The sequence below is a fragment of the Coregonus lavaretus genome (assembly GCF_964263955.1).
Source record: "Coregonus lavaretus genome assembly, chromosome: 6".
NCBI lineage: Eukaryota > Metazoa > Chordata > Actinopteri > Salmoniformes > Salmonidae > Coregonus > Coregonus lavaretus.
Window position 1 is genome coordinate 13,799,077 of NC_139993.1, and position 72,089 is coordinate 13,871,165.

A 72,089-nucleotide genomic window follows, 5' to 3' on the forward strand; every position below is an offset into this window, starting at 1 on the left:
CTGTACGAGCTATATACCAGCATAAGAGCGAGAGAATTGCCCACCATTCCCGTTACCATCATAGTAATGGGGAAAACAACTGATACGGATCCACAGTTGCCACTTTTGGTGACATTGCTCTCACGCAAGGACTTGTTGGATTCCAACATCTCTCCAGGAGAAGAGTTGCGCCAGGTATCCAAAGATTCGCAGTTGTCGGAAGTCATTCTCTATGTGAGGATACATAAAGTCTAAGTCCACTGTACATGCCCAGCACCCTCCAAGTGTTGTCTGCAAAGCTACTGTGCGTAAAAGCGCGTCAGACCTTTTAAAGCTCGGGAGGCGGGACTACCTGCAAGAGCACACGCACACTTTCAAAATTCGGCAGTACTACCTTTCAACACCAATGGCTCCAGCAGGCTAATTTTGGCAGCTGGACAAGGGCATAATTGGCCATTTCACTGAATTTAAACAAAATATAAAATGCATGTTCACTTTTCTGCTGAAATTAGACTGTAAATGTTTTAGCATAGGCCTATACCTAGTAGGCAGCTATGCCTTACATTGAATATTGGCCTAGGCTATTATTAATGGCTTTGTTGGATTCCAACATCTCTCCAGGAGAAGAGTTGCCTATGATTGAACTTACCTGAACTAGGGGTTCTGATCCATTCTGAGTTCCACTGAAAAGCTTCTTTTTCTAAATCCAGGGACCCCCAGCAAAATGTGTGGTCAATAATTGGTGAAAGAAAAATATGAAATTGCACCATGCCAGTCAGTTCTTCTATAAAATGTGAGACATTTTGGCCTTGCTGCTGTTATATTCAATCTTAGTTTTATCACAGCTTTTTCAGGGATCCCTTGGAAGCTCCCTGAGCCACGTGGTTGGAAATCACTGACCTAGGACACTTCAGAGCCATGGGATAAGCCTAGTTGTTGCGTTTAAGAAAATGTGGGTCTACTAGCCTGATTATCACAAGGCAAGCCTATATCCTTCACATTGTAGTTTACTTTGAATTAAATGCCATTTGCTAGCCTGATGACTCAAACTAAATTATTCTGCTGCTGTGCCATTCGCTACATACTTTAAACTAATTTCCCTTTACATCGAGAGGTATTTCATTACGCTATATGTCATCTTCAAGGAGTCTTGCCCTGCTACTGAACAGAGAAGTGTAGCATCATGTCCACCAGATGCGTCAAACTCTTTGGTTGCTGCGGAAGTCATTTATTATCAATGGAACAGTCCACAATGCTACGTTGGGGGTGCCGCACTAGGCTGCTGTGTGTTCTGTATACCGCATGCGCTCAATATTTTGAACTCGTGCGTTTCTTTACAAACGGAAGTACACACACAGAATCCAACTAGCTAGCTTTTAACTAATTAAAAAGTGAAGCACATGTGCATAAAATACTGAAAATGCAGGCTAGATATGTGGAAAAACAAAACGTATATGCATCTGGTGGACACTGGGCATAACGCAAGATGGAGGAGAGCCACTCTTGTCAGAGATCGCATTTATTTTGGGAGATTGCAAAAGATGACCTTTTCATTCAAGACAGGATAAATATAGTTTTTCAGGTGATAATAAAACATGTTTAGTTACTGTACTTTTTCCTCAACTTGTTTCTCTAACTTTATACCAAGTCAAGCTAGCTTGCACTGCAGAGCAGCTAGCTAGCTAAAAGCTAGGCTAGGTTGAAGATGCTATTGTAATTGGCGATCTCCACCTAATAATTATCATAAAAAACGAACGCCATTACAATCACAAACTTAAACGGGAGGCAACAGTCATAATATAATTGGCTTAGCAGCCAATGTGTATAATTTAACATTGCTATTAAAATAGTATTCACTGGCTAGTTATCCCATAAAGCCATCACTGAAAACAACACATTTTCCATCTTCTGTGTTTTGGTAACTTCCTGTTTTTCGACAGACTGTCTGGACTGAAGAGACTGTAAAGTTAAAAATAATTCTAAGTATGCGCTGTCCATCTTGCAACAGAGCCTTCAACTGCAAGGGGGCGTTAGGTTTCCACTCAGTTGTGGATGTCCCCATTGAAATGCATGACATCTGGTGCAATGTAAAGGAGTGCTTATGGGTAATGTGAACCAGGCTTGTGCCTGGAACACACCTACAGTGTAATTGCGCAAAATGGTAGACAGCATCATCGGGATATGTGTGCAACAAAACTTCAACATTCACCTTCTGCTACCATTTCTGTCAAGCCGTCTATGCATACAATTTGATGAATACTTTAGATTTATCCAATGTATGCACCACACAGAACTCACTGCAACTTCCTCTGCGACGCTGCAAGTCAAACGCAGCGTTCCATTGGAAATGAATGCACTGTACTTCTGGTGTACCAAAACGCAATAACACTGTAAGTGTGATCGAGGCATTAACTTCCGTTGGGCGTGGCATAGCGTTTGGCTGGAGCAAGGAGTGTGGGTAGCCAGGCAAGCCATTTGCTGCACTGAAAATAGTTTTAGAATATTCTCATCACACATTAACCTACCATGAGTGGATAATTCTTCCTCACTATGCACTTGGTTGATAGGCCTATCCCATCATCACGTTTCTACATAGCCTCCTGATGCAGGAGGTTGGTGGCACCTTAATTGGGGAGAACGGGCTCGTGGTAATGACTGGAGCGGAATCATTGGCATGGTATTGAATACATCAAACACATGGTTTCCAGGTGTTTGATGCCATTCCATTTGCTCCGTTCTGGCCATTATTATGTGCCATTATCCCCTCAGCAGACTCCTGAATAGTATTAATCAGTCAGAAAATTAAGTGGGCTAGTTAATTTAGTCTAGTAGTTTTAACTGTAAGTCGCTCTGGATAAGAGCGTCTGCTAAATGACTAAAATGTAAATGCACCAAGTGCCACCTACAGACAAGACTGAGAACAGCAATCACATATGATTAAAACATAACATGATGTGCTTTGATTATAGAAGTGACCTGTATTTAAAGGTCCAATGCAGCCATTTTTTATCTCAATATCAAATAATTTCTGGGTTACAATTAAGTAACTTACGGTGATTGTTTTCAATTAAAATGGTCAAAAACATACCAAAATAGCTTATTAGCAAAGAGCCATTTCTCAAGTAAGAATTTTGCTAGGACTGTCTAGGAGTAGTCTTAGTAGGAAGAGGAAAACTGAAAACTAGCTGTTATTGGCAGAGGTTTGGAACTCTTTCTTATTGGCCTATGAACTAATTTACCGCCTGGTGATGTCACCAGGCAGGCCAGAACTCCATCTCACCAAAACAGTCTGACATTTTAGGCGGTCATTTCACACAGCTTTTACACTTAAAGGGCATTATCATCATCCAACCTGTGTGGAAATATATATAAACCACAGGGAAATCATGTTTTGAATGCACTGGGCCTTTAAAGATAGTCTCATGATCACACCTGAGTTTTGCATGAAAAATACCACAGCAATGAGTTTGACAGGACTTTACTCACATGTTGCTTACATTTCAGTTTATTTTTAGTGATCAAGATAAGACCTCGTCATCACATTCTATTGATTCTGTCATAAAAAAAAGATGTTAACAGTTATCCTTACCGCACAGTAATCCTGAGCTGTTTGAGTATACAACATAGAGCAGAAATTTCATGAGGTAAACTCTTACCAAAGTTGAGTAGAGTGCTTTTATAGGCCCTAAACATGAATTGTGACTGTATGACATACACCGTGTACAAAAGAGTAGGAATACCTGCTCTTTCCATGACAGAGTGACCAGGTGAAAGCTATGATCACTTAGTGATGCCACTTGTTGAATCCACTTCAAATCAGTGTAGATGCATTGCCTTGAGATAATTGAGATATTGATTGCCATTCAGATGGTGAATGGACAAGACAAAATATTTAAGTGCCTTTGAACTGGGTATGGTAGTAGGTGCCAGGCAGACCGGCTTGAGTGAGACAAGAATGGAAACGCTGCTGGGTTTTTCAAGCACAACAGTTTCCCGTGTGTATCAAGAATGGTCCACCACCCAAAGGACATACAGCCAAATTGACAACTGTGGGAAGCATTGGAGTCAACATGGGCCAGCATCCCTGTGGAATGCTTGACACCTTGTAGAGTCCACGCCTCGACAAATTGAGGCTATTCTGAGGGCAAAAGGGGGTGCAACTCAATATTAGGAAGGTGTTCCTAATGTTTTATACACTGTGTATACACTACCTGACTAAAGGTAAAGCACAGAATCGTCTACAATTTCATTGTGTTGCTGTAAGATTTCCCTTCACTGGAACTAAGGGGCCTAGCCCGAACCATGAAAAACAGCCCCAGACCAATATTCCTCCTCCACCAAACTTTACAGTTGGCACTATGCATTCGGGCAGGTAGCATTCTCCTGGCATCCGCCAAACCAAGATTTGTCAGTCGGACTGCCAGATGGTGAAGCGTAATTCATCATTCCAGAGAACGCGTTTCCACTGCTCCATGGTGATCTTAGGCTTGTGTGTGGGTGCTCGTCCATGGAAACCCATTTCATGAAGCTCCCGACGAACAGTTCTTGTGCTGACGTTGCTTCCAGAGGCAGTTTGGAACTAATGAGTGTTGCAACCAAGGACAGATGATTTTTACGCCCTACGCGTGCCAGCACTCGCCGGTCCCGTTCTGTGAGTTTGTGTGGCAAACCACTACACGGCTAAGCCGTTGTTGCTCCTAGACGTTTCCACTTCACAATAACGGCACTTACAGTTGACCGGGGGAGCTCAAGCAGGGCAGAAATTGACTTGCTGGAAAGGTGACATCCTATGACGGTGCCACGTTGAAAGTCCCTGAGCTCTTCAGTAAGGCCATTCTACTGCCAATGTTTGTCTATGGAGATTGCATGGCTGTGAGCTCAATTTTATACACCTGTCAGCAACAGTTGTGGCTGAAATAGCAGAATCCACTAATTTGAGGGGTGTCCACATACTTTTGTATATATAGTGTACTTAGGCCACCAATGAGAGTTAAGGAGGTAAAACGAATGACTAAACTGTCAGCTCCAAATCATATGTTTGTTTCCTAAGCCTAAAATGATACCATCAGAATTCCTTGCACTTATTCAAAACAAGAAATATCAGAAAGTAAAGAAAAATACTTACCTTCACCTCAAAACAGAGAAAGACTTAACAGTAAATCAAATTAGTTTAGCAAGCTTCTTGGTGAATACAATAGACATTTCAAGATGGTTTTACAGACCTGAGTTAGTAATAATTTTTCCCTCACTTAAACAATTTCACACACAAGAATGTTCCTAAATCACTGAAAATCTGGGTTTATAAGACCAACATCTGTAAAAGATCCTTGGTAAAATGGAAGTTCATTCTATGATATTCTCATTTCTCAAAGCCTAATGAGTGGATTTAAAATGTAGCCTGCCATGACATTGTGCAGTTTGGATAAAAAAATTGATGTAGCCTCTTCACAATATTATTCTGTTTCTCTAAAAAGAACCAGACACCATAAGCCTATTGAACACCTAGTTACACACTTAGTTACAGACGGAGATCTTGGTAAGCTTTAAAAAAAAGGCAGCATGAAATGAATTGTAAAGAGAGAACAGACATGTCACCATTTTCTTCTTTTGAGGAAAATATCTGTTGTGTACTGCAACGCTCTGGTAAAATGAACAGCATAATGAACAGATCTGTCTTGTTTTTTGTTTGTTAACACATCCATTAAGATTCCTTTTTTCTGTTTTACGGGCTGCTTTAAACTTATTTCTTTTTTGAACTTGAGCCAGAATGGTAAGATCCAGAGGACTGGCCACGGCACCTGAAACAAGACAAAATACCAGAGAGGTGAGTAAGGTGGAAAGGCACGACCATCTACCTAAGGCATCAATTCAGCACATGCACCTGATATAACAACATTAAGATAAGGTATTGTACTAAGTCACATAATTGAAACAAAATCTTGACACCAGAAGTGAAGACGGTAGTAGGTGGCAAGGCTAATATTCAGTACACCATTTTGCGGTATTCCACAGAAACCCAAACCTTTCGGACAATCGTGATCTAGAGCGCCTTTTTTTCCTCTCTCCAGGTGAGGACCTGGAGCGACTGCGCTTCTTTCCTCTCTCTGGCGAGGAGGGCGAGCAAGACCTCTTCCTGGGAGAAGAGCCCTCTCCAGACCTGGAGCTGGATCTTTTGTAGAGATAAAGCAGTGAAGTCAGTGAGGCAAAAACAATAATGAACCAGGTATATACAGTAAGAGAATCAAAGGGGACATCGTTTTACAATAGATATAAAAAACAAAAACAACAGACATATACTGAACAAAAATATAAACGCAACATGTAAAGTGTTGGTACCATGTTTCATGAGCTGAAATAAAAGATCCCAGAATTTTTACATACACACAAAAAGCTTATTTCTCAAAAATGTTGTACACAAATTTGTTTACATCCCTGTTAGTGAACATTTCTCCTTTGCCAAGATAATGCATCCACCTGACCCACCCAACATGGGTACGTCCAACAGGCCTCACAACTGCAGACCACGTGTAACCACGCCAGCCCAGGACCTCTACATCTGTCTTTTTCACCTGCGGGATCTTCTGAGATCAGCTACCCGGACAGCTGATGAAACCGAGGAGTATTTCTGTCAGTAATAAAGTATTTTGTGTGGAAAAACATTCTGATTGGCTGGGCCTGGCTCCCCAGTGGGTGGGCCTATGCCCTCACAGGCCCACCCATGGCTGCGCCCCTGCCCAGTCATGTGAAATCCATAGATTAGGGCCTAATTTATTTATTTCATTTGACTGATTTCCTTATATGAACTGTAACTCAGTAAAATTGTTAAAATTGTTGCATGTTGCGTTTATATTTTTGTTCAGTATAGAAATAGTTGATTTAACATGACAAATCAATTCAGATACAGGGACAAACTAGTCAGTTGTATTGTGACACTTTCCATATTTAAATTGGGGACATCCAAGGAAGAAACAGTATAAGGATACGTTTTTGGATTTTCAATCGCTTATACACTTCAAATAGGGCAGTATGGTTTCTGGAACATTCTGCCCAGTCACATACTCTCTCCTAAAGGGAGTGCATGTCACCTCATTCACCTGGAGTTGGACCTGCAAGACTGGTCTCGCTCATGGGAACTGGAGCGAGATCTAGATCTGGAACTGGATGAGCTTCTAGATTGGGATCTGAAAAACAGAAAACACATTTCCCCAATATTTTCTATTGTGTGGAAGACAAACATGTTACAGCTATCAAACGTGTAACAGTCCATTAATGGTAAGAGAGATCAATGTTCACCACCTTGATGTACACAAACCAATGGTCACTGACTACTTTGGACCATGTGACAGAAATCCATTCAAACAATTAAACTGACAATACCAGGGATTCAACCTTAAAATAAAGCAATCTGATACAAGCATAAAAAGGTCAATCTCAACAATAAACCAAGTATTAAACTGGTGAGTATAAACCAACTATTCCAAAACATGAATAGAAGATGCACATTGATGTAAATACAGGACCGCCCAGTCATTGCCATTTGATGTCATAAGCCATCTTACAATGTTGTGTCCACTCTTACGTCATTACATTTACATTTTAGTCATTTAGCAGACGCTCTTATCCAGAGCGACTTACAATTAGTGAGTGCATACATTTTTCATACTGGCCCCCCGTGGGGAATCGAACCCACAACCCTGGCGTTGCAAACGCCATGCTCTACCAACTGAGCTACACGGGTCATGGTAGTAATCTTACATTTATTTAATTGTTTTACATTTTAGTCATTTAGCAGACGCTCTTATCCAGAGCAACTTACAGTAGTGAGTACATACATTTTCATACTTTCTTGTACTGGTCCCCTGTGGGAATCGAACCCACAACCCTGGCATTGCAAGCGCCATGCTCTACCAACAGCCACACGGGACCAGTTGACATCAGTTGAATCAAACTCCCCCAAAATAATAAAAAATTTATGCAATAACCCTTTCACATTGCCATTAGGGGGTAAACCCACACACACATTTTAAGTCACTTAAATGACAAAACAGGAGACAAAAAAAGCAAAGAATGACATAATTCATGTGAATCAATAGGTTAGAAGGAAGATTTAACTTTTGATACTGACATTTTGCCTGGAGTTACCCTTGACCTGTGCCCTTTTACCTGGACCTGGACCGAGAGCTGGAGGAGCCAGAGGAAGATTGGGAAGACCCCGGGGGGCTATCCTTCTTCACTGCGACTGGCTTGTCCTTCTCCCCCTCATCACCACTGGCATCCAGATCGTACTTCGACAAGTCAGCATCATCCTCGTCATCATCCTGGCGAACCAGAGGAATTACAGTTTTAAAACATAGCTGGGTTGTGTGTTAACTAGGCACAAAACAGAAAGAAACAGTTGAAGGTTATGAACAATTCAGTGTTCCGACCTCCATCCCTGACGTATCTCTGAGGTCCTATCTGAACGTGTCCAATAAGAAGCATCAATTCAAATTTTCCATTGCACAATATTTTGTTACAATATCTGGCATCACCCAGATAGGTGCTCCACCATTGTGCTACATATTAATAGTGGACATGGTGAGTTACTACTGCCTTACAATGGAAAGCAATGGAAAAGTGCTATACACAGTAACTCACTGTGTTCCAAAACTTGTCCTCCTGCAATAACTGAACAGGTTAGTTAGCATTTTATTTTTACATCTCAGGGATCATGTCCTTACATCTAGTTTGTATTTTGAAAGGTCTCCTTCCTCTTCGTCATCATCATCCTCCTCATCTTCTGCTTTCACTGGATCTGCCTTTTTGTCACTCTCTTTCGAGGAAGACTTGCTCCCAGGTTTCCCGCGGTACTTTTTCTTTTTTCTCCCAAACTGGTAAATATTGAAAGACAAAATAAAATATTAGTGTAACTTGAATGGCAACATACATTGTTGTCTATACCAAATCGTAAACCAGTATTATCTGATAGTTAGAAACCACAGTAAGAGCTTATTCACAAAATACATTCACCTCGTCGTATTCTCCATCAGATTCATCTCGGTCGATGTACTCCACATTCTCCCGCTCATTGAACCCTCCACCATATCCTGATAACACGAAAGGGCAATTGAATTAAGAATAAACAAGGAATATCCAAGGAGGCAATTTACTTTAAAACATGACAAAGAACTTCTAGGGCAGTGTTGTGTAGTGCACCTGTTCTCTCCTCGAGCTTGGCATATTTAGGAGTGTTGCACATGTTGCACTCAGACCTCCTGGCCCAGTTCACATTGCCACAGCTATAAATAAAAAAAGGCAAACTATCATGTGCTTATCACATACAGTCAAAGCATTACCTGTGTTAAGATCCACCATGCACGCGTCTTGAGGGTTTATGAAGAGTTAGTCACTTACGTTTTACACTGCCAATCGTTTGCACTAAAGAGGCCCCGACTCTTCTCAGCCAGGGTCTTGCCAATCTCTGTTCCTCCTGCTTTCATCATCTTTGCCTCTGTTGTCTTTTCTGTTTCGGATAAATAGGGATTCACATTGGTGTGACAATACTTTGACACAAGTCAGTGAAACAATCCTGGACATGTTATTCCTTGATACCTCTTCCTAACGCATGAATTGTCGGATGTGCTCCGACACTCGTCGGCTGTATCAGGGCTTGCAAACTATCACGGATTACAAAGGGAAACCCAGTCGCGAGCTGTCCAGTGCCGCGAGCCTACCAAAACAGCTAAATGCCATCTATGCTCGCTTTGAGGCTAGCAACACTGAACCATGCATGAGAGTACCAGCTGTTCTGGACGACTGTGTGATCACACTCTCCATAGCCGATGTGAGTAAAACCTTTAAACAGGTTAACATTCACAAGGCCGCAGGGCCAGACGGATCCGAGCATGCTCTGACCAGCTGGCAAGTGTTTCCACTGACATTATCAACCTCTTCCTGACCCAGTCTGTAATACAGTACCTATACGTTTCAAGCAGACAACCATAGTCCCTCTGCCCAAGAACGCCAAAGTAGCCTGTCTAAATTATTATCGCCCCGTAGCCATGAAATGCATTGAAAGGCTGGTCATGGCTCACATCATCCCAGACACCTGGGACCCACTCCAATTCGCATACCACACTGCCCTTTCCCATCTGGACAAAAGGAACACCTACAGTTGAAGTCGGAAGTTTACATACACGTTTTTCAACCACTCCACACATTTCATGTTAACAAACTATAGTTTTGGCAAGTCGGTTAGGACATCTACTTTGTGCATGACACAAGCAATTTTTCCAACAATTGTTTACAGACAGATAATTTCACTTATAATTCACTGTATCACAATTCCAATGGGTCAGAAGTTTACATACACTAAGTTGACTGTGCCTTTAAACAGTCAACATTCCAGAAAATGATGTCATGGCGTTAGAAGCTTCTGATAGGCTAATTGACATAAATTGAGTCAATTGGAGGTCTACCTGTGGATGTATTTCAAGGCCTACCTTCAAACTCAGTGCCTCTTTTGTTGACATCATGGGAAAATCAAAAGAAATCAGCCAAGACCTCAGAAAAATAATTGTAGACCTCCACAAGTCTGCTTCATCCTTGGGAGCCATTTCCAAACGCCTGAAGGTACCACGTTCATCTGTACAAACAATAGTACGCAAGTATAAACACCATGGGACCACGCAGCCATCATACCGCTCAGGAAGGAGACAGGTTTTCGCGTACTTTGGTGCGAAAAGTGCAAATCAATCCCAGGACAACAGCAAAGGACCTTGTGAAGATGCTGGAGGAAACAGGTACAAAATTATCTATATCCACAGTAAAACGAGTCCTATATCGACATAACCTGAAAGGCCGCTCAGCAAGGAAGAAGCCACTGCTCCAAAACCGCCATAAAAAAGCCAGACTACGGTTTGCAACTGCACATGGGAACAAAGATCGTACTTTTTGGAGAAATGTCCTCTGGTCTGATGAAATAAAAATAGAACTGTTTTGCCATAATGACCATTGTTATGTTTGGAGGAAAAAGGGGGTTCCTTGCAAGCCGAAGAACACCATTCCAACTGTGAAGCACGGGGGTGGCAGCATCGTGCTGTGGGGGTGCTTTGCTGCAGGAGGGACTGGTGCACTTCACAAAATAGATGGCATCATGAGGAAGCAAAATTATGTGGATATATTGAAGCAACATCTCAGGACATGAGTCAGGAAGTTAAAGCTTGGTCGCAAATGGGTCTTCCAAATGGACAATGACCCCATGCATACTTCCAAAGTTGTGGCAAAATGGCTTAAGGACAACAAAGTGAAGGTATTGGAGTGGCCATCACAAAGCCCTGACCTCAATCCTATAGAAAATGTGTGGGCAGAACTGAAAAAGCGTGTGTGAGCAAGGAGGCCTACAAACCTGACTCAGTTACACCAGCTCTGTCAGGAAGAATGGGCCAACATTCACCCAACTTATTGTGGGAAGCTTGTGGAAGGCTACCCAAAACGTTTGACTCAAGTTAAACAATTTAAAGGCAACGCTACCAAATACTAATTGAGTGTATGTAAACTTCTGACCCACTGGGAATGTGATGAAATAAATAAAAGCTGAAATAAATATATAATACTCTCTACTATTATTCTGACATTTCACATTCTTAAAATAAAGTGGTGATCCTAACTGACCTAAGACAGGGACATTTTACTAGGATAAATGTCAGGAATTGTGAAAACCTGAGTTTAAATGTATTTGGCTAGGGTGTAAACTTCCGACTTTAACTGTACGTGAGAATGCTGTTCATTGACTACAGCTCAGCGTGCAACACCATAGTGCCCTCCAAGCTCATCACTGAGCTAAGGACCGTGGGATTAAACTCCTCCCTTTGCAACTGGATCCTAGACTTCCTGATGGGCCGCCCCCAGGTGGTAAGGGTAGGTAACAACACATCCGCCACGCTGACCCTCAACACAGGGGCCCCTCAGGGGTGCGTGCTTAGTCCCCTTCTGTACTCCCTGTTCACCCACGACTGCGTGGCCGCGCACGACTCCAAGATCATCATTAAGTTTGCAGACGACATGACGGTGGTAGGCCTGATCACCGACGACGATGAGACAGCCTACAGGGAGAAGGTCCGAGACCTGGCAACAACAACCTCTACCTCAACGTCAGCAAGACAAAGGAGCTGATCGTGGACTACAGAAAACAGAGGGCCGAGCACGCCCCCATCTCCATGTTCTGGTCCCCCTTGGTCAGTTCAGAGTAATGATCAGAGACCTCCATGTTGATAAATGTGTCTGTTTTTCTTAATGTTTTGTAATTTTGTATATTGTATGTATGTGTTTTGATGTGTTTATGCAGGGCTAATCTGTAAAAGAGACCCTAGTCTCAGTATGACTTCCCTGTCAAAATAAAGGTTAAATAAAAAATAAATCCACGTCGACAGGGCTGTAGTGGAGCAGGTTGAGAGCTTCAAGTTCCTCAGTGTTTATCATGGTTCACATACACCAACACAGTCGTAACGCAAGCACAACAACACCTCTTCCCCCTCAGGAGGTTGAAAAGATTTGGCAAGGTCCCTCAGATCCTCAAAAGGTTATACAGCTGCACCACTGAGAGCATCTTGACTGGCTGCATCACTGCTTGGTATGGCAACTGCTTGGCATTCGACCGCAAGGCGCTACAGAGGGTAGTGTGTACAGCCCAGTACATCAGTGGGGCCTAGCTCCCTGCCATCCAGGACCTCTATACCAGGCCGTGTCAGAGGAAGGCCCTAAAAATTGTCAAAGACTCCAGCCACCCAAGTCATAGACTGTTCTCTCTGCTACCACATGGCAAGCGGTACCGATGCACCAAGTCTGGAACCTGAACAGCCTCTACCCCCAAGCCATAAGATTGCTAAATAATTAAATAGTTAATCAATAGTGACCTGAAGTATCTGCATTGACCCCTTTTGCACTAACTATTTTGTCTCATCACATACACTGCTGTTACTGTTTATTACCTATCCTGTTGCATAGTCACTTTATCCCTACCTATATGTACATATCTATCTCAATTACCTGGTACCCCGTCTATATAGCCAAGTTATCGCTACTCATTGTGTATTTATTCCTCGTGTTATTATTTTTCAATTTTTCCTCCTTTCTTTTCTTCCTGCATTGTTGGGAAGGGCCTGTAAGCATTTCACGGTTTGTCTACACCTGTTGTTTATGAAGCATGTGATAAATAACATTTAATTTGGTTACTTTTCTGATGGACTTGGATATCTTTACAGGCTGGCAGACATTCAATAGCAAACGCTGGTTCTCTTGAAGTCTCATCACAATAAATCTGTGTTCCTCCTACCAAACGATTGTCAATTGTAAATTTGTCGAGCAATTCATCTGGACATGCAGACCATAAAGAGACATGCCAGGGTAGTAAGTATAGTAATGGGCCCAACAGAGACAAAATAACTTACCCCTGCCACATCTATTACAGCTTGTTCTTCTGGCAAAGTTCACATTTCCACATCTAAAGGGAAAATAACACAACGTGTGAAAATGAGCATTTGCAAAATCCAAAATGGTTTTACTGTACAGAGCTAGCTCACCATTGGGCAGTGAAGCTACAATTTAAATGTTGGCTCTAGCTACTGCAGCATTTTGGAATTGAGATCAGATGAATATTAGTGAACTGTACAGAATGTCAACCACCAACGCCTCGAGGCATGCTTCACCGTCTGCATTGACGCAGGTTGAGACATTATGCAACTTTACCTGGACCTACGCAGTTACATATTCGTTACTAGTCATCTGCTTCTAGCTAACGTTAGCTACAACACAAATGCCTAGGCTATCAATCAACTGGATGTGGCTAGCAACAAACCAGGTTCTCTCTCAATTCAAGACGAATTGGCAAGATGAATTGGCTAGCTAGCGGTAGCTACATTGTACCGCTTGACTTGGTGATAAGAGTGATATTGAAAAGATTATCGTCCAGTGTGGATACTTTGAGATTTTGGCAATGAAGCCATTGATCTACCTCCCCAGAGCCAGATGAACTTGTGGATACCATTTGTATGTCTGTGTGCAGTTTGAAGGAAGTTGCTAACTAGCGTTAGCGCAACTGCTAACTAGCGTAGTTAGCATTGGCTCGCCAAACGACCTCTAACTTCCTTCATATCTGGATGCACAGCCATAAAAATTGTAAAATGGATTTGCGTCACGGCACCAACATTAGCGTTCCAGCAACAACATTAAGACTTTCGGTTTTCTGATTGAAAATAAAAGTCTGCGGTAAAATGTTATGTGTATGATACTAAATTACTAATGTTTGCAGCTTTGTATAGTGCATAATGTTAAACTAATGTTACAAAATGATAACTACATCGGGGGAGAATTACTACTTTACAGTGGGGAAAATAAGTATTTAGTCAGCCACCAATTGTGCAAGTTCTCCCACTTAAAAAGATGAGAGAGGCCTGTCATTTTCATCATATGTACACGTCAACTATGACAGACAAAATGAGAAAAAAAAATCCAGAAAATCACATTGTAGGATTTTTAATGAATTTATTTGCAAATTATGGTGGAAAATAAGTATTTGGTCAATAACAAAAGTTTCTCAATACTTTGTTATATACCCTTTGTTGGCAATGACACAGGTCAAACGTTTTCTGTAAGTCTTCACAAGGTTTTCACACACTGTTGCTGGTATTTTGGCCCATTCCTCCATGCAGATCTCCTCTAGAGCAGTGATGTTTTGGGGCTGTCGCTGGGCAACACGGACTTTCAACTCCCTCCAAAGATTTTCTATGGGGTTGAGATCTGGAGATTGGCTAGGCCACTCCAGGACCTTGAAATGCTTCTTACGAAGCCACTCCTTCGTTGCCCGGGCGGTGTGTTTGGGATCATTGTCATGCTGAAAGACCCAGCCACGTTTCATCTTCAATGCCCTTGCTGATGGAACGAGGTTTTCACTCAAAATCTCACGATACATGGCCCCATTCATTCTTTCCTTTACACGGATCAGTCGTCCTGGTCCCTTTGCAGAAAAACAGCCCCAAAGCATGATGTTTCCACCCCCATGCTTCACAGTAGGTATGGTGTTCTTTGGATGCAACTCAGCATTCTTTGTCCTCCAAACACGACGAGTTGAGTTTTTACCAGAAAGTTCTATTTTGGTTTCATCTGACCATATGACATTCTCCCAATCCTCTTCTGTATCATCCAAATGCACTCTAGCAAACTTCAGACGGGCCTGGACATGTACTGGCTTAAGCAGGGGGACACGTCTGGCACTGCAGGATTTGAGTCTCTGGCGGCGTAGTGTGTTACTGATGGTAGGCTTTGTTACTTTGGTCCCAGCTCTCTGCAGGTCATTCACTAGGTCCCCCCGTGTGGTTCTGGGATTTTTGCTCACCGTTCTTGTGATTTTTTTGACCCCACGGGGTGAGATCTTGCGTGGAGCCCCAGATCGAGGGAGATTATCAGTGGTCTTGTATGTCTTCCATTTCCTAATAATTGCTCCCACAGTTGATTTCTTCAAACCAAGCTGCTTACCTATTGCAGATTCAGTCTTCCCAGCCTGGTGCAGGTCTACAATTTTGTTTCTGGTTTCCTTTGACAGCTCTTTGGTCTTGGCCATAGTGGAGTTTGGAGTGTGACTGTTTGAGGTTGTGGACAGGTGTCTTTTATACTGATAACAAGTTCAAACAGGTGCCATTAATACAGGTAACAAGTGGAGGACAGAGGAGCCTCTTAAAGAAGAAGTTACAGGTCTGTGAGAGCCAGAAATCTTGCTTGTTTGTAGGTGACCAAATACTTATTTTCCACCATAATTTGCAAATAAATTCATTAAAAATCCTACAATGTGATTTTCTGGATTTTTTTCTCTCAATTTGTCCGTCATAGTTTACGTGTACCTATGATGAAAATTACAGGCCTCTCTCATCTTTTTAAGTGGGAGGACTTACACAATTGGTGGCTGACTAAATACTTTTTTTCCCCACTGTACCTCTAATTGCCCTGAATGCCTCTGCTGATCCCACAGCTATTGTATGCAGTAGTCATGCGCCTATGAACCAGAGTGATACTGTTAGCACTGAGGTGGTGTGCCCTAGTAGGAAGTCCACTGTGTTCAGCTCACCCTGCACTAACATAAATAACATGAGCATATCTACCTCTGTTTTATTGCTTTACTGGGAAGCTTACCAATCAAGCATCCCAGAAAAGTGCTAAAAATAGCCCACGTTAACATATGTAGCTTAAGAAACAAGGTTCATGAAATCAATAATTTGCTAGTAACATATGACATACATATTCTGACATTCTCTGAAACTCACTTAGATAATACCTTTAAATGAAACAGTGGTAGCAATACATGGTTATAAGATCTAAAGAAAATACAGAAATGCCAAAAGGTGGAGGTGTGGCCGTTAAATACTGTTGAAGTAATATGGCTACAGGTACATCTGCCTCACCTACAGGCCATTCTGGTGGGAAGATGCTATAGACCACCAAGTGTGAACAGTCAGTATCTGGATAACATGTGTAAAATGCTTGATAATGTATGTTATATCAACAGAGGTATATTTTCTGGGTGATTTAAATATTGACCGGCTTTCATTAGGCTCCCCACTCAAGAGGAAGATTCAAATCGTAACTTGTGCCTGCAACCTGGTTCAGATTATCAGTCAACCTACCAGGGTAGTTACAAACAGCACAGACATGAAATCATCAACATCTCTTGATCACATCTTTACTCATGCTGCAGAAATTTGCTTTAAAGCAGTATCCTAATCCATCGGACGTAGTGATCACAATATAGTAGCCATATCTAGGAAAACCAAAGTTCCAAAAGGCTGGCCCTAAAATAGTGTATAAGAGCTCATACAATAAGTTTTTGTAGTGATTCCTATGTTGTTGATGTAAAGAATATGTGTTGGTCCATGGTGTGTAATGAGGAGCAACCAGACGCTGCACTTGACACATTTATGAAATTGCATATCCCAGTTACTAATAAGCACGCACCCATTAAGAAAATGACTGTACAAACTGTTAAATCCCTGTGGATTGATGAGGAATTGAAAAATGGTATGGTTGAGAGGGAAGAGGCAAAAGGAATGGCATATACAGTGGGGAAAAAAAGTATTTAGTCAGCCACCAATTGTGCAAGTTCTCCCACTTAAAAAGATGAGAGAGGCCTGTAATTTTCATCATAGGTACATGTCAACTATGACAGACAAAATGAGAAAAAAAATCCAGAAAATCACATTGTAGGATTTTTAATGAATTTATTTGCAAATTATGGTGGAAAATAAGTATTTGGTCACCTACAAACAAGCAAGATTTCTGGCTCTCACAGACCTGTAACTTCTTATTTAAGAGGTTCCTCTGTCCTCCACTCGTTACCTGTATTAATGGCACCTGTTTGAACTTGTTATCAGTATAAAAGACACCTGTCCACAACCTCAAACAGTCACACTCCAAACTCCACTATGGCCAAGACCAAAGAGCTGTCAAAGGACACCAGAAACAAAATTGTAGACCTGCACCAGGCTGGGAAGACTGCAATAGGTAAGCAGCTTGGTTTGAAGAAATCAACTGTGGGAGCAATTATTAGGAAATGGAAGACATACAAGACCACTGATAATCTCCCTCGATCTGGGGTTCCACGCAAGATCTCACCCCGTGGGGTCAAAATGATCACAAGAATGGTGAGCAAAAATCCCAGAACCACACGGGGGGACCTAGTAAATGACCTGCAGAGAGCTGGGACCAAAGTAACAAAGCCTACCATCAGTAACACACTACGCCGCCAGGGACTCAAATCCTGCAGTGCCAGACGTGTCCCCCTGCTTAAGCCAGTACATGTCCAGGCCCGTCTGAAGTTTGCTAGAGTGCATTTGGATGATCCAGAAGAGGATTGGGAGAATGTCATATGGTCAGATGAAACCAAAATATAACTTTTTGGTAAAAACTCAACTCGTCGTGTTTGGAGGACAAAGAATGCTGAGTTGCATCCAAAGAACACCATACCTACTGTGAAGCATGGGGGTGGAAACATCATGCTTTGGGGCTGTTTTTCTGCAAAGGGACCAGGACGACTGATCCGTGTAAAGGAAAGAATGAATGGGGCCATGTATCGTGAGATTTTGAGTGAAAACCTCCTTCCATCAGCAAGGGCATTGAAAATGAAACGTGGCTGGGTCTTTCAGCATGACAATGATCCCAAACACACCGCCCGGGCAACGAAGGAGTGGCTTCGTAAGAAGCATTTCAAGGTCCTGGAGTGGCCTAGCCAGTCTCCAGATCTCAACCCCATAGAAAATCTTTGGATGGAGTTGAAAGTCTGTGTTGCCCAGCGACAGCCCCAAAACATCACTGCTCTAGAGGAGATCATCTGCATGGAGGAATGGGCCAAAATACCAGCAACAGTGTGTGAAAGCCTTGTGAAGACTTACAGAAAACGTTTGACCTGTGTCATTGCCAACAAAGGGTATATAACAAAGTATTGAGAAACTTTTGTTATTGACCAAATACTTATTTTCCACCATAATTTGCAAATAAATTCATTAAAAATCCTACAATGTGATGTTCTGGATTTTTCTCATTTTGTCTGTCATAGTTGACGTGTACCTATGATGAAAATTACAGGCCTCTCTCATCTTTTTAAGTGGGAGAACTTGCACAATTGGTGGCTGACTAAATACTTTTTTCCCCCACTGTAAGTCTGGCTGCAAAACAGATTGGCAAACGTACTGCAAATTGAGAAATCATGTGACTAAACTGAATATAAAGAAGAAAATACACTATGAAACAAAGATAAATTACAAAGAATGATAGTAAAAAGCTTTGGAGCACCTTCAATGAAATTCTGGGCAAATAGGCAAACAACGCCAGCATTCATTGAATCAGAAGGCTTATTCGTCACAAATCCCACTGATATTGCCAACTACTTTAATGATTTTTTCATTAGCAATATTAGCAAATTTAGGCATGACATGCCAGCAACAAACGCTGACACTATACATCCAAGTATATCTGACCAAATTATGAAAGACAAGCATTGTCATTTTTTGAATTCCGTAAAGTGAGTGTGGAAGAGGTGAAAACAATGACAAGCCACCGGGGTCTGACAACTTGGATGGAAAATTACTGAGGAGAATAGCAGACGATATTGCCACTCCTATTCGCCATATCTTCAATTTAAGCCTACTAGAAAGTGTGTGCCCTCAATCCTGGAGGGAAGCAAAAGTCATTCCGCTACCTAAGAATAGTAAAGCCCCGTTTACAGGCTCAAATAGACCAACCTTTAGTAAACTTTTGGAAAAAATAGTTTTTTACCAGATACAATGCTATTTAAAGTAAACAAATTAACAACAGACTTTCAGCATGGTTATAGGGAAGGACATTCAACAAGCACAGCACTTACGCAAATGAATGATGATTGGCTGAGAGAAATTGATGATAAAAAGATTGTGGGGGCTGTTTTGTTAGACTTCAGTGCGGCTTTTGACATTATCGATTATAGTCGGTTGCTGGAAAAACATATGTGATTTGGCTTTACACCCCATGTCAAATTGTGGATAAAGAGTTACCTGTCTAACAGAACACATAGGGTGTTCTTTAATGGAAGCCTCTCCAACATAATCCAGGTAGAATCAGGAATTCCCTAGGGCAGCTGTCTAGGCCCCTTCCTTTTTTCAATCTTTACTAACGACATTCCACTTGCTTTGAGTAAAGCCAGTGTGTCTATGTATGCTGACGACTCAACACTATACACGTCAGCTACTACAGCGACTGAAATGACTGCAACACTAAAAGAGCTGCAGTTAGTTTCAGAATGGGTGGCAAGGAATACATTAGTCCTAAATATTTCAAAAACTAAAAGCGTTGTATTTGGGACAAATCATTCACTAAACCCCAACCAAATCTTGTAATGAATAATGTGGAAATTGAGCAAGTTGATGTGACTAAAATGCTTGGAGTAACCTTTGATTGTAAACTCATGGTCAAAAGATATTGATACAACATTAGCTAATATGGGGAGAAGTCTGTCCATAATGAAGTGCTTATTTGCCTTCTTAACAGCACTATCAACAAGGCAGGTCCTACAGGCCCTAGTTTTGTCGCACCTGGACTACTGTTCAGTCGTGTGGTCAGGTGCCACAAAGAGGGACCTAGGAAAATTGCAATTGGCTCAGAACAGGGCAGCACGGCTGGCCCTTGTATGTATGTATGTACACAGATTGATTGTATATGTTATCTTTCTATTCTGAGTTCCAAGATAGCGTAGCAGTGCGGTCGTGTTCTCTTGTGTGTCCATGTAAATAGCCTGTTTTTTTTTTTTTTTTTGTATTTTACGTATATATTTCCCTATCACACTTTTCATCCTTCTACTAAATATACTTTCCTGCAACCCGCCTCACTCAATGCGGAACGGATTCTATTATTTACTCACCTTTATCTGGAATCTCCAGTTGAAACCTGCCAGCCAGCTAACTAGCTACTTGCTATTAGCCGCCGTTAGCGGTTTTCACCCAGAACATTGGATTTTCTGCCGGAATAACGGAATCACTGGACCATAACACCGGATCTAGCTAGCTGCAACCGAATGGATGTCGAATGGATGTTGCTGTAGGCTAATCACCACTGCCCCCGTAGCACCAGTTAGCCTTGAGCCTTGAGCTAGCCCCGGCTATCTACCTCTCTGTCTACTGGACGGGAGTAGCCAGCTAACCAGCCAACTAGCTACTTGCTATTAGCCACTGTTAGCGGCTTTTCTCCATTGTCCGTGGCCTGCACTACCTACCAGCCAGCTCTAGCCTGGACTATTATCAGATTTTCTGCCGGAATCACTGAATCACTGGACCATTAACACTGGATAACCGCAACTAGCTAGCTGCAACCAAATGAACGTTGTTGTTGGCTAATCAGCCTTAAGCTAGCCTTGAGTCAGGCACATCTCCCGGCTATCTACCGCTCTGTCAACCGGACGGGACCTCCTAGAGTCGACACGGAGCACTGCCGATCCATCACGACTGGTCTGCCGACGTAATCGTCTGTGGTTTCAACAAGCTTCCCGTTGCGACGACCACGAAGATCAATCTGCTAGCCCCGGCCTGCTAGCACACGCAAACTACAACCGTGCATCCTGCTCGCTGTGCTGAAGCACCAATTTGAACTGCTCTCGGACTCACATATTGCTGTTCACAGGACCTTATGATCACTCAGCTGCACAGCTGATGCCTGCTGGACTGTTCCTTTACACGGTACCCTGTCCTGTTTATTCTGTTTAGCCTCAGCCCAAACTTTATCGCCATTAGCAGTTGTTGTCTTAGCTCTCTCTAATAACACCTGTGATTGCTTTATGCCTCTCTCCCATGTCAATATGCCTTGCCTATTGCTGTTCCAGTTAGTTCTTATTATACAATTTCACTGTAGAACCCCAAGTCACTCTCAAACTGCCTCAAATAGTTCCTTTGTTCCACCCCCCATACACGCAGAGACCAGCTCAATCGGTGCCTCCAGTGATGCTATCTCTTTCATTGTTACCCAACGCTTAGGTTTACCTCCACTGTACTCATATCCTTCCATATCCTTGTCTGTACATAATGCCCTGAATCTTTTCTACAACACCCGGAAATCTGCCCCCTTTATTCTCTGTACCCAACGCACTAGAAGATCAGTTCTTAAAGCCTTTAGCCGTATCCTTATTCTAGTCCTCCTCTGTTCCTCTGGTGATGTAGAGGCTAACCCAGGCCCTGCAGCCCCCCAGTATCACTCCTACTCCCCAGGAGCTATCATTTGTTGACTTCTGTAACCATAAAAGCCTTGGTTTTCTGCACGTTAATATCAGAAGCCTCCTTCCTAAGTTTGAGTTATTCACTGCGTTAGCACACTCCGCCAACCCTGATGTTCTAGCAGTGTCTGAATCCTGGCTTAGGAAGGCCACCAACAATTCTGAAATGTCCATCCCCAACTACAACATTTTCCGTCTAGATAGAACTGCCAAAGGGGGTGGAGTTGCAATCTACTGTAGAGATAGCCTGCAGAGCTCTATCATACTATCCAGGTCTGTGCCCAAACAGTTTGAGGTTCTACTTCTAGAAATCCACCTTTCCAGAAATAAGTCTCTCACTGTTGCCGCTTGCTACAGACCCCCCTCAGCCCCCAGCTGTGCCCTGGACACCATATGTGAATTGATTGCCCCCCATTTATCCTCAGAGTTCGTACTGCTTGGTGACCTAAATTGGGATATGCTTAACACACCGGCCATCCTACAATCCAAACTAGATGCCCTCAATCTCACACAAATTATCAACAAACCTACCAGGTACAACCCTAAATCCGTAAACATGGGAACCCTCATAGATATCATCCTGACTAACTTACCCTCTAAATACACCTCCACTGTCTTCAACCAGGATCTCAGCGATCACTGCCTTATTGCCTGCGTCCGTAACGGGTCCGCGGTCAAACGACCACCCCTCATCACTGTCAAACGCTCCCTAAAACACTTTAGCGAGCAGGCCTTCCTAATTGACCTGGCCCAGGTATCCTGGATGGAAATAGATCTCATTCCGTCAGTAGAGGATGCCTGGTTGTTCTTTAAAAGTAATTTCCTCTAAATCTTAAATGAACATGCCCCATTCAAAAAATACAGAACTAAGAACAGATATAGCCCCTGGTTCTTCTCAGACTTGACTGCCCTTGACCAGCACAAAAACATCCTGTGGTGTACTACATTAGCATCAAATAGCCCCCGCGATATGCAACTTTTCAGGGAAATTAGGAACCAATATACACGAGCAGTTAGGAAAGCAAAGGCTAACTTTTTCAAACAGAAATGTGCATCCTGTAGCACTAACTCCAAAAAGTTTTGGGACACTGTAAAGCCATGGAGAATAAGAGCACTTCCTCCCAGCTGCCCACTGCACTGAGGCTAGGAAACACTATCACCAACGATAAATCTACAATAATCGAGAATTTCAACAAGCATTTTGCTACGGCTGGCCATGCTTTCCACCTGGCTACCACTACCACACCAGCTCTGCACCCTCCGCTGCAACTTGCCCATGCCCCCCCCCGCTTCTCCCCCCCGCTTCTCCTTCACACAAATTCAGACAGCTGATGTTCTGAAAGAGCTGCAAAATCTGGACCCCTACAAATCATCTGGGCTAGACAATCTGGACCCTTTCTTTCTAAAACTAGCCGCCGAAATTGTCGCAACCCCTATTACTAGCCTGTTCAACCTCTCTTTCGTAACGTCTGAGATCCCCAGAGATTGGAAAGCTGCCGTGGTCATCCCCCTCTTCAAAGGCGGTGACACTCTAGATCCAAACTGTTACCGACCTATATCCATCTTGCCCTGCTTTTCGAAAGTTTTTGAAAGCCAAGTTAACAAACAGTTCAGCAACCATTTCAAATCCCACCGTACCTTCTCCGCTATGCAATCCGGTTTTCGAGCTGGTCATGGGTGCACCTCAGCCACGCTCAAGGTCCTAAACGATATTATAACCGCGATCGATAATAGTACTGTGCAGCCGTCTTCATCGACCTGGCCAAGGCTTTCGACTCTGTCAACCACCGCATTCTTATTTGCAGACTAAATAGCCTTGGTTTCTCAAATGACTGCCTCGCCTGGTTCACCAACTACTTCTCAGATAGAGTTCAATGTCTCAAATCGGAGGGCCTGTTGTTTGGGCCTATGGTAGTCTCTATGGGGGTGCCACAGGGTTCAATTCTTGGGCCGACTCTTTTCTCCGTGTATATCAATGATGTCGCTCTTGCTGCTGGTGACTCTCAGATCCACCTCTACGCAGACGACACCATTTTGTATACATCTGGCCCTTCATTGGACACTGTGTTAACAAACCTCCAAACGAGCTTCAATGCCATACAACACTCCTTCAGTAGCCTCCAACTGCTCTTAAACACTAGTAAAACTAAATGCATGCTCTTCAATCGAAAGCTGCTGGCACCCGCCCACCCGACTAGAATCACTACTCTCGACGGGTCTGACCTAGAGTATGTGGACAACTATAAATACCTAGGTGTCTGGTTAGACTGTAAACTCTCCTTCCAGACTCACATTAAGAATCTCCAATCCAAAGTTAAATCTAGAATCAGCTTCCTATTTCGCAACAAAGCCTCCTTCACTCATGCTGCCAAACATGCCCTCATAAAACTGACTATCCTACCGATCCTTGACTTCGGCGATGTCATTTACAAAATAGCCTCCAACACTCTACTCAGCAAATTGGATGTAGTCTATCACAGTGCCAATCGTTTTTTCACCAAAGCCCCATATACTACCCACCACTGTGACCTGTACGCTCTTGTTGGCTGGTCCTCACTACATATTTGTCGCCAAACCCACTGGCTCCTGGCCATCTATAAATCACTGCTAGGCAAATCCCTGCCTTATCTTAGCTCATTGGTCACCATAGCAACACCCACCCGTAGTATGCGCTCCAGCAGGTATATCTCACTGGTCATCCCCAAAGCCAACACCTCCTTTGGCCGCCATTCCTTCCAGTTCTCTGCTGCCAATGACTGGAACGAATTGCAAAAATCTCTGAAGCTGGAGACTCTTATCTCCCTCACTAACTTTAAGCATCAGTTGTCAGAGCACCTTACCGATCACTGCACCTGTACACAGCCCATCTGAAATTAGCCCACCCAACTACCTCATCCCCATATTGTTATTCATTTTGCTCATTTGCACCCCAGTAACTCTATTTGCACATCATCTCTTGCACATCTATCATTCCAGTGTTAATACTAATTGTAATTATTTTGCACTATAGCCTATTTATTGCCTTACCTCCATAATTTGCTACATTTGCACACACTGTATATATATTTTCTGTTGTATTTTTGACTTTATGTTTTGTTTTACCCCATATGTAACTCTGTGTTGTTGTTTTTATCACACTGCTTTGCTTTATCTTGGCCAGGTCGCAGTTGTAAATGAGAACTTGTTCTCAACTGGCTTACCTGGTTAAATAAAGGTGAAATAAAAAGAAATTTAAAAACACAGAAAGCTAACATTAATAATATGCATGTCAATCTGTCCTGGCTCAAAGTGGAGGAGAGATGGACTTCATCACTACTTGTATTTATGAGAGGTGAATGCACCATGTTGAATGCACAAAGCTGTCTGTTTGAACTACTGGCACACAACTCGGACACCCATGCATACCCCACAAGACATGCCACCAGAGGTCTCTTCACAGTCCCCAAGTCCAGAACAGACCAGGGGAGGCACACAGTACTACATATAGCAATGACTACATGGAACTCTATTCCACATCAAGTAACTCATGCAAGCATGAAAATTAGATTTAAAAAACAGATAAAAATGCACCTTATGGAACAGCGGGGATTGTGAGGCAACACAAACATAGGCACAGACTCATGCATACACAGACATGATAACATATGCACTATACACACACCTACACATGGATTTTTTGTTGTAGTTATGTGGTAGTAGAGTAGGGGCATGAGGGCACACTTATGTGTTGTGAAATCTGTTGTGAATGTATTGTAATTTTTTATAACTGACTTAATTTTGCTGGACCCCAGTAAGAGTGGGTATCCATAATAAATACAAATACTGTATTACCTCAACAACCTCGTACCCTTGCACATTGAGTCGGTACTGGTACTCGTTGTATATAGATAGCCTCATTATTGTTTTTATTGTGATACTTTTTCTTTTTTATTGAGCAAATATGTCTTACTTTTTAACTCTGCACTGTTGGGAATGGGCTGGTAAGTAAGCGTTTCCCCTGTTGTATTCCGCGCATGTGACTAATACAATTGTATTTCGTAAATGTCTGCAATTCCGTGACCCGGAAGTACTTATTTACTGTTGTTGACGAAACGCGATAAAAAATGGTAGCTATACATGAGTTAATCTAGACTCTGGGGAAATCCTAAATATCCCCACCACAAGTGAGTTTACTAACTAGCCACCATCTAAACCCCCAAGTAGTGTATTCTTGACATTGGGACAATAGGTAAACCAAAAATACTTGTTGGTTAAAACAGTTTTGACATAACGTTAGCTCGCAGGTGTTGTTTATCCAGTGTTTGTGCGAGGTTAGTTTACAAACAAGCTGTAGACACAGAATGGGAGTTAGCTAACTAGTTTAACATATTTGGCTGCCCTGCACACACGTAGCTAGCTAGCCAGTGAGCTGTGGTTAACTATACAGTTAGCTACTAGCTAGCCAAGTTAAGCTAGGTATAGCTAACTTAATTGTATCGGTGTATCTAGCTAGCTAGTTGCCTAACTATCACATCAGCTATCTAGCTAGTTGTGGTTAGTTAACTCGTTTTTACCTAGTACCTAGTTATCACGTTTTTATTTTGTTAGTTATCAAGGTAAACGGGCCTCGTCCTTTGTAGCTAACGTTATTTGGCTAACGTTAGCTCACATTGAAAGCTAGACACCGCAAGCCTCGTTTTATTTGAATGATTCTCCAACATGTCTGTTAAAAATGTAGTCCATTATCTTACTTCTTATCAGGGCAAATCCAGTCTCCGTCGCTCACGCGAAAACTCTTTCCCGTTATTGTTGTCTCCATGGCTAGCTGGCCTCAACGCATGAAAGAAAAGTGACAGACGGGGCTGGCTGGCTGCTTATGCTAGTTGGCTCACCGCCTTCTGTTATTCGAGTCCAGATGTGTATACTACGAAGGAAGCTTGCTAGAACTACTCAGGGTTTTCTCAAGCTAGTTAGCTTCACATTCCAGCTCAGGCATCATCCGTACTACGACGGTGGAGATTGCTCGTCCGTCCTGCCGCTAAAGGCGAATAGCTGCGTGCCGCTCCGACCGCCCAGAGTGGCTCGCAGGTGGTTGTGCGTCAAGAATTCAGCATAGCATGTTTGGCTGAAGGTCTGGTTATTAAATGGGTAAATAGTTTAATCCATTCTCCATTTCATGAATGTATTCACAGGTAAATAGTAATATGCTCTAAACCGTTCTGGTGACAAATAAACTTTGTTGCCCTGTTTCCAATCGTCCACATGGCTGGGAGAACCTATTCAAGTAAGTAAATACATTTCGAAAATGTAAATGTTTTATTAGCTAACTAGCTACAATGCAGGCTAACTCAAATGAACTGCTAGCTAGCTATCTAGCCAACTTTACATACTGTATAGCTAGCTAAGTGAATTAAATATCACCAGCTACCTAACATCATATTAGCTAGCTATCTTGATGTATTTATCATTGTAAAAAACAAACAGCTAGCTAACAGCCATTGAGGAGGGTGAAAGGACAGCAGCCCCAACTGTCAAAGTGAGAGAGTAGGCTACTCTGGATAGGGCAGGTACTTTTGTGTAGTTCCAGTCCCTAGAAGTGAGGACAGAGATAATAGTAACATAATATTCAGTGCTGTCTAACTTGAGTGTAATGAAGTCTGTTGTGATGTTTTCTGTCTTCAGATACAGAGAGCTGTGAAAGCCTGTCTGCAGATGAAGAGGTCCCAATGAAGAGCAGGGGTTCTCAGTCCTGGTCCTGGGGACTCAAATGAGGGCACATTCTTGTTTTTGCATTAGTACTACACAGCTGATTCAAATGATAAACTCATCATCAAGCTTCAAGGGGTATTTATGTATTAATTTGTGATGCTATCCATGATAAGATCCTGCTGTTGTCACATGCTGCACATGTATGTTCACATTATCTATCTATCCAATGTTATCATGATTTGTTATAAGATATATTATACTTTAGTAATCCACAATGACCTGGTGATGTAAAAGTCTAATAATGACATATCTTATTCCTACAGATACCTTGCAACTGGCGATTCCTTCAAAACTATTGCCTACAGTTACCGTGTAGGGCACTGCAAGGTTGGGTGACCAGGTCCATCTGGGATTGCCTCCTGGGGGAATTCAGGCATGTGAAGGCTACCTGTGTCCTGCATAACTTCATGAGAATGGACACGAGGACCAGGAGCGGATCTGAAGCTTGCTGCCATGTGCCAGAGGAGAGGTCTGCTGCTCTGCAGGATGTTTCAAGGATGGGGGCCAACAACGCAGCACGGGAGGCAATCCGTGTGCAGGAGATCTTCACTTCCTACTTCTTCGAAGAGAGTGCTGTTCCCTGGCAACACCATAGACTACACTATGCACAACCAAAGGCTCTTTTAAGAGCCATCCACATTGCAATAAGAGCATTCTTCCATTTACTTAGCTATGTCAACTGCAGTTATTCAATTCCCAGTTTCTCTCCCTTTGATTTCTACTTCTCAGGTGAGGGTGCTGTTTAGGTAAGGGTGATGTCTGTACAAAAACTAAACATGCTCTTTAAGAGTCACCCATAATGAAAAAATGTATTACAATTAGACACCCTATAACCCACACCTACACACTCGTGTATCAATCTGATTGGTGGATTGTGTTCTGCAGTAAAGCAGGCTCAGGTGTATAAATGTGGCTCCTTCCACCTTCAAAGAATAGGCAAGAGGACCAACCATGGAGAATAGTAAGACACTTCATTATTTATATTTAGATAACTACGCTATATTCTTTGTCCTCGTGTGTCTGTGCATGTTTTTCAGTATAAAGTACTCTACAGCCACTTAATGTGGACACCAGGTGAGGCCACACACACAGATTCCTGTTGAACATGGTCTCTTTAACTACCTTATTTTCTCAATAACAGTCTCTCTCTTTCACTTCATCCCTCTCCCACCCTTCTCCCTAAATCCTCTAGGTTCTATCAGCTGTGTCAGTGAACCTCTCCCACATCTGAACTGGCTACATAGAGGGCACAGCGTGATCAGATGAAAGTTCACTTGGTCAACAGGAAGTATTATTAAAAGAGATGCTTTACATTGAAATACAGATAGCGATGTAGTAGTCCCAGAGTTAATGATCCAAGGTCAGTTTTGCATTTCACCTCCTGATGATTATGATGACTGACAGTGTTAGAATAAAAAAAAAACAAGGCTTAATCATGCCATCTCTCTCGCCATCCGTCTCTCGTTTGCAGGTATGTTTTGATGTGAGAGAGGACGCCAACCCCCAGTCCTGTCATCGCCACTTCACCCACTCTTAAGATAACCTTCGGGCCAACTGAGGACCCAGGGCTGGTTAGTAGACACCGCTAGAGACACTATTATGTAATTGTGATGAACTGAGAGAATATTAAGTTTAGTAGCACGGTAATTCATTAATCCTATGCAGTCTTCCCTGCTCCTCGGTTCTTACCTCTGTCCCCTTTCTCGTTTTGTAAACCAGCTTCAAACAACTGAAAATACAATATTTTTGGTTACGGAAAATAAATTGCACAGCGGTTTAGATGGTACAATGATTCTCTACACTCTAATTGCTTGTTGTGTCACATAAACTGAAATTAAGCGAACTATTAGAATTTTACCAACCAGGAAATGTCGGAGTGATTTCTGCATAGTGCATCTTTAAAGGTGAACTGCACCAGAGAGGAAGAGCGATGACCTACTTGGCAGAAAATCTGTCTTCCTCCAGCAGTTGGCATTTTTACATTGTTTCACCCACCAAGCAAGGAATTTTTATATGGAGGTCAATGAGAGAGTGTTGAATTTGGTCAACAAAAAAACGAATGTCTTATTTGCTACGTTAGGTTTATTTGATCGAATAGAAGTTTCGTAATGATTCAGTTGTTACGAGTGTACTGATATAAGTAGGACACTTGACATCCCGGCAACGGAAAGTAAGCAAAGAAACCGGGGCGCAACTTTCACTGGGGACGGGGTTCATGTCTCCCCCCCACATTCTGAAATTGCATTTTTGCCCCCCCCCCCCCCCCCACACACACAGTTTTATCATTGCAATGTGATACAAAAAGCGGCAACGGTGTGCTTTAGAACCATGCGGATGCCTCCCAGATGTCAGTAGTTTAGGACCGCATGGACACGACAGAGCGGGCTGACAGGCTGTGTGAGCAAAGCTTCTGAAAGGCTGGCTGGACCAGCACGGTAGAGTTGAGCCTAGTTCATTGTGTGTGTGTGTTGCGCTCTTTCACCAAGTTGTAAAAGCAAGCAGAGCAGAAACAGGCTACTATTTAATTGACTGATGTAGCTGACAAGGTGACTGCTGTTTAACTTAACAGAAAAAAAAACTAAACTAGTGTTATGATGAGTTTCTCGGGTATCAAGTAATTCATGATGCAAGAAGATATTTAACACTTAGATGGAGAGTTCATACAAATATTTAATAGATTCGGTACCAGGTTCATCTAACAAAAAGGAGCGTGCTTTGCCTCTTGTCATCCAAACTACCAGACAAAGAAAACCTCCGTTTATATACGTCATGTTACATGTTTCTTCAACAACATCTGTTAACCATCAGTGGGCACTCCCTTCTTTGATGTTATTACCTTGTACCCCAAGTCAGTATATCATCTCCATCAATCATTCTAAGATAAACCTCAGTAAGCTTCCTTGACATACTGGAATCCTTTGTATTCAGACTGTGCGGCACCCAGAATCACTTATCTGCTAAATGTAACCTGGTTCCCACAACACTATGAAATGACATCATAAAAACTAGTGTTTATTTGCAGTGCTGACATGAAAGTTAGCTAATGATTCATCTCCTCTCGACTGAGGTGAATGAATAAGCTACGCTAGCTTGCCTGTAGCTGCCACAGCCAGGTCAGCTCTAGCCTCTAGTTATCTGTCAGATTGTAATAATAGCCAGCTCATATCGCTATCTGCTGTTGTTTGTATGGAAATGTTGTGTAGCCTTTGTTTTGTCCCGTTTTAGAAGTAAATTAACTTGGCTAGCTTTCGCCAGTTGATGTACCGTTAGAGAGGGAGCTGGCCAAAAGTTGGCTAACATTAGCTATTATTTTTGCCTCAATCACAGTAGACCTGAATCAAACGATGAAACCATCGGCCAAATGATTGAAGATTGATATTCTGAAGTTTTTTCAGTGCAATGTGAGTTTTATTAGACAGTATGGCAATGTAACATTATTGATCTGTCAGTTTCCCTAGCTAATTCCCTACTTTTCACACTGACACAGTGATAAACATGCTCTAACGTTACAGGCTTCACTGTCATGGTGCACAGTAGAGGTCTGCGCAGGACCGATTTCTTCATCCTGCTCCAGCCTGCACCTGCTGACTGACTCCCACTACCTCAAGAACTGGTCCCAAACCCAACTGCCGTCCCGCAATGTTATTTTAGGCGTATGTGACGGAGCTCACTTGCCAGCCATGGTCCCAGCAATTTTGCGCCCTATAGGCAATATTAAATGCACCAAAATAACCTAAAATAGGTAAAATTACCAGAGATTCTGACATGGCCCTTATATTGTATTACTGGGCTATATCGGCCAATATGCTAGATGTAGTTTGAAGAGAGCAGAGTTGGAGAGACTTTCGCTTGAGCTATTTTTATAGCCTACCTTTTAGGAATGGGAATATTTTCAGACGTAGAAATATGGGTGATCAATATTTAGGCCTATTTCTAGGCAATGTGGTGAACTATAGCCTAATCATAGGCCTATTTAGGAAGTTTTGCATAGGCCTATCGGATATAACCTACCTTTTAGGAGGACAATTTGCATGCAGAGACAAATAAATGGGTAATCAATATTTATTGAAAATGAAAACGTGCAATGCTCGTGTGCCTTTTCCTTTTCAATGATGATTAAATGTTTTGATTGCACTTCGACTCACTTTGGTTGAGCGCCCTCCACTTCTTTCCATTATCAATATTTATTTACAGACACTGTAGTAAACTACAGACTAATCATATTTAAGTTAATTTCATATTCAAGTTAACTGCCACTTGATTCTCCACCCATGTAGGCAGCCTACAGTACTCTATTTCAATGAGACTACACATACTAGGCGCACTTAAACTCTCTCGCCCAACTAGGAGAGGTAGGCTACTGAAGTTTAAGCAGTGAATTCTGAGTGTGTGAATAATGTGAAAAATACAGTGGGGAAAAAAAGTATTTAGTCAGCCACCAATTGTGCAAGTTCTCCCACTTAAAAAGATGAGAGAGGTCTGTAATTTTCATCATAGGTACACGTCAACTATGACAGACAAATTGAGGAAAACAAATCCAGAAAATCACATTGTAGGATTTTTAATGATTTTATTTGCAAATGATGGTGGAAAATAAGTATTTGGTCACCTACAAACAAGCAAGATTTCTGGCTCTCACAGACCTGTAACTTCTTCTTTAAGAGGCTCATCTGTCCTCCACTCGTTACCTGTATTAATGGCACCTGTTTGAACTTGTTATCAGTATAAAAGACACCTGTCCACAACCTCAAACAGTCACACTCCAAACTCCACTATGGCCAAGACCAAAGAGCTGTCAAAGGACACCAGAAACAAAATTGTAGACCTGCACCAGGCTGGGAAGACTGAATATGCAATAGGTAAGCAGCTTGGTTTGAAGAAATCAACTGTGGGAGCAATTATTAGGAAATCGAAGACATACAAGACCACTGATAATCTCCCTCGATCTGGGGCTCCACGCAAGATCTCACCCCGTGGGGTCAAAATGATCACAAGAACGGTGAGCAAAAATCCCAGAACCACACGGGGGGGCCTAGTGAATGACCTGCAGAGAGCTGGGACCAAAGTAACAAAGCCTACCATCAGTAACACACTACGCCGCCAGGGACTCAAATCCTGCAGTGCCAGACGTGTCCCCCTGCTTAAGCCAGTACATGTCCAGGCCCATCTGAAGTTTGCTAGAGTGCATTTGGATGATACAGAAGAGGATTGGGAGAATGTCATATGGTCAGATGAAACCAAAATAGAACTTTTTGGTAAAAACTCAACTCGTCGTGTTTGGAGGACAAAGAATGCTGAGTTGCATCCAAAGAACACCATACCTACTGTGAAGCATGGGGGTGGAAACATCATGCTTTGGGGCTGTTTTTCTGCAAAGGGACCAGGACGACTGATCCGTGTAAAGGAAAGAATGAATGGGGCCATGTATCGTGAGATTTTGAGTGAAAACCTCCTTCCATCAGCAAGGGCATTGAAAATGAAACGTGGCTGGGTCTTTCAGCATGACAATGATCCCAAACACACCACCCGGGCAACGAAGGAGTGGCTTCGTAAGAAGCATTTTAAGGTCCTGGAGTGGCCTAGCCAGTCTCCAGATCTCAACCCCATAGAAAATCTTTGGAGGGAGTTGAAAGTCCGTGTTGCCCAGCGACAGCCCCAAAACATCACTGCTCTAGAGGAGATCTGCATGGAGGAATGGGCCAAAATACCAGCAACAGTGTGTGAAAACCTTGTGAAGACTTACAGAAAACGTTTGACCTGTGTCATTGCCAACAAAGGGTATATAACAAAGTATTGAGAAACTTTTGTTATTGACCAAATACTTATTTTCCACCATAATTTGCAAATAAATTCATAAAAAATCCAGAAAATTACAGGCCTCTCATCTTTTTAAGTGGGAGAACGTGCACAATTGGTGGCTGACTAAATACTTTTTTTCCCCCACTGTATGTGTTTTTAATACAATAGCTAGGGTAACGCATACAAAGCAGAAAGAGGACCATTTCCAAAAAATCTGTGGGACAACAAAAATATTTTAATCCCAAAGTCGTCTGTCTGACTGCCCGCTCCCACCTGCAGCATGAAAAATGCAGACCACACTGCAATGATCTCTGTTGTGACCCACAGGTCCAGAAGGCATCCTGCCAGGAATGGAGGCCTCTAGTGCAGTCAGTACACAACACTATGCAAATCATGTCTTAGCAGGATCAGATGGTGACGGGGTCCAAGCAGGGTAGGGCTGTCCCCGACTAAAAAAAATCTTGGTCGCCCGAGAGTCGTCCGGTTCTTTCGACCAATCGATTGGTCGAAATGTTTAAACTTATTTTTCCAAATATAGACCGACACACCCTATGTGTTTGAATAAAACCAACTACATTTGCAGTGAGCTTGTCTGATGCTTTAAGCACACTGTTTGATTAAATAATTAAGACACACAAATGACTCAAGAAAGGGCCCGATGGTCACACTGAAAAAAAAAAAAACTAAATAAGTGTACCAGAGAATCTGTTCTAACGGAAAAAAATTAATATATAAAGCCTTTATTACAGCAGACTAAAAACAGTTGCATGCATTCGTGAATTGTGGTTTATTTATTGTTTAGGCTAATTATTAAAAGCTCCCTTTGTTATTTAATTTTATAACTAAAATGCTTGATTGCTTGCATTTCAAAGAATGAATGTCTCGTATGCTGTGTGATGGCATGAACGAATGAATGATTGATACAGTAGCCTATATATTGAAATATAGGCCTAAGTAAGTTATGGTATTAAGACTAAACAGGACGCGCTCTTAGGCCTACAGCTCGATGGTGGTCATACAAGGCCTATACATATAAAGCCTACTAATGATAACAACATTACTTATTATTACAATGATGATCATAATAGTTGTAATAATAACAATTAGAAGGAGACCATGAAAAAGGAGGATATAGGAGTGAGAGCTGCGTGCAGTGGTCTAAGGCACTGCATCGCAGTGCTAACTGTGCCACTAGAGATCCTGGTTCGAATCCAGGCTCTGTCGCCGCCGGCCGCGACCGGGAGACTCATGGGCGGCGCACAATTGGCCCAGCGTCGTCCAGGGTAGGGGAGGGAATGGCCGGCAGGGATGTAGCTCAGTTGATAGAGCATGGCGTTTGCAACGCCAGGGTTGTGGGTTCGATTCCCACGGGGGGCCAGTATAAGAAAAAAATATGTATTCACTAACTGTAAGTCGCTCTGGATAAGAGCGTCTGCTAAATGACTAAAATGTAAATGTAAATGTAAATGTGACAAACAAGTGCTGTTAGATTACAATATAATTGTTCTGCCTGTTTGGAACAGTGTAAACATCACTAAATAAATTATAAGTAATATAATTCTGTTTTAACGAAAACAAATTGTAAAGCCAAATCTGTGAAATTGCTTTATCCGACATTTTGCCATTGCATGAGGCTTGGTGCTCACGGAATCAGTAAACTAAGACTCAAACAGGCAACAGAAGCAATATCTGTCTTATTTCTGTAGATACAGTACCAGTCAAAAGTTTGGACACACCTACTCATTCAAGGGTTTTTATTTATTTTTACTATTTTCCACATTGTAGAATAATAGTGAAGACATCAAAACTATGAAATAACACATATAGAAGCATGTAGTAACCAAAAAAGTGAGATTCTTCAAAGTAGCCACCCTTTGCCTTGATGACAGTTTTGCACACTCTTGGCATTCTCTCAACTAGCTTCATGAGGTAGTCACCTGGAATGCATTTTTCAATTAACAGATATGCCTTGTTAATTTGTGGAATTTTTTTCCTTCTTAATGCGTTTGAGCCAATTAGTTGTGTTGTGACAAGGTAGGGGGTGGTATACAGAAGATAGCCCTATTTGGTAAAAGACCAAGTCAATATTATGTAAAGAACAGCTCAAATAAACAAAGAGAAACAACATTACTTTAACACATGAAGGTCAATCTGGAAAATTTTAAGAACTTAGTAAGTTTCTTCAAGTGCAGTTGTAAAAACCATCAAGCGCTATGATGAAACTGGCTCTCATGAGGACCGCCACAGGAAAGGAAGACCCAGAGTTACCTCTGCTGTAGAAGATAAGTTCATTAGAGTTAACTGCTCCTCAGATTGCAGCCCCCCCCCCCCCCCAAAAAAAATAGTCATTTTAGCAGACGCTCTTATCCAGAGCGACTTACAGTTAGTGAGTGCATACATTTTTCATACTGGCCCCCCGTTGGAAACGAACCCACAACCCTGGCGTTGCAAGCGCCATGCTCTACCAAGTGAGCTACAGAGTTCAAGTAACAGACACATCTCATCATCAATTGTTCAAAGGAGACTGTGTGAATCAGGCCTTCATGGTTGAATTGCTGCAAAGAAACCACTACTAAAGGACACCAATAAGAAGAAGAAACTTGCTTGGGCCAAGAAACACGAGCAATGGACATTAGACCGATGGAGTCCAAATGTGAGATTTTTGGTTCCAACTGCCGTGTCTTTGTGAGACGTAGAGGATGTGAACGGATGATCTCCGCATGTGTGGTTCCCACCGTGCAGCATGGAGGAGGAGGTGTGGGGGTGCTTTGCTGGTGACACTGTCGGTGATTTACTTTGAATTCAAGGTACACTTAACCAGCATGGCTACCACAGCATTCTGCAGAGATACGCCATCCCATCTGGTTTGTGCTTAGTGGGACTATCGTTTGTTTTTCAGCAGGACAATGACCCAAAACACACCTCCAGGCTGTGTAAGGGCTATTTGACCAAGAAGGAGAGTGATGGAGTGCTGCATCAGATGACCTGGCCTCCACAATCCAATTGAGATGGTTTGGGATGAGTTGTACCGCAGAGTGAAGGAAAAGCAGCCAACAAGTGCTCAGCATATGTGGGAACTCCTTCAAGACTGTTGGAAAAGCATTCCTCATGAAGCTGGTTGAGAGAATGCCAAGAGTGTGCAAAGCTGTCATCAAGGCAATGGGTGGCTACTTTGAAGAATCTAAAATATATTTTGATTTGTTTAACACTTTTTTGGTTACTACATGATTCCGTATGTGTTATTTCATAGTTTTGATGTCATCATTACTATTCTACAATGTAGAAAATAGTAAAAATAAAGAAAAACCCTTTAATGAGTAGGTGTGTCCAAACTTTTGACTGGTACTGTATATATGGATGATTTATAAAGCCAGGCACATTTAACAGTTGATTATATACCCAATTAAGTTGGGGTTTGCGCTCTCCTCAATTTTCTTAGACAATTAGGCTAAGCCCTATTCGGACAGGACTAGTATTACTAGAGAACATTGGTTATGTAATTATTACCCCAGAATGTCCGTTATTCCAGAGGACAATTCGGACAGGTTTCGTTTTTTCTAAACTGCCCCCTGAACTGTAATTCTTTATTTTTTCCCAAATAAATGTAGAATTATGACAGAAGCCTGGAGGTTTTTTTTCTAGGCGTGAAGATATTTCAACAAGTCCAGGCTATAACAGGGCTACACTGATAACTCGAGCTTGGTTCCCAAGTTTCTAAACCATACCAAACCATCTTTGGTATAGTGTCACCATAATATTTGAACTGAAGAAGTGTGATCATAATCATTAGGATATTTTAGCGATCGCAGTAGACGTCCTAAAAGCCCCCCAGCCTTCAGATGGGAGCTAAACAGTGCACTTGCACTTCAGATGCGTTTTAAGGCTATGGATGCGAAAGTGATCTTGTCAATTCCAAAAGTATAGGTCAGTTGTATGCTGCTTTACGATATATTAACAGCAAGGGTTACATTAAAAAGGCGCAATATTTTTTTCTGATGCATTTGGCAATATTCAATTAATACACACAAAACATATGAACAAAAGCATTCACTGTGGATTTTGATAGATGTAGGCCCTTCATATATAGGCTATGCGCGCAACACTTCGTTCAATTTATCGAATCAGTTATTGTTTTGCTCAAACAGTGAGCAACACCTGTCAAACTCAGACATTTACCTCAAAACACAGGGATGTCGATTCGCAGAGGACTAGTATTATCAGAGGACCTTGGAGTTAGCCAAAAAACTGTTGGTTATTCTGGCTGTAATTGTTACTCTCCTGTCATGTACAAATTACTGACAAGGCAGATTCGGACGGGACTAAAATTACAGATGTGGTGTTTTGTGCTTGTGCACATAATTACATTACCTGACCACCCCAGTAAAACTAATCCCGTCTGAATAGGGCTTAAGGCAAGGGCTGTTTCCTCGTCTCTGCTGCTGCTGCCTCCGCCGCATTGTTCTCAATCAAAACATGCTGGTTAATTTTGCTATTATGCACATAGCAACATAGGGAATGACGCCAATTCTACGGGGCACTGAAGATTATGTTTCAGAACCGCAGACAGCGACCATATTCAACGCGGGAGAAAGCGCATTTGTTATCAAATAATATTAGAGTTATTAGTGTTGCATGGTTATTTTTACATAATATAACCATATACAATTTCAGTATCACATGTCTTAGAGTGATGGACTGTGCCATCCCCGTGGCCTCCGCAATGGATTAGTCCACTGAGACTGAAAAAAAAAAAAAGGAGACTGCTCGACTAAAAAAATCTAGGTCGACCAACAGTCGACTAAATGGGGTCAGCCCTACAGCAGGGTCAGACAGCCAGGGAAGACCGGTCTACGGCGCTCAGGTGAATTTTGCAGTAGGCCTATATAAACAATATCGGTAAAACGTTACCTTAAGTGAACATTAATTAGTAAGTAACTAAATAGTAATACATGTATTTAACATAGTAGTTACATGTAATTACTATGTAAGTGCTATGTAATTACACTGTAATAAGGGTTTAGTGATATAGGTTATTACACAAGTGGAACAAGGTTATGTAATTACAAATCAGCTTGTCAGAGGTTGTTCCACGTGTAATTACTCATGATTTATGTATATGTAATTACAAGATGTCTTGTTCCAAATTTAACTAACATGTTCTGTTATTACACTTTTGCAGTCTCCTGTGTAGCACCATATTAACAATGCATCCTATTATGTAACCTTGTTACATGCAACCTCATAAGTCACTACCACCTAAATAAGCTCGGCTAGGACTCCGTCAGCTGTTGTAACACTGCACACCTTATCATTAACTACAGCTTCAGTTATCTTATTTCCATATTATTTGTCTTAAAGGATGTACTGAATTAAATGTAAGATCAATGTATTTACAATGGATATGCATGTAGCTATAGTGTACCTACCTAGGAGCAAGCAACTTAATGTAAAGACATAATGGTATAACCTTTGTCAATACTATGTACCTGCCTTTGAAAAGGGATTTAATGGTTTATTTATCTGGCTTCAAAGGTGTAATGTAAGTGAAATATTGTTCCAAATAATATAATGTATAATGTTAATGTAGGTACTCATGAGCCAGCAGCTTCAAGTAAAGTGAAACACAGTAGGGTAATCCTTTTAATTACAATCATTGGGAAAATACACTTCAATGTAGAATAACTGCTGTTACAGCACCTCATCCATATATTTATATATTCTTATTCCATTCCTTTACTTAGATTTGTGTGATTTAGATATTTATTGCTTGCTAGATATTGCTGCACTGTCGGAACTAGAAGCACAAGCATTTCGCTACACTTGCAATAACATCTGCTAACCATGTGTATGTGACCAATGCATTTTATTTAATTTGATAAGGAGACTGAAAAGATTTGGCATGGGTCCCCAGATACTGAAAAAGTTATACGGCTGCACCATCGAGAGCATCCTGACCGGTTGCATCACCGCCTGGTATGGCAACTGCTCGGCATCTGACCGTAAGGCGCTACAGAGGGTAGTGTGTACGGCCCAGTACATCACTGGGGCCAAGCTTCCTGCCATCCAGGACCTCTATACCAGGCGGTGACAGAGGAAAGACCAAAAAATTGTCAAAGACTCCAGTCACCCAAGTCATAGACTGTTCTCTCTATTACCGCACGGAAAGCAGTACCGGAGTGCCAAGTCTAGGACCAAAAGGCTCCTTAACAGCTTCTACCCCCAAGCCATAAGACTGCTGAACAATTAATGAAATGGCCACCCGGACTATTTACATTGACACTCCCCCCAATTTGTTTTTACACTGCTGCTACCTGTTGTCTATTATCTATGCTTAGTCACTTTACCCCTACCTACATGTACAAATTTCCTCGACTAACCTGTACCCCTGCACATTGACTCGGTACCGGTACCCCCTGTATAGAGCTTCGTTATTGTTATTTTATTGTGTTACTTTTTATTTATTTTTACTTTCGTTTATTTGGTAAATATTTTCGGAACTTTCTTGAACTGCATTGTTGGTTAGGGGCTTGTAAGTAAGCATTTTACTGTAAGGTTTACCTGTTGTATTCGGCGCATGTGACAAATAAAGTTTGATTTGATTTTGTTAAGTGTAATTACAATGTACTTTCAATGCAATTACGTATTTCACAGGGTATATCACAATTTCAGTTATTACAATGTCATTATAAAGAAAAGTTTTTTAATTGCAATGTTTCTACACAGGAAAAAGCAACTTAATGTAAAGTGAAACACGTGAATTACTCATGTAATTATTATGTAGTTACTATGTTACAATGATGGCAGACACGGACTCCCAATACAGTACTTGTAGTTGTGATCAATGCGAATCCATCTCAATCTAGGAAAAATGTTGTTACAGCACCTTTTGAGTAATTACTATGTACTTTCAATATTATTAAATATTTTGCAGGGTATGTCAAAAGTTTAGTTATTACAATGTCGTTATACAGAAAAGTATTGTAAATACAATGTTTCTACGCAGGAACAAGCAACTTAATGTAAAGTGAAACGCATTTTATTCACTCGTTATTAATATGTAGATACTATGTTACAACGTATTTTTGATTGTAGTAGGTGAAGTTTGGTAATACACTTTCTTGAGGGTTGGTGCATAGCCTGTTGATCGGACAGTGATATGTTTGGAAGAAATGGAATCCAGAGTCTCCCGTTTCATGTGATATCAAAAAGAGTTATGTGGAGTGACCCAAAAAACACTGATGGCAACAAAACATGCTTATAACCCTGTCAAAAGAATGAAACACATTCATTTGCTGTAGGATCGTAGTTCCAAAGACGACATATTGGTTGATATAAATGAAAAGTTCAGATTCTGTTGTTTTCAGCAAAATAGAGCTTGCATGGGTTGCGTGCATTTAAATGGCCGGTATTGACCGCTATTTAAATTGACGTGGCAAGGTACACGGCACTGGGTACTCCGGGCTCCATTTCCTCTAGGGGTTGCATGCTAAGAGTGAAAATCTTACAGCTGATATACTAATCATCCGTCTTTGAAGAGTTGAGAGAGTACTACTTTCTTATTTTCTTTAACCAACCAGTACATCCACTCATTAAAATGGAGATGCTTCTTTAAAAAATGTTGGGTCCGATTGCCCCTTAGCCTCCAGACCTGCCCCTTTATTGTCTGCCACGCTCTTTCAATGTGTTGTGTGTGACATCCTGTGTGACCTGTTTGTGTGGTTGACTGTCTGGTGATTGTAACCTAGCGTACTCAGAGACCTGACATACGCTCTCCAGCACTCACTCAGAATGGTGGAACCTCTTCGCACATGTCGTCTGATGATAGGGTTTAAAGTTTCCTGTGAACGGTTTTCCACCTGTAGTGTCGAGATAACGATGCTGAGATGCTGTGATGACAAGAAATCCGCTGACACTGTCCTTGATTATAATAGTTTTATTACATCAAAGATTTCAGCGTCAATTTACAGACTCCTGCAGACAACTGGAGAACAACTGACCCAATCTCTAATATGTTGTTTCCGCCCCGTCCTTTGTTTCAACCATGGTATTTATAATCTGTAACATGATATGGGTGGTTTCCCCTACAGACCAATCCCAGGACGCCACATAACAGACTTCCTCTGTTTTAGGGTGCCCCTATAGTAATGCTTTCCAGATGCTTCCGCAAGCTGAGTCAACTTCCTCTAACACACCATTTGCAAACGTCAGCAAAGTCATAAATTGTTTAGACACTACAAAAATAATAGGATTATGACAAATAACAATTTCTCTTATTGAGTAACTTTAGCAATAAACCAAAATGTATGGAGAGTAAACACATTTTTCTATGGAGTGTAAATACATTTCTATGAAATATGAACAAATCTTTATGGAGTGTGAGAGCGAAAAACCTGTCTGGCAGCTTTCTTTCCAAATATCCATCAATCAATCAAGACAGTAAAATTCTCTCACGGCCCCTCTGCCCCAGGCAACCACCTAAGTACTCCAGATCAATTCATAAATCTTTATCAATGCATTTTAAACTACAATGCAATTGAATACACATGAAAGCCTCAGAAAACAAAATACAATCAAAAAATGTCCACATTCAGGCTGGTCGACCCATCGGACCCTCCTGTGGATTTTCTCTGTCCCTGCTTAGACCCAATATCCCTAAGCATCCACGAAATAAACAAAAACATCTGAGATCCCCACATGTACCCAACAACAGAAAATATAATTCTTCACAAATTAATACAGAAAGAATATGACACAAATTATGTATTACACATGCAAATCTGTCTATATATCATTGCAGACACTGGAATGTAGTCCACTACACTGCATCTCCTCAGCAGTTTCGACTTTCAATGCAGCGCGATGATGGAATCTGAACATTTCCACACCTTCCTTGTTCCACTTCCTCCAGTCCATTCATATTGTCCATGTTTGAGTATTTGAATCCCCTCTACACATTCCCCCATATGCTTCTGGAAGAAAAGAAAAGACCAACCAGTATCTTTTGCAAAACAACACATGCAAATTAAACATCAATATCAACAATAATATAAAAATGATATATAAAATGAATCACATTCCATTTCCCCCCTTTGATTCATAACAAAATACTAAATATCACACTCTTATCGTTTCATTTGTAAAACCCTGCAAAGTATAGGTAATATTATCAATGTGATCTGCCAAAAATGTTACACCATACCATGGAAAAAGTCCAAGTCCCCACTTCGCTCCTAGACTTATCCTCCAATGGTAGGCTTCCAGACTATGAAATTTCTCCATTTCCCTTTTCACCCTATTTCCAGACCTAGAATCAGATTTATCTCTGTCCGGTGCTTCCCCTCTTTGAATGGTAAAAAACTCATATGGAAGCTTCAACGTCGACATGTAACAACATCCATAGGGCAAGAATACAGTGGGGGAAAAAAGTATTTAGTCAGCCACCAATTGTGCACGTTCTCCCACTTAAAAAGATGAGAGAGGCCTGTAATTTTCATCATAGGTACACATCAACTATGACAGACAAAATGAGAAAAGAAAATCCAGAAAATCACATTGTAGGATTTTTAATGAATTTATTTGCAAATTATGGTGGAAAATAAGTATTTGGTCAATAACAAAAGTTTCTCAATACTTTGTTATATACCCTTTGTTGGCAATGACACAGGTCAAACGTTTTCTGTAAGTCTTCACAAGGTTTTCACACACTGTTGCTGGTATTTTGGCCCATTCCTCCATGCAGATCTCCTCTAGAGCAGTGATGTTTTGGGGCTGTCGCTGGGCAACACGGACTTTCAACTCCCTCCAAAGATGTTCTATGGGGTTGAGATCTGGAGACTGGCTAGGCCACTCCAGGACCTTGAAATGCTTCTTACGAAGCCACTCCTTCGTTGCCCGGGCGGTGTGTTTGGGATCATTGTCATGCTGAAGGACCCAGCCACGTTTCATCTTCAATGCCCTTGCTGATGGAAGGAGGTTTTCACTCAAAATCTCACGATACATGGCCCCATTCTTTCTTTCCTTTACACGGATCAGTCGTCCTGGTCCCTTTGCAGAAAAACAGCCCCAAAGCATGATGTTTCCACCCCCATGCTTCACAGTAGGTATGGTGTTCTTTGGATGCAACTCAGCATTCTTTGTCCTCCAAACACGACGAGTTGAGTTTTTACCAAAAAGTTCTATTTTGGTTTCATCTGACCATATGACATTCTCCCAATCCTCTTCTGTATCATCCAAATGCACTCTAGCAAACTTCAGATGGGCCTGGACATGTACTGGCTTAAGCAGGGGGACACGTCTGGCACTGCAGGATTTGAGTCCCTGGCGGCGTAGTGTGTTACTGATGGTAGGCTTTGTTACTTTGGTCCCAGCTCTCTGCAGGTCATTCACTAGGCCCCCCCGTGTGGTTCTGGGATTTTTGCTCACCGTTTTTGTGATCATTTTGACCCCACGGGGTGAGATGTTGCGTGGAGCCCCAGATCGAGGGAGATTATCAGTGGTCTTGTATGTCTTCCATTTCCTAATAATTGCTCCCACAGTTGATTTCTTCAAACCAAGCTGCTTACCTATTGCATATTCAGTCTTCCCAGCCTGGTGCAGGTCTACATTTTTGTTTCTGGTGTCCTTTGACAGGTCTTTGGTCTTGGCCATAGTGGAGTTTGGAGTGTGACTGTTTGAGGTTGTGGACAGGTGTATTTTATACTGATAACAATTTCAAACAGGTGCCATTAATACAGGTAACGAGTGGAGGACAGATGAGCCTCTTAAAGAAGAAGTTACAGGTCTGTGAGAGCCAGAAATCTTGCTTGTTTGTAGGCGACCAAATACTTATTTTCCACCATCATTTGCAAATAAATTCATAAAAAATCCTACAATGTGATTTTCTGGATTTCTTTCCCTCAATTTGTCTGTCATAGTTGACGTGTACCTATGATGAAAATTACAGGCCTCTCTCATCTTTTTAAGTGGGAGAACTTGCACAATTGGTGGCTGACTAAATACTTTTTTTCCCCACTGTATATATATTCTTTATCACCACAAACCCCACCAAATATCTCTAAAATTCCCAATAGTCACATTGCCAGGCAAAAGCTGATATTTCACCATCAAAGTCCTGCTCTTCTTACTAACTGAAACATAAAAAGTTACATTATATTTCTCATTACTAACCTTACGTTCATGCTTACCCAAAGTCATCATATAATCATCACAATCTGATATTCATACATACCCTTTCCATCATATGTTTTATTTGAACAAAAACAGCTCTTAGCCCTCACGGGTTTCACCTCCAATGCTTCAGGAATCGCTGTTAACTGATTTTCCTTCCCCATCTAACAAATTCACATAGGGTAATTCATTTAACCAAGAACACTTAAACCTAGGCCTAAACAAATGCTTCCACAACATCATTATATCTGTTAATGATTGTTGCTGATACAACAGCCATGATAAAGCATAAGATTGACACGTACTTGATAGAGGTTGAGCCACCGTCTCTAAGATTGAACCCCATGTGCCTGGTGCTGGAATTCTCAACAGACATGGACCCTCAAGATTCCTCACTGATCTTACAGAATGAGTTAACTGCTGGAACCATAGATTCCTACCTGCCCCTCCATCTTTAATTTTCAAAACAGAAGAATCAAATCCATATGCCTTCCATTTAGTTTCTCTCTTCCCTAACGAGCGGTATTGATCAGATATATCTTCTTGTCTTCCATCAAAATTAAAGAACTCATCCTTTACCTCCAGGATAGTATTCTTCACTATTTCAGATGAATCTACATCATTCTCTACTACCATCTGCTCTCCTATTTCAACACTATCCTTACTACCATTCACAGCACTCTCCATCCGTATCATAAACTTCTTAGACACTCTTACTACATCCTTTAGTTTCAGAAAAGTTGTTGTTGGTGTCTGTGTCACCTTTCCTAAATGTGTTATTGCCGTCGTAACATTAATCTCTTTCAAAGTTACTGTTAAAATAGTTGCTTTAGTTGATGTATTAACACTCTTAATTATTTCCAGTGGCAAAGTGACAGATATCCTCTGTGTATTATTTACTGTTGGAGTGGCTACTGTAATATACTTCTCCTGAACTCCTTTGGTGACTGTGGAAGCTTCAACAGACTTTAAATCTTCCATCATAAGCTTCACCTTACGAGTTACCTAGCCTTTTAACCAATAATTCTCAACCGGAACAAATTTTAACGCTGGCTCTAAATAAGTACACATATATTCTCCCTGATCTTCCCCTGTAACATTACACAAAATAAGTGAGCAATCACTCATAACCCTCTTCCACTTCATATCGTTATACAAAATATACATCCTTTGACTAGATGAAACAGCTTCTACTTCTGGTCCTGATAACAACACTTCTTCTCCATAATTATCACTCCACATGGGAGGAATGTCACCTCCCCCACTCCTTCTCTCACATCTACAAGGAAGATGAGCTGTACCACCCATCCTAACCCTAATGACAGTCATTTCTTCTAAAATTGGTGTTGGAGCGATTGTCTAAGGCTCCATTGTAATCAAATGTGATACATTTATAGCTTTAATAACTGTCAATGTTGAAAGAGTTGAATTGCTTCTCACTGTTGTTGTATTAGGCTGAAGTGTTGATGTCATTGTTGTTGATTCATCTATTTTCCCTACAGCTTTGAGCTCTTTACTTGTATTTCCATCTATCACCACTAGTCTCACTACATTAACTCTCAGTCCCAACTCTAATCCCTCACTTTCAACCTGTGGATCATAAAAAATACATTTATAATCACCTTGATCATCCTGCTGGGAATTGTACACATAGAGACTGCAATCACCCTCAATCTTCAGTATTCTCTTATCATTCAGCAACGCATACTTTCTCAATGCAACTGCTCCTAACAGATCTAAACTCCTGCCATATCTATCTTCCCACTGAACTCTAAATTTCCCTTAACCACTATTCTCTCTCGTGCACTGGCATGGAAGCTGAGCTGGCTGTCCTAGAGTTACTTCAACCCTAGTTTTCGTCAACTTTTTTAGTCTGACTTTTCCCCCTAACTTTTTCAAAAACCATTTCACTGATATATCCACAAATTCCTTTCCCACTAATTTGAGGATATTCGATCGGGATGTCCCCACCTGCTTATGACTTCTTTACACAAGAACTTGGCAAACGATTGAGCATCTTTTAGCTTAGTTGGACATCTTATGCACCTCTTGGTGTAGGAATGTAACCAAGAATAACAGTCACACCCCTGCGAACATTATTTTTCAGACAGATTGTGCACCTGCCTATGACATAGTCAACCTGTTCAAGCAAATATGGTTCCCAAAAACCATACTCCTTTGTGATCTTTCTCATAACCTCCCCCCTTGCAACATTAGCTAACCCATAGCTTACTAAATCATCAGACCTAATAGGTCTAGAGGCGCTACTATCAACCCCTCATGGTTTCTCCAAAGACAACAAACATTCTTGAACTTGTTGCAACATCTCCTCTTTCATAGGGTCTGAATCCATCTTCACACTGCAAATAGATTCATGTGTCATCCGTACAGCTTATGGCTCTCCTTGTCCTTGAGCCAAAATCATTATTTTGAGAAATCGCTGATCTTCACTCCTCCAAATCCCCCAAATTCTCTTTCATCAGTACGAAAACAGCTTTCTCTGCTTCTGTCATCATTTCTCCTATTTGCTTCTGCTCATAGCCTTCAGAAACCAACAAGGTCACATGTGGCACAGTCTTCTCAATCTCAAATTCTTTATCCAGATAATCGTCTGTGTTTATCTTCATAGCTGCTCCTTGTGGTCCTAAAATTATTCAACATGAGCTGAGTTGAACTTTCTTTGGTTGATGACTCAACCATTCCTCTGAGTTCGATTGGGCAGCATTCTTGAAATACTTGAGCTGAGTTGAAATGGATATTCCCGAAGCCTCGCATCTGGCATATTTGTCACAATAAATTTCTCCCATATTTTAGCCTGCTTCAAAAAATCTTCACTGAGATTTCCAATCCAGAATACTGTAGAAGAATCTATCTCTGTCATCATCAACAATTGGTAAACCTTTTCCTTTGGCACTTCTACCAGACAGCCGTCTGGTGTACATTTTATTGTACAGTTCAATTTACACAATGCATCTCTTCCCAACAATGCAATAGGTGTATGTTCTGATACCAGTATGGGTATTGTAATTTTCAGATTTTCATAGCAGAGCTCAATTGGTTCCGTAAGAGGAATCAACTGTTTCACTCCCTCAAATCCCTGTCCTAATTAGTTGATTTGACATAGTGAGATGTGTAACATCTTCAGGCCCAACACAGATAAAAGCAGCTCCGCTATCCACCATCACTTCCAATGGTCGGTTGTTTATTTTCACCTCAATTGTTGGATCTTTTTCTGGTCCTGATGCTACCAGCTGACACCCCCCTTTCGGATCTTCTTGGCACCCCTAGAATCCTTGCTCCTAGCCCCTATAAGGGTTCACCTGTCCTCCAGATGATCTTGACTTGCCCCTGTATCTTCCTCTGAATTTCCCTCTGGTGTTTCCTCCTGGCCCATTACACTCACAGCAAAGTGACCAACCTGTCCACAATTATAACACACTTCTGAAGATTGCTGGAAGTATGGCTTAAATCTTCCTCCTCTTCCTCTTCCTAAGTCTTCTCGTCCTCTTCCTCTCCAATTCTGTGTCTGTCCAAAGACTGGCTGCGGATATGAAACAACTGGTACCGCTATTGGTGGCTGGTACACTTGCGGTTGGAACTGGTCCGGTTGAAGCTGTGGCAGTGATTGTTGATTTGGTGCACACTGATTCTACATAACCAAAGCTTGTTTCTTCTCCTTCTTATTCTCCACCAGTTGTATTTAATTGAGTTTTCTGAGAGTTTCTTGGTCCTGTTCTTTCTGGTTGTGTTCCTTTTTCCTGTACAGATCCACTTGATGGGCTATATGATCTATATCTCTTTCTATTTCTTCTGTGCTAGTCATTGTAGAATAAAATCCTCTTGAACATGAAGCACCTTTAATCTCCAAATCGTCATCGCTTTCTCCATCTTCATTTTCATCAGAGATCGAATCTCTTGTATCTTTCATCTCCCAACTTCCATCACCCCTTCTTTCCTCTCTGGCCAACCTCCATCTGATCACAGGGTCATATCCACCCATGATCTCTTCTGAATCACTCTGATCATCATCATCATCATCTTCAAGTTCCATCCTCCTGAACCTCACTCCACCCTTAGTTTCCAGACATCTCGTTTTCTTCTTACTTTTGGAGTTTTGGATTCATCTTTATGGTTGTTTCTGCTTTCCTCTCTCTATTATACAAGCACTTTCATTATGTTGATGACGTCTGGGTTAAGAGTCCCTTCCACTGGCCATGGTTGTTCAATGTCAGGCCAACGTTTATTCCATTTTCCAGATAACCTTGCAATACCATTAACTAGAGGATTACTATTTTCTACTACATCAACAGGAGTAATTACTTTCATAGTTTTGATGTCCTTTTTCCCCATTGTAACAACTCTTCTATATTCCTTTATTGTGAATTATTTTATTATTATTATTATTTTAAACCAATTAATTTTTAAACCCAAAATACTTTAGAATATGTAGCTTATGTTTCCCTCCTTTTTTTCCTTCCCCAAATTAATTAATTTATTTATTTATTAATCAAGATATCTATTTATTTTAATTAATTAATTAATTAATTAATTAATTAATTAATGTATTTATTTATTTATTTATTTATTTATTTATTTTTATTTTATTTTATTTTACCAAATTATTGATTAGTGGCAATCTTACCACATCCGATCAGGAAAAGTAAAGGAAAGTAGTCAACTTCAGAGCAATCCAAAAAAGAAAGACCTGTAATCCAGCAACACTACAGCACTCACAAACCAATTACTTAATAAGCACCCAATTACCTTCATTTTACAGAATAATGTCAGTGCTGGATTTCCAACACAACTCTAATCAAACCAACTCATGCACAAAAAACTCCAATATGCAATTCTTAATTACATCAATTGATCAGTCTGTTGCCAAGTCCCTGTCAAATTGTCACAACATGAAATATGCTAGGCACACACAATATCCTCTATGGGAAGGTAAGTTTTGTGAACAGAACAGTACTAGCCTTGATTGGACTGGATCTGTTGCAGCACACACTGTCGCGTGACGCACTCGTCAGCACCTTCTCTCTCTCTGTGTCTCCTCCTTCTCGTCTCTCATATCACAGAAGAACAAAGGAACAGACAAGAATTTAGTATTTTATGCACTCACTGGGTTATTTCAACCATGCAATACCCTTTTAGTCATACCTATGTTCACACTCGCGCTAAGAAATAAGCAAACAGCTTAACTCAGGAATATTATAAATAGCTCAATAACATTTATTTTAATTTTAATTTACATTTTTTAATTTTTTAAATCCGTCAACATATCTCTCATTTATAAATTCAATAGATCTCAATCAAATAGTTTCATCGTTAAGCAACAGCCGATTTAACAAACAGAATACTTTATTCGTGTGTAAGTCTCCCCCTCCTTCTCTGTCTGCTCTGTGTCTGCGTCTCCCTGCAGCTCAGTGCAGGCAGGGGAGTGGCATATTTGCTCTACGTAACTCTAAACTCATAAAATCCCACACATGCGTAGTTCATTCACCAATGCGATTTCAGAGTGAGAAGAGCTCCCAAGCAGCTCTCTCCAAGCTAAACAACAAAGTAGAAAGACCAGCTGTCCCTCCGTTATTTCCCCCAACACAGACAAACAGTAACACTTAACAGAACTCACAAACCAACACAAAACATAGAACAAAAATCCTACTTCGAAGTTACTTATCTTTACTTATCCTAATCTGCAGATTTATAATTATTTTCTTATCCATTACAAATAATCTCTATACACTCTTAAAATCCTCCCTGTAGGCTCCTAGTCTTTTAACAGTTATTAAACGTTCTCTTTTTATAGAGACTGATAAGATTTTAACCTTAACTAACATATTTCCTTACAAAAAACTAAAACCCCTGTTGTCATAGCCTTAGTCGACACACAGCAGAGACCTCCCCTTTTTTTCCACACACGCACAGGCTCTCTTCCTCTCACACACACACACAATTCAAGTCATTCACGTTTGACCTGTGTCATTGCCAACAAAGGGTATATAACAAAGTATTGAGAAACTTTTGTTATTGACCAAATACTTATTTTCCACCATAATTTGCAAATAAATTCATTAAAAATCACAATGTGATTTTCTGGATTTTTTTTCTCATTTTGTCTGTCATAGTTGACGTGTACCTATGATGAAAATTACAGGCCTCTCTCATCTTTGTAAGTGGGAGAACTTGCACAATTGGTGGCTGACTAAATACTTTTTCCCCCCACTGTATATCAATAATTTATAAGTCCCAAAATGGATGTAGCAACTAAGGATTCTAGCTTTAAAAACTCGAAAGTGTATGAACATTAGCCTATATTGTACACTACAAATTTTTTTAGTTTAATTCCCTTTCACATTTAAATCCTGTCTAGTTTAGCCTATTTGTGCTCATTGCAGAGCAAATGGCTGCTTCAGGCCAGAGCCCTATACTACGAATTAGGTTTGAGGAGGTAACTTTAGTTAACTCTGAGTTCAACTCGGGATAACCGATACCACGAAAGTGGCTCAACTTTTAGCCACACTCTCAAAAAATTAGGGGTTCAACAAGGGTTCTTCTAAGATCCTCAAAGTTCTTCGAAGAACCTTAGGGTTCTTGGCACTGAAAGTTGCTCCCAAAAGGTTCTTCCAAGAACCCCATAGGAGGTGGGGTTCATCGAGGAACCTCCTTAGTTGGTGGGTGTTCTTGCAGGAACCTAACTGCCCAACTGAAACATTTGGATTTGAATTTGAAAGGACAGAAGGTGCAGGCACTTAACTGAAAAATGTAAAGATCTCCTCAATTTAAGGTAAGGTTTGTCCCTTGTATGATCTAAATTGATATTGTTTTATGATGATCCCATCTATCTTTTCATATTTGTGCAAATCTTTCTAAAACAGAAAATGGACACAATTCAATGGATATCAATCAACAAATAGGTAAGAATATGTAGGCAATAAGAATATCTTGAAGGATAGATGTATTGGGTGCAGATGACTGAACTGCTCACTTCTGTGTCTGTGTCTGACAAGGAGGCATACAAAGGTAAGTCAATTGGTATTGGTATGTTATGTAGATCACATTTACAATCGTCCTTCCTTACCTCATTGATGAATATCCCATAGGCCTCTACCTTATGGCCAAGGTATGTGTAGGAAAACCATTATGAAAACAGTATTTGTCATTCACATTCACCACAAAAACCAAGGTATGAATACTGTTGTGTGCATGTTTTGTTAATCTGTATAATTACTATATTTTGGATTCACAGACTTCACCCTCCCTACACCTCTGATGAATGTAACAGGAAACCTGTTTCTATCACCATGCACTGCAAAATCATTCTGGCTATGGATACGGAGAACATCAACACATTAACATCAACACGTCAGAAGATATATCCATTGGACTTCGGAAGTTCTGCTGGGAGTTTACCTCATATTATATATTTGTTATTCTGCTTTTGCCAATAAAATCATAATAAACACAGAGAACTAAGATATTATGTTTTTGTTGTTATTGTTATGTGTATTATCATTATTCATAATAATAACAGGGGAGGGGGGGTAGTTAAAAAAATTAACCCCAAAAGGTTCTTCAAAAGGTTATTTGAGTATCCATTAAAAGGGATTCTTTGAAGAACCCTTTTCGAAGAATTTATAGGGGTTCCCCCATAGTTTCAATTTGAAGAACCCCTAAAGGATACTCCAGGAATCTTTTACATTTTAGTGATTTAGCAGATGCTCTTATCCAGAGCGACTTACATTATTTTGTTTGAAGTTTTCATACTGGCCCCCCGTGGGAATCGAACCCACAACCCTGGCGTTGCAAACGCCATGCTCTACCAACTGAGCTACATCCCTGCCGGCCATTCCCTCCCCTACCCAGGACGACGCTGGGCCAATTGTGCGCCGCCCCATGGGTCTCCCGGTCGCGGCCGGCTACGACACTCTTTTTAGAGTGCAGATACATTTCTGTGGCAAGGAATCCTTCAGAACTAACCTGCTCAGAGGCAGGCTAAATCAGGGCTAACTCCATTTATCCTGAATAAAGTGTCTGAGCTACAAGTTGAGGACCAATGAAATCAGATAACCTCCCTCTAGCAAAGATTGTTTCATTGTCCCCTTCATTTGAGGAAGACGACTGATTAAATAATTATAAAAACTATAAAAACCTACTAATGACAGCATTTGCTTTCCAAACTGTATGTGATTGTATTTAGATGACAGCCGCAACCAACCATAGACATAGGCTATAATCCATAGATGTTAGTTCCAATTCACGTCAAGAATGGCAGCCATTGTTAGTGTAACCATGAGTTTAACAGTCAAATTGCCAGGGTTAGAGGTTCCAAAACACTTTTATGGATTATTATCTATGGCCACAATGCAACAAGCTGTTCCACAGATAGAAGAAGGCACGATAGGAGTAGGAAAAAGGTGTTTGTGCATTGATAAGCACACCAAAGACGGCACTAACGATAAGTAATAAAATGAAGACGACACTTCTAAAAGCCTATTTCACACCATAGCCTGCTGAATTTGTAAGATAACTTTTCTTTCATTTTGATTTCAGGACAAATGAAAATGTGGCACTGACTCACCCATGGATTGATTTGTCAGCATTAAGAGTTGGGCGTTCCGCTAGCCATGTGCGACATGCACGTGCAGTTACAACCCACTGGGCAAAAACTGGTTAAATCAACATTGCTTCCACGTAATTTCATCCCCAAAAAACAACATGATGACATTGAATAAATGTGGAAAACTGATTGGATTTGCAAAAAGTAATCAACATAAGGGCATTTCATATTTTTTTTCTATGAAATCCAATCCCAGCTAACAACAAACGTTCCCACAACTTTAGAGAACATTCCTTACGAGTCTCATTAGGTCATTAACTCTTGTTTTCATAGGAATGTTCCCGTGACGTGCAAGGAATGTATCCAAGAGACCATTCCCTTAATGTCAAATAGAATTTACCCAGAATGTGGTTACCATGTTGTCAGAACTTAAATAATTAATGTTCTAGATATGTTTCATGGGAACGTTGCAAGAATATTTATGTGTCCAAAGACAAAATTCATTACTGTTGCAGAGCCAATCAAGGCCTTGATTTGTGAACCACTCATCCATTCATAGTTCTTTGTCTGTTGGCAATGTTAGGCACACTCACACACACAATGCTTTTAATATAGTGTTTTCAACTTACATATTTGATTTTATTGACTTATTTCAGAAATCAAAGGGCTTTCTATATAGTTGTCTAATGTTGGTGGGGTATATAAACCTATTTTAATGATACTCCTGAATCACTATGATCAATAAAATATTTTCCTGAGAGTACTTTGAAGACCACTGAGATTTACTTCAAAGTGCATTCACTCTATTGCTTATACCTATCAAGTTGTTTCAGATCTACACAAGTGCTTAGGAAGGAAGGTTTAAGGTTTCTTCTGGACAGGGCCTAACTATACTGGCCCAAAAAGCACATGCCCTAGAGATATCCCTTATTGGGACAATGGTTAGGGTGTTTGTTATTGTTGCTGGTGGCCTGGGTTTGAGACCTGCTAAGGGAGTCACCCTAATCTCACATTCTTAACAATATTTGTTAATGTCATTATTCAGACATTTTGAATATTTATGTGGAAATTTCGTTAGAACACGTTGTTTATTGTCATGTGTATAGACTTCTCCTCTTTCACCATTTCTGGAACTTTGGCTACCAGCTTTGTGCCTTTGTGCACAACCTCCAGATGCTTTTTCAGGTTTGATGTGGTGTTTATGGACGAATAAATCAATGCTGCCATTGCAGAGTTTGCGGTTGACTAAAATGTTGTTCTCTTTCTCCTTGATTAACTCAAAATGTGGGGTAAAAAGTGGGGTAACAACACAGCTGATAGCTTATTGGAAATGGGTTAGCCTACAGCATGAATGCCGTTAGCATGGACAAGGCTTTAAAATATATACATAACACACCGGTAGAGATATGCTTCTGAAAGTAATATACAGCGTACGGGTTACTTGAAAAAGTAACTAATAATAATATTACAATATTTGAATAACTCGTTATATTATGCCGTTACTCATAAAAGTAATAATTACCCCCCCAACAATAGTCCCAAGAGATTGTTGCAATTTGTCTATTTTTCCACATTAAAACTTGGAGATGGAACTGTGTTGTGTATTGTTTTGGTATTACTGGCATCACCATTGCTTAAATGGCAAATGTGAGAAAGTAGAGACATGCTACTGTAAATATACACATTTTTGATATTCTGAGAATATGGCAACCATATTCTGGGTATGTTTCCATCAGAAGCAACACTACCACCTGGGCCATGTTTCGGCAACAAATTAGGAATGTTACTGATAGAAATGCAATGACGAGAGCTGATGTGACTCCTTATCAGGGCCTCTTGTTTGTTATACATGGTACTGTATATGTGGTGTGGATTTCAAAAAGACAATAGAGAGTTCTCTTTGAGATGCTCAGCTATCTAGAATTCTACCGATTCCCATCTTTCAATAACCACGTTTCCGTCCACAGTTTTTATGCGAGTTAAGTCATACCGTATAAAAACAAAATCACGACAGCTGTGATGGAAACGGGAAGTTTCAGTACAATTTTTTAAATGGTGACAGATAATTTGTTAGTTCGACATTGGTGGGATGTTTTGAATTTGTCAGTGAATTTAATTGTGCAAGAAATAGCGGTGGAAACGCCTTCATGTACAAATATTGATATTATAAACGTGGAGTCACGTGATGATATGGTGTGTGGTCCTCCTACTACGACTCGGGAAACCATGCAGTTTATATTAAACACGTTTTGATGAACTTCACAGGGTGGTGAAAGTGCATGCTGATCTTGATGCTCCTTTCCAATAAATATCAAGGGTCTTATTCTGGTGACATGATAATCCATGCTTGACTGCCATTTGACAAAAAGAAATATTCTCGCTCTTATTCATAATAATCTGATCATGTAGACTAGCCTACCCGCACAGTGTCTGCGAGCTGTTGGCTAGAGCGCACGTGCCAAGACCAGAGTAAGCACATTTGCTATTTAACGCAACAGTTTTTTGTGACAAAACTATCAGTTGAGTTGAAAATGTGATGGAAACACATTGAACTTCAGATTTTTATTCGGTACATGAAAACTTCAGCGGAAAAGTACATTTGTTGTGCACTACGTCATCACGCACTGATTTGTATCCTAACCTTCAGAAAACTGGACACATAAATGTTCTTGCCACGTCCTATAAAACGCGTCTAGAACATTAATGTATCTGCACTCTAAAAAGAGTGTCGTAGCCAGCCGCGACCGGGAGACCCATGGGGCGGCGCACAATTGGCCCAGCGTCGTCCAGGGTAGGGGAGGGAATGGCTGGCAGGGATTTAGCTCAGTTGGTAGAGCATGATGTTTGCAACGCCAGTGTTGTGGGTTCAATTCCCACGGGGGGCCAGTATGAAAAAAATAAATAAATAATGTATGCACTCACTAACTGTAAGTCGCTCTGGATAAGAGCGTCTGCTAAATGACTAAAATGTAAATGTAAAAAATATAAAACGCAACATGTATAGTGTTGGTCCCATGTTTCATGAGCTGAAATAAGAGGCCAGAAATGTTCCATATGCACAAAAAGCTTATTTCTCACAAATGTTGTGCACAAATTTGTTTACATCCCGGTTAGTGAGCATTTCTCCTTTTGACAATAAAAGGCCTCTCACATGTCTCCCGAGTGGCGCAGTGGTCTAAGGCACTGCATCGCAGTGCTAGCTGTGCCACTAGAGATCCTGCTTCGAATCCAGGCTCTGTCGTAGCCGGCTGCGACCGGGGGACCCATGGGGTGGTGCGCAATTGGCCCAAGCTCATCTGTGTGCTCTTTGTCCTCACCAGGGTCTTGACCTGACTGCAGTTTGGCGTCGTAACCCACTTCAGTGGGCAAATGCTCACCTTCGATGGCCACTGGCACACTGGAGAAGTGTGCTCTTCACGGATTAATCCTGGTTTCAACTGTACCGGGCAGATTGCAGACATGGTTTGCTCACCAGTTTGCTCACCAGACATTTCACCCATTGAGCATGTTTGGGATGCTCTGGATCGACGTGTATGACAGAGTGTTCTAGTTCCCGCCAATATCCATCAACTTCACACAGCCATTGAAGAGGAGTGGAACAATATTCATCAGGCCACAATCAAGAGCCTGATCTACTCTATGTGAAGGAGATGTGTCGCGCTGCATGAGGCAAATGGTGGTCACACCAGATACTGACTGGTTTCCTGATCCACGCCCCTACTTAAAAAAAAAAGGTATCTGTGACTAACAGATGCATATCTGTATTCCCAGTCATCTGAAATCCATAGATTAGGGCCTAATGAATTTATTTCAATTGACTTATATGAACTAACACAGTAAAATCTTTGAAATTGTTGCATGTTGCGTTTATATTTTTGTTCAGTGTAGATAGAATGTTCCTCTAACTAACGGAAAAAACTGGACACAAACATTAGGGTAACATTACAAAAATGTTTGTTAGCTGGGACATGCTGACATTTTTTATTTTAATTTAACGTTATTTGACAACTCAACCAAATGTAATGTTTACCAACTCAGTGGCCTTGTGGTTAGAGTGTCCGCACTGAGACTCGAAGGTTGTGCGTTCAGTCCCTGACGGAGTCATACCAAATACTGTAAAAATGGGACCTGATGCATCTCTGCTTGGCACTCAGCATTAAGGAGATAGATTGGGGGTAAGACCCTGCAATTGACTAGTGTCCTGTCCAGGGGGTGTACTTGTACATCAAGATGCCACGCACTACAGAAACAGGAGATAGGCTCCTGCCCTATGAGCTGTTCTGGCTCGCACAAGCCAAGGGTCATGCAAGGCTGCTTACTTACAACCAAATGTAAATCCAAACTAGATGCTAAACTGCTAGAGTTAGCGCAGCAGGTTGAGCAATATCCACGGCTGAAGTGTGACCTGGAATGTGAAGTTGACTAGCTTTATAATAGCCTGAGTAGATCTGGCTTCATAGTACAGTACATCAACAGGATTCAAGCCTAATTAATATTGCACTGTGATGAACTTTTTGAATGTTTCCATGGTGGAAGAGGTGGAACCTTATATAAATCATTGGGTGCAGGGACGGTTGAATGATTTGGAATGATTTTTTGAAAGGGGGTGCGGGATATCCTATGTGTGCACAAATTGTATTTATGGGCATAATAATTTAACTGTAAAAATGTATTATCTTTTAATTTGGCATGAACACAACCAGGCATGATGTTTTTATCTGATTGTCAAACAAATCACTTCAAAATGTAGGCTACCTGTTTATGTTCGATCCACGCTATAATGATTCCAGCATCATCGATTGTCATTAGGCACACTTGTAGTCTGAATTGATTGATGCGTCCACTGCTGTCCACGTGCGTCCCGGTCCAGGCCATTCATCTCTGCCAAGTCAGGCTACTTTCACCCCTATTTTAGATATTCTCCTGCATATAATTTCCGACATTTGGTAGGCTATTTGTTAGCCAACTTGTCTATAATTAGAAAGGCCTACATGCGGCTTCTCTTCTGTCATTACTTGTTGTCCTAGAAGACAAAAAAAGCAGTGCTCACCAGAACAATATGATAGAATGAATGCATCAATAATAAGCCTAATCTAGTTGACATCGGTAAAGTTTTCTCTTCCATTTCTGTTCGCAGAGCGAGGACATAGAGGGACCGGGGAGAAAATGTAATAGCCGAACTCTAAAACAGCGGAAAGAATGTCCCTTGCAAAATGTCCAAATTACATCAGTTTGACTGGTTTCAAGGAAATGAAAAGCTGTGAAAATGATCCAACATGAATCTGATTAGATTTCAGTTTGAAATAGCCTACTGTCAGCACGTTTGCACAGTTTGCACAATAGCCTAAGACAGCACGTTTGCACAGTCCCTAACCATGCATTCACATCCTCTCAAGATGCTGAAATAAATAAATATTACACATTTCTCCTCCTATTCCCGAGACAAAATTAACATTTGTGGTATCATTTTACTGCAAGAAATACTATTACATTAGGCTACATGTGAGAGTTATAGGCCTACAGTCAATGTCCATATTTCAGTTACTACAGTAGGCTAAAATGTCAGTGTCCAAATATATTTTTTTGTTCAGAGCAGCAGCACCCCTACTTCCGCTGTCTCTGATTGGGTGGAACTGCAGTAACAGCTGTCAAATCACAGCGCCTTCTTCAACAGGAATGACATGTATTCTACCTTGTGTGTATGACAATTTTTTGGGCTTTCCTCTGACAAATTAATTAAAGCAAAGACTCCGGTCACCAAGTCATAGAATATTCTCTCTGCTACCGCACAGTAAGCGGTACCGGAGCGCCAAGTCTAGTCAAAAGGCTCCTTAACAGCTTCTACCCCCAAGCCATAAGACTGCTGAACAATTAATCAAATGGCCACCCGGACTATTTACATTGACCCCCCTGCCCCCCCTATATTTGTTTTTACACTGTTGCTACCTGCTGTCTATTATCTATGCATATTCACTTTACCCCTACCTACATGTACAAATTACCTCGACTAACATGTACGCCCGCACATTGACTCGGTACCGGTACCCCCTGTATATAGCCTCGTTGTTGTAATTTTTTTGTGTAACTTTTTATTTCTTTTTACTTTAGTTTATTTGGTAAATATTTTCTTAACTCTATTTCTTGAACTGCATTGTTGGTTAAGGGCTTGTAAGTAAGCATTTCACGGTAATGTCTAAACCTGTTGTATTCGGCGCATGTGACAAATACAATTTGATTTGATTTGATTTGAATTAAGTGAATTAGTGTGCACAACAGCTCTTTTGAATGTTTGGTAGTTTGAACCAGACATTTATTTTATTTTTTACCTGGCATGCTTCATTCCGTAGTACACCTCTGGATTGCAGTGCAGTGCAATTGTCGTTTATCTGCATTGGTTTGAATTTCGGCCGAGGCTGTTCTAGAAAGATGGATCAATGACTTAGCCAGCTAACTGTCCAAAATTGCTGGAAATAACAAAATAACAAAACAATTAAAAGGTACAATTGACTCGAAAACAACAACCAATATACAAATGTAGCTTTCTTAATCAACCAGAAAATATATAAAAAAAGGGAAACTGTAATTGTTTTTGGGAAAACAGCTAACTTCCTGCATTTCAACACATTTTGCCATTGGGGCAAAGATAAAAATGTGCAGTTTTAAAGTAACTGTCCAGTAAAAATCTAACTTATAAAAGAGCATATCTGTTTACTCATAGCCAAATAATTTCATTGACTCATCCTATACTCGTATTTGTGGCCAAAGCATAAAAAAGGCCCACACCATTGTGTTGTTGGGTTACGCCCACACAAAGCTGCTTTTTAACATACGTAATTAAAAACATTTGGATGGAAAACAATTTAACTCATATTGTAGTTAATTACAGCTCATATTTCATAGAAATCTGGAAACAGTGGACAGTTGCTTTAAAGGTTGACTTTGGGCAAAAACACAAATATAACATCTTTAAACTGTATAACTGATCAATGCATCATCATACCAGCTCATTTAATGCTTTAAAGAAAGGGATGGATAAAATATTTGGCTACAGAAGTACCATTTCTTACCGAACTCTACAGCTTCCATCCAAAAACAAATCCTGTGAAATGACATCAACACACACTTGTTACAGGAGGGGGTCGCAGTTCCGGAGCGACCCACTAGGTGTCAATCCCGACAACCTTAGGCACCTCCTTACTCACAGTCTGGACTAATCATCATCCTATTGGTGTCACCTGTGTCTACCAGTTCACCTGTGTATTTATGCCCTCGCTTCCCTGTGTTCCCTTGCGCAGTTTTCTCTGCTAGTTTCTCAATGCTCAGCAGTACTAATCACTGTCTGATCAGAGAAGTATGTAAAGGTACTCGAGAAGTGTTCTCCCTGTTTCTTTATTATTTCAGTCGTAGTTACTATTTCGTATTTTTGCTGTCAGCCTGTTTTTGGAGACTTATTTGCTCCACCTTTCTTTTATCGTGTTAAGTCCGTTGTTTTGTATCTTGGCTTCGGGACCACCAGTAAATATCATTTTTTCACCATCTCTGCCTACTGCCTACTGTCTATCCTGCACCGCACCTGGGTCACACCTCACACCAACCCTTTCAGAAAACTGAGCCAATATGGACCCAGCGGAGGCAGCACAGTATCGGAGCACATTGGCAACGCAGGGAGCTATGCTGAACCATCATGACCGAAGCCTGCAGCAGATCACAGAGAATCTCCGCCAGCTGACGATCGCGGTGCAGAGCCGGGTGGACACCCGACCAGCCCCGGCAGCCGGCGGAGCGGAAGCCACAGCAGTGGCGTCTCCAGTCTCACCTGCAACTTCGTGGGAACCCCGCCTACCACCTCCGGAGAGGTATGACGGACGTCCAGAGGGCTGCAGGGAATTCCTCACCCAGTGTTCCCTGGTATTCAGCCTACAACCCTCCTCCTTCCTGATGGAGCAGGGCAGGGTGGCCTACATCATCACTCTCTTGACGGGTCGGGCCCTTTCCTAGGCTACCGCAGAGTGGGAGAGCCAAACTCCGATGTGCTCCGACTCCTACCAATTCGCCCGGGAGCTACGCAAGGTGTTCGACAGCTCTCGGGTGGTGTCGGGGCACGAGGGCGGGAGGCGGCCTGTCGGCAGGGTGACCGTTCGGTGGCAGACTACTCCGTGGAGTTCCGGACCCGGGCTCGAGAAGCAGGATGGGAGGAGACCGCCCTGGTCGTCCTTTACGCGCAGGGGCAATCGGAGGGGATGAAGGACGAACTCTCCATCAGGGAGCTGTCTGAGCGACTGGACGGCCTCGTCAAACTCTGGGTGCGGGTAGACAATTGGCGTCGGGAGAGGGCGCACGAAAGAGGGATGACGCGAAGGCGCGCCTCCGCGTCCCCCTATCAGCCCGGAAGCTTTCCGTCGATTCAGGGAGGAGACACCTCAGGAGGAGTCTATGCAGCTGGGTGCGGCTCGCTTGTCCAGGATGGAGAGGCAGAGGCGTCTGTGCCAAGGATGTTGCCTGTACTGCGGCCAGGCAGGTCACAACTGCGACTCATGCCCAGAGAAGCCGGGAAATGTATCGGGAGGGGTGCTAGTGAGCCGGAACCGAAACCCCAGACTTTTCTCCCCGTCAGGGTTCAGTGGGCCCGCCTGCGTGTCCGGGTGGCAGGGGGCTATGGGAGGATATCCAATTTTTCATTGTGGACTCTCCAGAGTGTCCCCTTGTCCTCGGGCACCCATGGCTGGTCGCCCACAAATCCCGGAGAGACTTGTCCACGGGGCGGTATATCCTTCACCGCACCTGGGTCACACCTCACACCAACCCTTACAACACTTGAGGAGTTATTGGCTAGCTACAAGTGGCTAGCTTAGATAACGAACTAGCTACGTCGGTCACTGTGCGCATGAACAGAATGACACATCAATGAACCACCAGGAGGAGTTGGACCGTTTTTCGTGCCCAAAGTTGACTGTTAAAGTTAATTTCCTGCAATTCTACCCATTCTGCCATTGCTTATGACGTTTTCAAATGCTTGTAAATTAGTAAAAAATTTTGGGTAAGAAATCCCCCATGGGATTTTCGCCTTTGTCTGGCTAACTTAATTTGTATTTGTATTTATCAGGCGTCAGCTACTCTTCCTGGTTTCCAAACACTTTAAAGCACTTATATCACACAGAACACATAATAATATAATATAATAATAATCCTGCTTTCTGTAATACCCCACAGACCAGGAATCAAATAACTGTGATCACAATGCAAAAACACTTTACTCTGTTGAGCTAAAATCTAGGACCACTCTAAATAGGTCAGGAACCAGACTGGGAGACTAAGAAGGAACGAAAATGAATTATTTAGGCTATATTATTTCAATTATTTCAAGGCTATAGCCAACAAAGAAATACATTGTGAACTATTTGCGAGTGCGACACAATAATCTGGTAGGGCCATACAGCGTTCAGCACGTAAACAACATTTTGTTGTATTAAATCATTATAGTCTATAAGTTGCATATATAGGCTGTGACATACTTAGAATTTTTTAAAAAATGTACAGAAAAATGACTTATTAGTGCCTTTGAATTCATTTTTAGAATTCATTTTTAGAAACACGAGTTTGGTCAGTCTGTGGCTTCAGGCTCATGCGATGGTGCCTGGAGAGCCGGCCAGCAGCTGAGAATATCCTCTCCACACTTGCAACTGGGGATGCTAAACACCCTTTTGGCCCCTCTTGCCAGGCTGGGCAGAGATGCAGGCTGGGCAGAGATGCAGAGTTGTTTTGTTTATTTTTAAAGGTTTTTAGGCAAAATAACCCAATCAAAACGGAAATCTCCTTGAACGTGGAAATATGCCAGGCCTATTGGGCCAATATCAATTATGGCCTATTGTATAGATAATAGAACAAAATTGAATTAAACTTTTAAGAGATCTGATTTTTTGTTTATAAATACTTTGCTACAATGACACACTTAGTTATCTACCCACCTCGTTCCTTTATTTTAGCATGTGCACGTAGTAAGTTCACCATCATGCTTTTAGGATACAGTATGAAAATGTATGCACTCACTAACTGTAAGTCGCTCTGGATAAGAGCGTCTGCTAAATGACTAAAATGTAATGTAAATGTGTCTTTTCAGATTCCACAATGATTCTTTAGTTGTAGACACTACATCACTGCACTCCCTCGCTTGCTCTTGGTCCTCATCTTTGTAAGTCGCATTGATTTAGCACTTGTGTGTTTTATCAGTTTCTTTAAGAAAATATTTAGCAAACTACATGACAGTAGCTAAAGCAAGGGGTTTAGACTACAAACGCATGCTGGGCCGGGCATGCCTTGAGCTTGTGAAGTGAGTGCTACTGGAGCAAAATTGGAGCAGGCCGACACTCCAGCCTTTGGGAATCTCGTTCCACGCTCTAGTCAAATTGTGCACGCTCTGCTCCTCACTCCGCTCACATACTCTGCCCTGGAGTCAAAGAGGTCCATCTTATTTTCTAGTGGAGTCTGTTACGGATCACATTGTGATGTCTGACAGTCACTGTTTTAAAAGGGGAGATGTGGGGAGAGGGGGCGTTGTTGAGGCATGTCATGTATGAGATGGAAGAGACAGGTTCATATAAATGAGCATGCTTGAGATGAACTCAACCAGATTTTAATCATCAGATGTTTTAATCATCCAAATATCTGTATAAGAGACATGAGATGAGGCTATTGGGGAGCATGCTGGAGGAAAGATAAGATATCCTTAGCGGGTGATACATACATCAAAAAAAAAATCTAACCTTAATCTGTCACAGGAAATGACTCTGAAACAACTGACATGACTCTTTTACCACGTGTTCAGACTAAAAGTCTGTTGTATTGTGGAAACGATTGCATCCCTTAGTGGTCTTTGTTAATCATGTGTTCGTAAAAGTCATCCTCTCTATCTTTTATGCTCTTTCCGTTAACCTCTTTGTAGTAAGATGAAAAATCTGAACCATTTTCACTTGCAAGTTTTAGCTGAGCGTATGCTTTACACCAGTAAAGGGCACAAAGAATGAGAACAGAAATGAAGAAGTAAATCCATGAATAACTAATGAGAGGATGCTGCCAATAACTGTATGTTTTCCATATAGAATCCCATAAATGAATCAGAAGATGCAGGCAATTAAACACTACTTAAATACACAAACTCCAACTACATGGCTTTTTATTGGTAATGTTTTTTAAATTCCCCTCGTACTCGATCATGAGGTTGTAGGGCGGCCCCCGAAGTGACTCTTATCAACTGTATTCAAGAGGATTTATTGTCTTCTCTGGAATTCAGCATTCTCTGTGTTGCTCTCCAACCCCCATTCTGTCTCAACTCTGTTAAGCAGAGGTTATGTTTCACTATATTGGATCACTCCAATATATTGGTATCACTGCGCGGCAGAGGGATACATCCGAGGTGAGGATTTACAGATTTACTCCCGTGTACACCTGTGTCACAGCTGGGGTACGCCCCTATATATAGATCCCATGGCCACAACACACATTCTCTTTCATTTTCTCGGTGGACGTCCGAATGGTTTGACGTACACATTTTCTGAAGTTCGCATGGTAAGTGACTGTTAAGTGTAATATCTTGCATGGAAGTATACTCACTGGCTGTTTGCAGCCTGGAGCAGCTGGCCACCTGGCCAGCCCCTCCTCTTGAGTGCTCCACTCGCTGCGCGCGATTGATCTGTCTCTTCTGCCCGTGGTTTGTCGTACGGCAGGTGGAACAGGTTAATCAGGATGTGGGTAGGTTCCTGAGGTCCTATTGCTAGGACCGGCCGGGGGAGTGGACGGTGTTCCTGCCATGGGCAGAATATGCCCAGAACTCTCTCAGCCACTCCTCTACGAACCTAACGCCATTTCAGTGTGTTTTAGGTTATCAACCGGTTCTGGCACCGTGGCACCAGAGCCAGACCAAAGCTCCTGCGGTGGATGACTGGTTTCGGCGCGCAGAGGAGACGTGGAACGCTGCCCATGTTCACCTCCAACGCGGCTTGCATTGTCAGAAGGCCAACGGTGACCGTCACTGCAGTGAGGCCCCCGTCTTTGTACCGGGGGATCGGGTCTGGGTCTTGACCCGGAATCTGCCCCTCCGCCTGCCCTGCCGAGGCGCCGGGTGGGGGGCCTTCAGTACCTCGTGGAGTGGGAAGGGTATGGTCCGGAGGAACGATGCTGGGTCCCGGTGAGGGATATCCTCGATCCCTCTCTGCTGAGGGACTTCCATCGTCACCATCCGACTCACCCTGCTCCGCGTCCTCCTGGCCATCCCCGAGGCCGGTGTCGGCGCGCTGCTGGAGCTGCGCGTCAATGGGGGGGGCAGGTTTCGGCATTCGTCGTCACCGGCTTACTAGCCACTACCGCTCCATTTATCATCACTCCATTTGTCTTGTCTTGTCTTGTCTTCTCAATCACACACACCTGGTACTAATTCCCTCATTAGTCTGTGTATAAGTGTTCCCTCTGCCCCATTGTCCTTTGTGAGTGATTGTTCGTTGTGAGAGTGAGTAGCTTGGTTGAGCTACTCTTTACTTGTATGCAGCCAACGTTGATTTTCCCTTGTTCTAGTTTCGTTCTGTCGCTATATGCACTACATTATTGTACACTGAATCAACTCTTGATTTCTGTGTTTTACCTCCTGTGCTTGACTCCTTCATTCACACCTCATCACACATATCCCCTGTCACCTTGCCATGGTTAAATGCGGTGGTTCTTGGTTTCAGTTTTTCACGAATGCTGCCATCTATCCACGGTTTCTGGTTAGGGTAGGTTTTAATAGTAACAGTTGGTACGACATCTCCTATACACTTCCTTATAAACCCACTCACCGAATCAGCGTATACGTCTATATTATTCTCAGAGGCTACCCGGAACATATCCCAGTCCACTTGATCAAAAAAATCTTGAATCGTGGATTCCGATTGGTCAGACCAGCATTGAATAGTCCTAAGTACGGGTGCTTCCTGTTTGAGTTTCTGCCTATAGGAAGGGAGGAGCAAAATGTAGTCTTGGTCAGATTTGCCGAAAGGAGGGCGGGGGAGGGCCTTGTATGCATAGCGGAAATGAGTGTAACAATGGTCCAGTGTTTTTTCCAGCGCGAGTGCTACAGTCAATATGCTAATAGAATTTAAGTAGCCTTTTTTTGCGGCTTTTGACATTATCGATCATAGTCTGCTTCTGGAAAAGCTTATGTGTTATGGCTTTACTCCACCTACTATATTGTGGATACAGAGTTACCTGTCTAACAGAACACAGAGGTTGTTCTTTAATGGAAGCCTCTCCAACATCATCCAGGTAGAATCAGGAAATCCCCAGGGCAGCAATCTAGGCCCATTACTAAATATTGTAATAAATCATGTAGAAATAGAGCAAGTTGAGGTGACTAAACTGCTTGGAGTAACCCTGGATTGTAAACTGTCATGGTCAAAACCTATTGATACAACAGTATCTAAGATGGGGAGAAGTACGTCCATAAGAAAGCGCTGCTCTACCTTCTTAACAGCACTATCAACAAGGCAGGTCCTACAGGCCCTAGTTTTGTCACACCTGGACTACTGTTCAGTCGTGTGGTCAGGTGCCACAAAAAAGGACTTAGGAAAATTGTAATTGGCTCAGAACAGGGCAGCACGGCTGGCCCTTGGATGTACAAAATCTCTCCTGGTTCAAAGTGGAGGAGAGATTGACTTCATCACTACTTGTATTTATGAGAGGTGTTAACATGTTGGGTTCACCGAGCTGTCTGTTTGAGCTACTGGCGCACAGCTCGGTCACCCATGCATACCCCAGAAGACATGCCACAAGAGGTCTCTTCCCAGTCACCAAGTCCAGAGTGAACAGACTATGGGAGTTGCACAGTACTACATAGAGCCATGACTACATGGAACTCTATTCCATATCAAGTAACTGATGCAAGTAGTAAAATTAGATTTAAAAAACAGATTAAAAAACACCTTATGGAACACCGGGGACTGTGAAGCAACACAAACATGGGCGCAGACACATGCATACACACATACGATAACATACACACTATACACACACGTACACATGGATTTTTGTACTGTAGATTTTTTGTAGTGGTGGAGTAGGTGCCCAAATGGTTTGAACTGCCTTAATTTTGCTGGACCCCAGGTAGAGTAGCTGCTGCCTTGGCTGTGTAATGTATCCCTCCCTCACCGGGTTCCTATTCCTCCAAGCGGGTCATGACATAAGTTCTCCCAGGGCGTCGGACCCCTGTTCCATGGCGTTGTTCGCTTGGCTGAGCTTATGGCTTCCCTTTGTGACAGGTGTGATGGTGGCATCCCCTCTGGGGATCCGCATACCTTGTGTATGCACTGCCTGGGTTTGAGCCACGTGGAGAGGGCGTTGGAATGCCCTACTGGATGCCTGTTTTGTGTGGTGTTCTCAGAACGCCTGCGCCTGGCGCGATTGGATGCCATGTGCGAGTGGGTCGGCCAGGCTCAGGCACAAGCTGGAGACAAGCTCCCTCCCTCAGAAGTGGTGCGCCAGCAAGCTGTTAGTTCCTCTACTGGGCCCAGTACCCCACCCAGGAAGCGTGGCCAGAGACACCGCAGGCAGAGCCCATCTGCTGCCAGTCCTGGACGGGGCAGGAGTCGGACCGCTGGGACCACCTTGAACGGAGGCATGCCCTGTGTCAGTAGGTTGATAGCTTTGGTGGTGATGACAGCTGTTCCCTGTTGGCCAGTGATAGGCTGTTCCTGGGGGACGCTAGCACTGTTCACCGCATTGAGCGGGGCTACCAGGCTGACAGGCCATCAGAAGCCGGCAGCGGGGCGTCTTCGCCCCCAGCGGCTCGAGAGGCTATGAGGAGCCTACTAAATCTGGTAGCCACTGCACTGGACATCAAACCGGTGGACAGTGATGACTCTCCATCTGTCTCTATCTCTGCTGAGTTCCGCGAGGACTTGCAGGAGACTTCTGACTCATAGCAGGGACTGGACCATGGAGATATGTTGCGGGTGCAGAGTCACTCGGCCTCCGGGAATACCCGACCATGGACACCATGATAGCTGCCATGGTCCTCCCGGACCAGGAGATTATAGGGCGGAACCCGCGACTGAAGCCGGGACCCCCCAGAGTCTGTGATGCGGACTTGAATGCCACATATGGGTCCTTTGCTCTCTTGGCCTCCTTACCAACGCGGCCATACTGCTGTAGACCTACCTGCAGACTCTGTTGCCCCAGCTACAGGAGGGCACAGAAGAGCTCCTCCAGGAAGCGATGGAGGTGTCTCGCCTGTTTTCCCTGCTCCAGGTGGTTACCTCCTGGCGCCATCTCTGGCTGGCCCAATCCCTCTTCCAGAGCACATTTGCCACTCTCGTAGGGACCGGGAGACCCTGAGACAGTTCATGCCACCTCCTCAGGCCCCGGGTCCAAGGCAGATGGACCGTTGCCACCCACCTGCACCCGAACGATGGGGGGGTCACTCTCCTGCCCCATCGCCTCGTGTTGAGGGACGACTGCGGGGAGGGGCACAGCGTGCAGTGAAGCAACAACCTGTCAACAGTCACCGCCATATGGACGTGCCTGGGGGATGCAGGCGCTCGGGGCGCCAGAGGAGAGGCGGGCCCCGGCAGGACCCCTGACAAACCCTTCCCCGTCCTCAAAGGGCAAAGTGGGAGGAGGGTGTGGAGTCCCCCTGGGTGTTGTCCACAATGCTCGAGGGGTACCGACTCCAATTCCAGTGCCGGCGTCCGTCCTTCAGGGGCCTTCGTGTCACCACGGTGGCCGACCCCCTGAAGAAGAAAACCCTGCAGCTGGAGATGTCCTCACTCCTGGAGAAATTAGAATGGCTAGATGGGTTCTACTCCACTTATTTTGTGGTCCCAAATAGAGACTGAGGATTTTGACCGATTCTGGACCTCCGCAACCTCAATGGGTACTTGAAGGTACTGAGGTTCCTCATGCTGTCCCCAGCCCACGTGTTGCAGGCTGTGTCCAGGGACCAGTGGTTTGTGACGCTGGACCTGAGGGATGCGTACTTCCATGTTCCTGTTCACCCAGCTCATTGGCAGTACCTCCGATTCGCTTTCGAAGGGACGGCTTATGACTTCTTCCCTTCGGCCTCTCCTTGGCACCCCACACTTTCACAAAGTGCATGAATGCTGACCTGGCACCTCTCACAGCCAGGTCCTGTCAGACAGAGACACGCTCCTGACCCACATCGGCGGGCTGGGCATTACTGTACACGACAAGAAGAGTCATTTAACGCCCACCCAGAGGGTGGCATTCCTTGGCATGGAACTGGACTCAGTCCTCATGAGAGCACGCCTGCCCACCAGAAGGGTTCAGGCGATCTTATCTTGCCTCGACCACTTTTGGCAGGGGCGGGTGGTATCCACCCTGACCTGCCAACGCCTGTTGGGCTTGCTGACGGTGGCCTCGTTGCTGATTCCCCTGGGCCTGCTCCATCTCTGGCCTCTTGAATGGTGGTTCAACTCCCACCGGCTGCACCCGAAGCGCCACCGTCACCTCAAGCTGTGGGTGACCACACAGTGCCTCAGGGCATTGTTGAGGTGGCGCTGTCATTCCTTTCTCTCAGGTGGGGTGGAGATGCTGAGGATGTGCTGCCGGGAGCTGGTCAGCACAGACGCCTCCCAGATCGGCTGGGGGGGGGGGTGACCAAGGGCAGGTCGGCCAGAGGCTGTTGGCTACCCCGTTGGAGCGGCAGGCACATCAATACACTAGAGCTCTGAGCTGTACTGCTGGCCCTGCGGTCTTTCCTTCCACATCTGAAGGGAAGACATGACCTGGTGAGCCCATCAGGGTGGTCTGAGGTCCCACCGTCTCCATCTTATGGCACGGGAGCTCCTTCTCTGGGCTCTGGGACGTCTAGCGTCTCTACGCGCAGTGCATGTACCTGGCATCCTGAATGTGGCAGCCCCCATTCTCATCGACAGGGCTGTAGTAGAACAGGTTGAGAGCTTCAAGTTCGTTGGTGTCCACATCACCAACGAACTATCATGGTCCAAACACACCAAGACAGTCGTGAAGAGGGCACGACAAAGCCTATTCCCCCTCAGGAGACTGAAAAGATTTGGCATGGGTCCTCAGATCCTCAAAAAATTATACAGCTGCACCATCGAGAGCATCCTGACTGGTTGCATCACCACCTGGTATGGCAACTGCTTGGCCTCTGACCGCAAGGCACTACAGAGGGTAGTGCGTACGGCCCAGTACATCACTGGGGCCAAGCTTCCTGCCATCCAGGACCTCTATACCAGGCGGTGTCAGAGGAAGGCCCTCAAAATTGTCAAAGACTCCAGCCACCCTAGTCATAGACTGTTCTCTCTGCTACCGCACGGCAAGCGGTACCGGAGTGCCAAGTCTAGGTCCAAAAGACTTCTCAACAGCTTCTACCCCCAAGCCATAAGACTCCTGAACAGCTAATCATGGCTACCCGCACTGCCCCCCCACCCCATATTTTTACGCTGCTGCTACTCTGTTAATTATTTATGCATAGTCACTTTAACTCTACCCACATGTACATATTACTTCAACTACCTCAACTAGCCGGTGCCCCCGCACATTGACTCTGCACCAGTACCCCCCTGTATATATAGCCTCCCTACTGTTATTTTATTTTACTTCTGCTCTTTTTCTCTCAACACTTTTTTGTTGTTTTATTTTACTTTTTTATTAAAAATTAATGCACTGTTGGTTAAGGGCTGTAAGTAAGCATTTCACTGTAATGTCTGCACCTGTTGTATTCGGCGCATGTGGCCAATAAAATTTGATTTGATTTGAATTGATATGCTCTTGAGGGAGGGCCCACCACCTTGGGACTGGAGCATATAACCCCAGGTGGTGCAGCACCTGTAGGACAAGTTTGGGAGAGCGCAGGTGGACCAGTTTGCCTCCCTGGGCAATGCACACTGCCCCTGTGGTACTCCATTTCGGAGCCACCAGGGCCTCTGGGCTTGGATGCTCTGGCTCACAATTGGCCAGGGCTGGAGCTTTACGCATTCCCCCCTTTTCCTCTGATCCAGGCTGTGCTGGACAGGACCAGGATGGTGGAGCATCGTCTGCTGCTGGTGGCCCCATACTGGCCAAGACGACCCTGGTTCAGCCTTCTCATGTCCCTGTTGTCTGGGACACCTTGGCAACTGCCCCTGAGACCCGACCTGCTGTCTGTGGGCTTGGCCGCTGAACGGCACCAATGGTCCATGTTAAGACTACAGGAGGGCGTAATGAACACCATGCAGAGCGCAAGGGCACCGGCTACAACCGCGGCATACCAGTTGCACTGGCGGTTGTTCTGCTCTTGGTGCACTGGTATTGAGGTTGTGCCCAAGTCATGCGGGGTGCAGTATGTCTTCCAGTACCTGCAGTCTCGCTTGGATGAGGGCTTGGCAGTCTCTACACTTAGAGGGTATTTGGCCGCTATATCTGCCTGTCATGTCGGGTGGATGGACAGGCCAGTGGGGCACCAGCCCTTGGTCTCCAAGTTTATGAAGGGGATTGGTCGCCTGCATCCAGCTAGGACCCAATAGCGAGCTGGGATCTGGATGTGGTCTTGGCAGCTTTGGTAAAGCCGCATTTTGAACCATTGGAGTCTCCCTCCCTGAAAATACCTCTCTATGAAGGTGGTTTTCTTGGTAGCAATTACTTCCATGAAAAGGGTGGGTGAGCTCCATGCTTTTTCGGTAAGTTCTGAGTGCTACCGGATGGACCCCGGTGGGAGGAGTATATCTCTCCGCCCCAACCCTTCATTCCTTCCGAAGGTTCTGTCAGACAGGCATGTGAACATCCCTTTTATCCTGTCTGCTTACGAACCCCCGGCAGTGGCGGGGGAGTCTGGGCCTCCCTCCGGCATGCTGTGCTCTGTGCGGGCACTGGCTGCCTATGTGGAGCGGACACGGTCATTGAGAACAACAGACCAGCTCTTCGTCTGCTATGGTGCTATTATGACAGCATACCGCCTGGATGGCAGGCCAATGCTGGGATCTGTGGTGGCACATTCAACACGAGGTGTGGCTTCGTCCTGGGCTCAACTGAGAGGAGTGCCCCTCGCTGATATCTGTGCTGCGGCCAGATGGGCTTCCTCTTGCACCTTTGCTAGGTACT

The 72,089-nt window shown here is 42.7% G+C and overlaps 2 protein-coding genes and 1 long non-coding RNA gene across 4 annotated transcripts in view; 1 reads left to right on the forward strand and 2 right to left on the reverse strand.

Moving 5' to 3' along the window:
- Positions 1 to 206, reverse strand: part of ptger3 (prostaglandin E receptor 3 (subtype EP3)) — a gene marked incomplete at both ends in the record, with an annotated part of 13,097 nt that extends 12,891 nt beyond the window's left edge. Inside the window, one exon of the mRNA XM_084162889.1 lies at positions 1 to 206. This exon is cut by the window's left edge and continues 643 nt beyond it. Coding sequence (XP_084019015.1) covers positions 1 to 206 — 206 coding nt within the window.
- A 3,236-nt stretch (positions 207 to 3,442) lies between these two features.
- LOC311130479 (zinc finger Ran-binding domain-containing protein 2-like) lies at positions 3,443 to 26,551 on the reverse strand. Its single transcript, XM_084163217.1, has 10 exons — positions 26,464 to 26,551; positions 13,407 to 13,459; positions 9,373 to 9,481; positions 9,175 to 9,257; positions 8,989 to 9,065; positions 8,700 to 8,849; positions 8,143 to 8,297; positions 7,074 to 7,160; positions 6,002 to 6,148; positions 3,443 to 5,777 (listed from the first exon to the last, which is right to left on the reverse strand). Exons 1-10 carry the CDS (start codon positions 26,529 to 26,531, stop codon positions 5,720 to 5,722), a joined length of 987 nt encoding a protein of 328 aa, XP_084019343.1. The 5' UTR covers positions 26,532 to 26,551; the 3' UTR covers positions 3,443 to 5,719.
- LOC311130480 lies at positions 25,859 to 39,884 on the forward strand. 2 transcript variants are annotated; one of them, XR_014613356.1, is made up of 5 exons: positions 25,859 to 25,961; positions 26,905 to 26,996; positions 27,395 to 27,556; positions 27,745 to 29,052; positions 39,192 to 39,884. It is a non-coding gene; the product is annotated as an uncharacterized lncRNA (long non-coding RNA). The 2 variants fall into 2 exon arrangements; XR_014613357.1 differs by lacking the exons at positions 25,859 to 25,961; positions 39,192 to 39,884 and adding an exon at positions 30,994 to 31,892 and having other exon boundaries at positions 26,910 to 26,996.
- Positions 39,885 to 72,089: the final 32,205 nt, after the last annotated feature.

Coding starts and splice junctions, on each gene's coding strand:
- LOC311130479 (XM_084163217.1), bottom strand. CDS start 26,531: ATGGAGACAACAATAACGGGAAAGAGTTTTCGCGTGAGCGACGGAGAC. Junction 9,482..13,406: donor CTGTAATAGATGTGGCAGGG/GTAAGTTATTTT, acceptor TATCCGAAACAG/AAAAGACAACAGAGGCAAAG. Junction 7,161..8,142: donor AGCTCTCGGTCCAGGTCCAG/GTAAAAGGGCAC, acceptor TCTGTTTTTCAG/ATCCCAATCTAGAAGCTCAT.